This window comes from Protomyctophum parallelum, assembly GCF_964188405.1.
Source record: "Protomyctophum parallelum genome assembly, chromosome: 1".
In the NCBI taxonomy this organism is placed as follows: domain Eukaryota; kingdom Metazoa; phylum Chordata; class Actinopteri; order Myctophiformes; family Myctophidae; genus Protomyctophum; species Protomyctophum parallelum.
The window spans coordinates 50,614,425-50,686,513 of record NC_139697.1 but is presented as its reverse complement, the minus strand read 5'-3'; the positions used below and the strand labels follow the sequence as shown (position 1 = coordinate 50,686,513).

Below are 72,089 nucleotides of genomic sequence, written 5' to 3'. Positions count from 1 at the left end.
CTCATTTGAATCGTGTCGCCCCCCTGGAGGTTTCTATGGGGGTCTCGAGGTCCGGGGACCCCTGGGGACCCCCACGGACCCCCAAATGGTAACTCTGTCATTTCTGTACCGTTTTGGACGTGGGTGGGCTCATTTGAATCGTGTCGCCCCCCTGGAGGTTTCTATGGGGGTCTCGAGGTTCGGGGACCCCTGGGGACCCCCACGGACCCCCAAATGGTAACTCTGTCATTTCTGTACCGTTTTGGACGTGGGTGGGCTCATTTGAATCGTGTCGCCCCCCTGGAGGTTTCTATGGGGGTCTCGAGGATCGGGGACCCCTGGGGACCCCCAGGGACCCCCGAATGGTAACTCTGTCATTTCTCTACCGTTTTGGACGTGGGTGGGCTCATTTGAATCGTGTCGCCCCCCTGGAGGTTTCTATGGGGGTCTCTAGGTTCGGGGACCCCTGGGGACCCCCAGGGACCCCAAATGGTTAGTCTGTAATTTATCTCCGTTTTGGACGGGGGTGGGCTCTTTGGAATCGTGTCGCCCCCCCTGGAGGTTTCTTTGGGGGTCTCAAGGTTCGGGGACCCCCAGGGACCCCCAAATGGTAACTCTGTCATTTCTCTACCTCCCGTTTTGAGGGAGGTCAGAATCCATTTCTTGCGACCGCGCGATTCGAACCAGCGGCCCCAACACAAAAAATTTGAGAGGCGAGAGATTAGACCGCTACACTACAGCGGCCATACGGTACAAAGAAGTGTTTCATTGGACTTATAAAGACAATAGCACCCAGCTGCAGTTTCGCAAGGGGAGGGACCGGAAGTGCTTTTTCCCACACACACCATGTCCAGACCATAGACCACAGACACACGACCATATGCATTTAATTTACTATGAAAACCTGCATTTCCCGTCAGTCAGTCAGTAAGTGTGTCATGTCACGCCTCGTGTCATGCCTCCATATATGGTCACGCCTCGTGACACGTCACACCACCATATATGGCCGTTTCCATATATGATATAAGATCCCGACACTGACCTCATCAAACCCTGGATAGCCATACATTGAAAAGACTGGATCATCACCTAGATCTCCATATATGGAGCTGAGGCGGCCAGCAACTCTACATCTGACCTCATAATGTAGTAATCAGCTCATAATATAATTAAAAGACGAGCACATAACGTAATAGATATAATGATACTGACATGATACTGACATGATACTGACCATGATACTGACATGATACTGACCATGACACTGACATGATACTGACCATGATACTGACATGATACTGACATGATACTGACCATGACACTGACCATGATACTGACATGACACTGAAATGATACTGACATGACACTGACCATGACACTGACATGATACATGATACACTACTTTAGTGATGTAAAGGCAAAACATACAAAAAATGTCTCAGTAAGGTTACATGGTGTGGGTTATCATGAGAGTGGTTACTGTGGTAGAAAAAATATGTGCTCTCTACTACAACTTCACAGCTTCTGACAAGCTCAATCAGGAGGACAGGAGGGTAACTTAGACATCAAAGAAAAAGAGCACCAATCACAAACATTCAATCAAGAACTGACCAATCTAAGCAAGGCAGTAAAAAGAGTACTCTGCTGCACTAATTATGAGATGAAACACTGTTGCATAGAATAGGTAATCAACATGAGATCAAACACTGTTGCATAGAATAGGCAATCAATATCAAACACTGTATCCTAGCTGAATATAATTCAGAGTTAAATTAATAATTCAATTGAGTAATTCATGCTATTACATTCGATAATATTCAAGCAGGATAAACCATTTGTACTATAATCAATAAACCATAAAAAAAGAAAAAAAAAGATATATATATATATATATATATATATATATATATATATAAATAAATATATAAATAATAATAAATAATTAGTTATAAACCATTTGTACTATAATCAATCAACTCTAAATAAATAAATAAATAATAAATAATAAATAAATAAAATAAATAAAATAAATAAAATAAATAAAATAAATAAAATAAATAAAATAAATAAAATAAATAAAATAAATAAAATACATATAAATAATAATATTTATATTAATATAAATAATAATAAATAAATAATAAATAAATAGTTGTAAACCATTTGTACTATAATCAATAAACCATGAATAAAATAATGAAAACAATAATAAATAAATAAAATAATAATATAAATAATAATAAATAAATAAATAAAATAATAAATTAATTAAATAAATAAAGAATATAAGAAATAATATTTATATTAATATAAATAATAAATAAATAGTTGTAAACCATTTGTACTATAATCAATAAACCATAAAAAAAAGAAAAAAAAAAGATATATATATATATATATATATATAAATAAATATATAAATAATAATAAATAATTAGTTGTAAACCATTTGTACTATAATCAATCAACTATAAATAAATAAATAAATAAATAATAAATAATAAATAATAAATAATAAATAAATAGTTGTAAACCATTTGTACTATAATCAATAAACCATAAAAATAATAATAATACTAATAATAATAATAAATATATATATATAAGAAATATATACTATATATATAGAGAAATGACAGAGTTACCATTTGGGGGTCCCCAGGGGTCCCCGAACCTTGAGACCCCCATAGACGCCCCCGGGGGGGCCACACGATTCAAATGAGACCACCCCCGTCCAAAACGGTAGAGAAATGACAGAGTTACAATTTGGGGGTCCCCAAGGATCCCCGAACCTTGAGACCCCCAAAGAAACCTCCAGGGGGGCGACACGATTCAAATGAGACCACCCCCGTCCAAAACGGTAGAGAAATGACAGAGTTACCATTTGGGGGTCCCTGGGGGTCCCCAGGGGTCCCCGAACCTTGAGACCCCCATAGAAACCTCCAGGGGGGCGACACGATTCAAATGAGACCACCCCCGTCCAAAACGGTAGAGAAATGACAGAGTTACAATTTGGGGGTCCCCAAGGATCCCCGAACCTTGAGACCCCCAAAGAAACCTCCAGGGGGGCGACACGATTCAAATGAGACCACCCCTGTCCAAAACGGTAGAGAAATGACAGAGTTACCATTTGGGGGTCCCTGGGGGTCCCCAGGGGTCCCCGAACCTCGAGACCCCCATAGACGCCCCCGGGGGGGCCACACGATTCAAATGAGACCACCCCCGTCCAAAACGGTAGAGAAATGACAGAGTTACAATTTGGGGGTCCCCAAGGATCCCCGAACCTTGAGACCCCCAAAGAAACCTCCAGGGGGGCGACACGATTCAAATGAGACCACCCCCGTCCAAAACGGTAGAGAAATGACAGAGTTACCATTTGGGGGTCCCCAGGGGTCCCCGAACCTCGAGACCCCCATAGACGCCCCCGGGGGGGGGGCCACACGATTCAAATGAGACCACCCCCGTCCAAAACGGTAGAGAAATGACAGAGTTACAATTTGGGGGTCCCCAGGGGTCCCCGAACCTCGAGACCCCCAAAGAAACCTCCAGGGGGGCGACACGATTCAAATGAGACCACCCCCGTCCAAAACGGTAGAGAAATGACAGAGTTACAATTTGGGGGTCCCCAAGGATCCCCGAACCTTGAGACCCCCAAAGAACCCTCCAGGGGGGCGACACGATTCAAATGAGACCACCCCCGTCCAAAACGGTAGAGAAATGACAGTTACCATTTGGGGGTCCCTGGGGGTCCCCAGGGGTCCCCGAACCTCGAGACCCCCATAGACGCCCCCGGGGGGGCCACACGATTCAAATGAGACCACCCCCGTCCAAAACGGTAGAGAAATGACAGAGTTACAATTTGGGGGTCCCCAGGGGTCCCCAGGGGTCCCCGAACCTCGAGACCCCCAAAGAAACCTCCAGGGGGGGCGACACGATTCAAATGAGACCACCCCCGTCCAAAACGGTAGAGAAATGACAGAGTTACAATTTGGGGGTCCCCAGGGGTCCCCAGGGGTCCCCGAACCTCGAGACCCCCATAGAAACCTCCAGGGGGGCGACACGATTCAAATGAGACCACCCCCGTCCAAAACGGTAGAGAAATGACAGTTACAATTTGGGGGTCCCCAGGGGTCCCCGAACCTTGAGACCCCCAAAGAAACCTCCAGGGGGGCGACACGATTCAAATGAGACCACCCCCGTCCAAAACGGTAGAGAAATGACAGAGTTACCATCTGGGGGTCCCCAGGGGTCCCCGAACCTTGAGACCCCCATAGAAACCTCCAGGGGGGCGACACGATTCAAATGAGACCACCCCCGTCCAAAACGGTAGAGAAATGACAGAGTTACAATTTGGGGGTCCCCAAGGATCCCCGAACCTTGAGACCCCCAAAGAAACCTCCAGGGGGGCGACACGATTCAAATGAGACCACCCCCGTCCAAAACGGTAGAGAAATGACAGAGTTACCATTTGGGGGTCCCTGGGGGTCCCCAGGGGTCCCCGAACCTCGAGACCCCCATAGACGCCCCCGGGGGGGCCACACGATTCAAATGAGACCACCCCCGTCCAAAACGGTAGAGAAATGACAGAGTTACAATTTGGGGGTCCCCAAGGATCCCCGAACCTTGAGACCCCCAAAGAAACCTCCAGGGGGGCGACACGATTCAAATGAGACCACCCCCGTCCAAAACGGTAGAGAAATGACAGAGTTACCATTTGGGGGTCCCTGGGGGTCCCCAGGGGTCCCCGAACCTCGAGACCCCCATAGACGCCCCCGGGGGGGGGCCACACGATTCAAATGAGACCACCCCCGTCCAAAACGGTAGAGAAATGACAGAGTTACAATTTGGGGGTCCCCAGGGGTCCCCGAACCTCGAGACCCCCAAAGAAACCTCCAGGGGGGCGACACGATTCAAATGAGACCACCCCCGTCCAAAACGGTAGAGAAATGACAGAGTTACAATTTGGGGGTCCCCAGGGGTCCCCGAACCTCGAGACCCCCATAGACGCCCCCGGGGGGGCCACACGATTCAAATGAGACCACCCCCGTCCAAAACGGTAGAGAAATGACAGAGTTACGACCGACGGACCGACGGACCGTCACCGACGGACCGACGGACCGACGGACCGTCACCGACGGACCGACCGGCCGACGGTGCGTCGCGATGGACCGTCGGTCGCAAGAAATGGATTCTGCCCTCCCTCCTATCACAGGCTACATTCTTGAGCTGGACAAAAAAAACTATGTTTCAAAGTATTTTATTATCAAAAGTTTTACTAAAGTTTTTTTTACTTGTACTAAGCAGGACTCAAAATAAGTCTCAAAATAATAATCCATTTCAGTTAATCACCCAAACACTGAAGACACATTTGACACTTGGGTGCATTTGACAGTCACACACACACACACACACACACACACACACACACACACACACACACACACACACACACAGAAACAGAATATATATTTTTTATCTTATTCTATTTTAATAATCTTCTCTTTATTTTAACCAACCTACAACCTGCACTACATTTTACTAGGGCCTTATACAGTACCTTTCTAACATAAAGAGGGAACTGTTCATTGTGTACCGTCACTTTAAAAGCGTAATGTATATCTACAAGCTCACACCGGGGCTCCACCAGGCGCGTTGCGCCTCCGTCGTGTGCTTCAAAAAACTAACCGGTCAACCGGGGCAATTTTAATGCAGTCACGCAACACAACGTGGGCAGTGGAGCCACCCTTCATTGATTAAAACGGGAACATTCCCTGACGGAGACGCGATGCTGACGGGCCCGGTGGAGCCCGCACCTGGTTGCATCGCGTTGTGAGCTTGTAGCTCTGCCTTTTCGGCAACGATAGACTGAGAAGTTGCACATTGAATAGTGAATACATCACGTATTATGTGAGACTATTCAATCGATCCGCGGCAGATATTATAACTCTATGTCAGGGAGATTTGACTTTCCCAAACGTATTATTATGAATTTAATGAATAATTTATGGAAACGTCTTACCGTGCTTGCCTTCGGCAGTAAGCACGGTAAGCATGCATGCGTTGGGTGGAAGAGCAGGATGGTTGTTCCGCTGGCAGCTGATGACTCCGTCAGCTTTTCTTTTGGTTTATTTGACACCTTGAGCACTTGACTTTTTGAAATGTTAGATTCGACTTAAGTTATTATTATTATTTACAAACAAGTAAAAAGATTGCAAATAAGTTTTATATTATATATTAGAAAGGTAAAGAAAAAAAGGCAAAAATATAACTTTTCTGAATGCCTGGCTGCGGACCACCAGCAGTACCTCCGCGGACCACCAGGGGGCCGCGGACCACCGGTTGAAAACCCCTGTCCTAAAGGCCTCACCGTGGGGTTGTTGGGCTTCCTCCTCACGGAAGACACAGGCTGGGGCGCCAACCAACATACTGCTCCCGGGTGCCGTCTACATTCCAGCTGTCACGCGTCTCTCCGGTGGTCACCAGACTATTCCTGGTTGTTCAGTTGTTCAGTAAACCCTTATTGAATGAGTACAAGTACAAGTTGTTTCTACTGGTGATTTCCACAGAGCACCACAGGGAGAGGTCTACCGTATCTATAGAGATGGCCTCCAAAAGACATTCAACGTTGTCAGAGGAACAGCCAGAGGTGGACCAGAGACGTGTACAGTTTGATGCGAAGATGCAACCTGTAGTAAAGTTGTACCGTATAGGTATGTGCTGTTTTGTTTATTTACTTACATAAAGGGATATTTCACTTAAAAATAATTGTGGGTAATGTTATTGTCTACTCAGACTTTTGTGAACAACCTGGACAGTTTTTAATATGCTCCATTCAGTATTTAGATATTCTATATTAATTCCCCTTCCTATTATATACAACCCCATTGTAACTTCAAACTCCATTTTAACCATCGTAGCTACACAGAAAACACCCATCCTTGGTTCTGGTGACTGATATTGTCCCTCTGAATATGTGTTTATTTATTTGTAATATGTTTTGTGGGAAAAATACAATTGAAGGGGGCTGTTGTCACGCTCGCTATTCACTCACATTTATTATTCTAGTTGTTCTAGTGGCCTTTAGAGAGGGACAGCTGAATGGGTAGAGAGCCCGTCTAGGAAACAGAAGGTACCCCAGTGATGTTGTTAGGTCTGCAGTGGGTCCCAGAACCCACGGGTGGGAGTCCTAATACAAAAAATATTTTTAGAGAAATTGTAATCTTAAACCCGTGTTTGACATTATTGCAAATCATCAACTAAACATAGTGTCATTTTAAGACCTGGAGTGTACTGCCCCCACTGAGGTGTTGTAACGACAATTAGGCAGCCAGCCCAGAGCCGAAGAGTCCCCCCCGCAGCCCCAACTCCCCGCACCGCACCCCCCCCCCCCCCCCCCGCCGCTGCGCGGAAAAAAATAAGTTGTTTTCGCTGGTACTTTTAAAGCAGCTTCTATAGGCCAATGTCCAAGCCAAGGTGAGGACTTTCAGGACTATATTATTATTATTATGAGAGAGAGAGAGAGAGAGGGAGGGAGAGAGATCATAGGCGGCGGGTGCGTTTTACCTTTGGGTATAGGCTACAGAATTGCGTTGGGGGGGGACTGTCGCCGCGGATTTATTTATTTATTTATTTCCCAAATGGTCTAAAAATGAGTTCTTTAGCATACTTTTACCAATGAATTAGCCTATACACAGACAGCGACTGATCAGCCTATTTTGGACGATATGGGTCTTTTCTCGAGTCAGTGTGTAGTCTCACTAGTCTGTGGTTAGGTCTCTTTGGTGAATTCTTGATCAGTGTTATTGGGCGCGTTCGGAAATAGCGCACTGAGCCCACTGTGCAATGCAAACTAATAGGCGAGTGTGCTCCGGTGTGGTATTTCCGAACGCGCCCTTTATGTCACGCCTCAAGAACAACTACAAAAGAAACCCGATTAGCACTTTTTAACACCTCTTGGACGGCCGGTGTCTCTCAAGACAGACTGTTGCCTGAGGAACAACAGGGGAGGCGCTGTTTTCCCGAATATTTGACGATGGGATTCTCAGATTGCCGGCGGAGAGGTCCAAAATGTTCGGAATTCCCATTAAATATGTAATGTAAATGTAAAATGTCCACGAAAATCTTCATGGGGGCCGAAAGGGGCCCTAGGATTCTTCATGGGGGCCATGGCCCCGTGGCCCCCACAGACTCTACGTCGCTGAGCCAGCCAAACTCCATTAAAAAAAGAGTCTTGCTCCCTTTTTACTGATCTTTGTCAGGAGTGAAACTGTAACACAGTAAAATGTACAAATACAATCGACTGTTAAGAGTCACATAGATAAATGAAATTATACAGACCTTTGAAAATAGTCTACCACACTGCTACAAAACTCTACAGTATAATGTATACAGTCATCAAAAAGCAGTTAAACAATTGGCATTTAAATAATCAAACCAAAATCAACAATCCTGTCTAAATCCAAACACGTGTTACATTCTTTGCATTAGATGGAAATAAACATTACACTTACAAACAATGCTCTTTCTGTAGTGTCAAACAGCACAGCTAACCTCTCTCTTCACAGCAAACATTTTTCTGCCTGCTCTCCCTCACACACATGGGCCCTCATTTATCAATTCAGTGTAAAATCTGCACCAAATTTGAGTGTGGGTTTCTTAGTACACCCACGTCGCCACGGCATTTATAAAGTGATCGCAAACGGCTGATCCTTCCTTAATTTCGTTCTGACGTTAATAAATGTGACGGCTGAAATCTATCTGCCACGCCCTATGAAATCAAGCCTCGCACTCGTTTTTGCGACATGAACACATGCAATACGACCTGAAAACCATGGTTACAGGAAAAGAAAAGTTTCTCCCGTGCCTTGCTGCCCGCCTCACCCCCCTCTCTCATACACACACACACAGACGCACAGCACGCACACGGAACTTGCCCAACTAACTGGTGTGTTGTTCAATAAATAAAGAATGAACACCTGCATGAATTAAATAAAGTTGTAGGCCTACCCTGTCTGTTTCCATCTCACCTCGCTTGCCTTGCAGTCATGCACGCACGCACGCACCCATATGACACATCGACATCGCATCGCCATGAATGGAATAAGTTTGTAGGCTGGCCTATATTAATTTTACCCATTCGTGCGCAGTGCATGGCGAAGGCGTGAGACTGCGCACTGCTGTGATAAGTCCTGTGGGTGAGTGATGCCTGCATGAGAGATAGGCTATCATGTCGTCAAGGCAGTCATAATCAACGTTGTAGTGATTTGATCATTGCTTAACGAATCATAAACGTATGGATGAAGGCTGGCTGCTTGCATGAACTGAACTGCCAAAGCACTTATTTAAATGGTGAATGATTAAGCCCCTTACGCCTATAGCCTGCTACAATTGCAAATAGGCAAGCTGTATGCTTGTCATTGTCACTTGGAAATAAAGGTGTGCAGTCCATTTATGCCTTTTCTTTTATATTACCACAGACAGTACAGTTATATAGGCATCTGATGTCATGCCGCATGCGCTCCAAAATCATCTCACAAGTGCGCTCGCATAACAAAGACAGTAAAGCACTGTTAGATTAAGCACAAACTAATACATTGTAAACATGTTATATTGTTTTTAATTGAGCAAATTTAATTACTTGTAAAGTTGGAAATCTCTCTTTTTCTTTTTCTTTTTTTTTTACATGTATATACATAGTTTTATATTAAAGGTGTAGTGAAATGAAAAAGACGTTTTTCACACTTTTAGACCATATCCGTGGTCATTATATGGGCATACGTAACAATGGATGCCAAAAAAATGTGAAAATTCTCATTTATGTGTGTTTTTATATCAAAGGTTCGTAAAAACGATTGCATTATTTATTTATTAAAACTAAAACGTGCTGCGTGATGACGTGTAGAGATACACATCGATAAAAGCCAATAACAATGAAGCTCACCCGTTTAAATACTCCGTTTTTATTTCCATTCCAGATAACATCCAGACAGTGTATTACTCGCTTTCAACTTAATCATCACGCTAGAATATGTATCTGAAAACATTATAGGGTAGAAATAAGCCACATAACAGTAAACTGGTTGTGCTGGCCGACCATATGATTTATAAACAAACAAGACCATGCTGTTGCGCATAGCATTAGCTACCGCCCTTAGCTACCGTCCCATCGCCTGAAGGGATGCGACACTCTGATTGGTTCAGAAACTTCAGACCGGTGTTTCATGTTGAAACACCATTTTCATGTTGTTCACCATTTCCGTTTCACTACACCTTTAACATTTTAGGAGTGAAAACATATGCTTAGATGCCTGTGACAGCGTGTCAGCAGTTCAGACAATGCTGCTCCGCTTGTGTACGACAGAAAAACAGCCGAGGACAAAGCATACGACAGCTCCCGACCAGACGTGACTTTTTGTCCTACTCAATTTCAAGCTTTGGCTGAAATGCCGAAAACTTCGGTAAATTCGGCGTGCACCCATATTTTGGCGTACACACGGTTCATAAATGATGGCCTAACATGGAGTCTCATTGTACTGATTACCCCTCAATGCAGCTTACACAGGTGACAATCAGGTACAATCAAGCAGGCTGGGTCACTTTAACCTAGGGTCGCTTAATAGGCACACATTAATACTACAGAAAATAAAGCCTGCACAAACACTAGCCTGGAAGGCAACACATGGAGTATTGGATCATCTTTGTTGAAACTTCCAACAACCTGTTTGAGTGTTTGTGTCAATTATTGATTTCAGTTTTCTTCATGTTTGTAGTGTTCTTTTGTCATAACTAAGGCCAAACGGAATCTGCAGGGTTTGTTTCTGTTTTTCTGCTGTGATTCTGGAGGAAAATATGCGGCATTCTGCAGGGTGTTTTTCTTTTCTTTTTTAGTTTTTAGACAGTTATCCAGGACTATAATCAATGTGTTTTGGAGCAAAAATAACTCTAAACAAGCTAAATAAACCTTAAAGTACCACAACAAAGTAAGATCTATAAGTCAAACCTTCGATTTCGTCAATTTTATATGGGGTCCCTGGCTCCTGCTTCATCTCTCTCAGCTAAGGGGCTTCTCTCTCTCTGTATGTCTCTCTCAATTCAATTCAAAAGAGCATTATTGGCATGAGAAAACATTCATATTCTCTCTCATACACACTTTACACACACACACACACACACACACACACACACACACACACACACACACACACACACACACACACACACACTTGTCTCTCCAAACAGACACTCACTCTCTCTCCTTCGCTCGCATGCACGCACGCACGCTCCCTACACACACACACACACACATTTTCACTTTATCTCGCTCGCACGCACGCTCTCTCCAAACAGACACACTCTCTCTCTTTCGCTTTCTCTCACACAGTCGCAGTGCTCAGCTCTTGGAGCGATCGATGACGCAGCTGGCACATTTTTATTTATTTTTTACTTCATGATGTTAACCTAAACCAGCTAGTAAATACAATAGTAGCCTAAATGCTACTTACCCAAACCACTCGCCTTCCTGTTTTTATGCTTCAAGTTCAGAGGCTCGACAACGGAGGTAATCCATGAGTGTTGGCAAACATCCCCCGTCCAATTAAAAGTAATTGAATGACGTTGACTCGGCAGTGCCAGTCAGCTCCTCTGCAAATAAATCGGACAGGACTTCCGACATCTTCTTTTGATAAAGTTATATAATAGTATCATCCAGTCGGTCCAGACCAGCTCACAACATATTAGTCAGCAATGAGGGGAGGGGCAGGGTGCGTCCACTGCAGCTTAACCCAAATAAATCACGCTGGCCGGTAAAGTAAACTACAAGATGAACGTGTTCAAAAACACTGCGGCCGCGTATTGCGTTCGGGCCTGGTCATAACCTTCTGTTGAACACTTAATACTTATTTGTAACTATTCAAATGCCTCTACGTCCACTCTAGTAACTATTCAAATGCAACATTATATTCAATACAATACAAACTAAATATGCAAGACAAGTACATGAATTTTTACTTGGACAGGTGAGTAAATGTTCTTGTCCAAAGGACAAGAGGCTCAAAAATGGAATGTCAAGCCCTTTGATTTCGAAACCAAAGCTATGAAACAGGAAACACTACGTTGGAAAAATGCAAAGTTCAAACATGAAATGTTTTTCTCTTTGTGTCTTTTTTCTAGCCGTCTCGCACCTCCCTGTGTGTAAAGAGGAGGTTTTTACTGAACAACAGGAGAGGAGCTCCAGTCTGGTCCAGGAGGAACCACAGCCACCACAGATTAAAGAGGAACAAGAGGAGATACTTCAAAGACCAGTGGAGGCTGATGGGTCAACATTGACATTACAAGCAGTGAAAAGTGAAGATGTGCATGATGATGAAAACGGAGAGACAGAGCCTGTAGCCGGCACCTCAACTCAACACATGAACACACAAGCTGATGTAGAGGACTGTGGAACATCACAACCAACTAGTGACGACCAGCTCCTCTCTTCACACTGTTCTGAATCTGACACTGAAGACAGTGATGAGTGGCAGGAGCCCAGTGAAGGTCAGTCAACTTTAAACACACTGAAATCACACAAGACAAATGTGGAAGGACAAAGATTGTCTTTGAGCAGCAAGCTGTCCAAGGACCTGAAATCATCAAAACAAACTCACTCCATGAGGAGCCACACAGGGAAGAAACACTTTAGTTGTACAGAGTGTGGCAAATGTTTTAATCTTAAGGCAAATATGACGACGCACACAAGGATTCATACAGGGGAAAAGCCCTTCACTTGTACAGTTTGTGGTAAAGGCTTAGCTCATAGTGGTGGTCTAAAATCACACATGATGATTCATACAGGGGAAAAGCCCTTCACTTGTACAGTTTGTGGTAAAGGCTGTACACATAGTAGTGAACTAAAAACACACATGAGGACTCATACAGGGGAAAAGCCCTTTACTTGTAACGTGTGTGGTAAAGGCTTTACTCAGAGTGGCAATCTAAAATCACACATGAAGACTCATACAGGGGAAAAGCCCTTTACTTGTAACGTGTGTGGCAAAGGCTTTGCTCAGAGTGGTACACTAAAAATACACATGAGGACTCATACAGGGGAAAAGCCCTTTACTTGTAACGTGTGTGGTAAAGGCTGTACACACAGTAGTGAACTAAAAATACACATGAGGGCTCATACAGGGGAAAAGCCCTTCACTTGTAACGTGTGTGGTAAAGGCTTTACTCATAGTGGTGGTCTAAAAACACACATGAGGACTCATACAGGGGGGGAAAGCCCTTTACTTGTAACGTGTGTGGTAAAGGCTGTACACACAGTAGTGAACTAAAAACACACATGAGGACTCATACAGGGGAAAAGCCCTTTACTTGTAACGTCTGTGGTAAAGGCTTTACACAGAGTAGTGAACTAAAATCACACATGAGGACTCATACAGGGGAAAAGCCCTTTACTTGTAACGTGTGTGGTAAAGGCTTTGCTCACAGTGTTAATCTAAAATCACACATGAGGACTCATACAGGGGAAAAGCCCTTTACTTGTAACGTGTGTGGTAAAGGCTTTGCTCACAGTGTTCATCTAAAATCACACATGAGGACTCATACAGGGGAAAAGCCCATATATGAATGAGGACTAATACAGGGGGGGTGGGACCTTTTAGTTCCTGTTAGTGGCAAATGCTTGGGTCAAAATGCACATCTGAGGATAATGAGGAGGAATCATACAGGGAAGAAGTGGTTAGTTGTAATAGTAATAAATCCACATTTTCCCCATTTGAGTTGACACATGATATAACATACAATCAAATGATCATTCATTCTATTCCAGGATGACAATGACAAGTGGTAGATACTAAAGCCGTGGAATCACATAATCTGACACTATCAACATGACCACCACAATTTAGTTTGTCAAGTATCTTTTGTATGTAAAACCTATATACACATGGCACAAAAAGTTGTTGTCTTTGGTAGATTATTTCTCTATTGTAACTCTGTTTAATTATACCGTCGGATGTTTCAGAACCCCGTTTGGTGTTTTAAGCATTATATTATACTTTAGCCATTGACAAATGGCAGATCTACAAGCTAGTGCCGCGCTACGCTATTTTGTTTTTACATATAATCGTGGGGGTCCTTGACTTGAACATTTTGAAACATAGGGTTTTTCCATGTTGGGGCCCGCGGCCAAATACAGATTATTCTGGGGGTTCTTGACATGAAAAAGGTCCACTGACAAAGAACCACTGACATAGAAACATAGGTTTCTGAAGGCTTTAAGAATTTAGAAGACATTTGTAGAATCTAGTGTCAGTCAGGTCTAAATGGGTTAAGTAAATACTGCAATGTAGACGTAGTCTGTTACAGGTAGAAGTCCCGTAAAGTACAACCGTATTGGCATCAAAATGTACTTTAAGTACTAAAAGTAAAAGTACTCATTGCAGAATGGCCCATGTATGGAATGTGTACAAAATAGCCAATCTACAAGCTCACAATGAGTTTCATTGCGACGTATTGTGAGCTGGTAGATTGGCTATTTGCTATTGCCTGAAATGTACGAAATGCACAAAAGATTCTACACATGAGCTTATATAGACAAAAATATCACACCCATGTGAAGTGAGGGGCGCTAATATATTAAAGTCTAACTCATGTTGATTAGGTGATCTAATGGTGATGTAAAACAAACATTATGACGTACATTTTCCCTTCATTGTCAATGGTGTTTACAAAACAAACATTGAACTAAAGACAAACATTAAACCCTTGTGTCCCTATAGGAGGGGCTAGTGCCAAAATGTCCTCTCAGTACAGGGTTGTGTAGCATGGAATGGCCATCCTCTGCGTATAAGGGATTGTGCTACATTTCCATCTTTTAAATTCAATCTGAAAAAATGGTTGCTTGAAAACCAAAGCTGCAACCATTCATGATTATTTTTGGTGTATTTCTTTTTTTATGCTGTGTTCCCTATGTAATGTTATGTAAATGTATTCCACTTTTTGCCTGTCTGTTTTCCGTTTTGTATTTCTTGTGAGGACTGAAAGGACTGTGGATGAAAATTAGCAAGTGTGCTATATCCGGTGTATTTACGTCCATTAATATGCATTGTCCTGTCCAAATAAACAAATAAAGTCAAAGTAAAACATTGTGAGTACATTTTTTTGGTTAAAAAATGAAGTTTAATTGAGTCAATGCAAATTGCAGTTTTATGAAAGTTCTTCTTCTGACCCTAATACATCCATGCAGACTCAGAGTCAAGTGTTTATGAAACGTTGCAGTAGAGTGTTATGCCGAATAACGCTGAAACAAGTCTTGTCCAGAAGCACTTCAAAATGAACCGCTTAAACCCTATGGATGGACAGTGGGCTTGGTTTTATGGACCCACTGAAAAATCTGCCATTTTTCCCCATAGAGATTTACAAAAGAAATATTGATACAAATTATCTTAAGCCTATAGAATCCAACCATTTAAGTCCTGGTGAATCACGACCATATATATAACACCTATGATTCTGAAAAACCTTTCCATTGTGAACAATGTGACAAGAGCTTCTCCCTGATGCTACACTGACAACTTAAGACACCAGCGTCTACACACCGGAGAAAGACCTTATTGCTGTAAACAGTGTTACAAGAGTTTCATTGATATAGGTTGTTTGTGGAAACACCTACGTATCCACACTGGAGAAAAATCTTACCAATGCACACATTGTGACAAGAGTTTCAGTCAGTCAGGTACTCTGCAGGCACACCAGCGTCGTCTCCACCAGTGTTTATTTCGTCGACTAAGACGACATTTTTTCGTTGACTACCTTTTTTCACTGATGAAAACTAAATGGAAACTAAAGGAAAACTAAGCTATGACTAAAACTAAGACTAAATATACCAATATATATCCAGTATAAGTCATTTTACAATTAGTTGCATGCTGAAAATAAACAATCTACAAGCTCAAGCGCGACGCGTTGTGGGCTTGTAGATTGGCTATTTTCAAGCAAGTGTAAAAAACAATGATTACGACGGCCCGCCAAAATGAATTTTGTTCGACTAAATCAACTGTTTTGATTTAGTCGACTAAAACTAGACTAACACTAAGACATTCCAGGTGACTAAAATGTGACTAAAACTAAATAAACTATTCAAGAGACTGTGTAAAACTAAAATCTAAATTTTCTGCAAAAACAATACTGTTCTCCACCACACCTGGGGGAAACCTAACCACCATAAATGGTGTGATAAGAAATAGCTGTCCTCAAAAATGCTGCATTCGGGGCACGGTGGCACAGTTGGTAGTGCTGTCGCCTGACAGCTAGAAGGTCCTGGGTTCGATTCCCGCTGGGGACGCTATGGGTGCTGGCGGTGTGTTCCCTCCTCCACGTCATCAGTGCCCATACCTGAGGCGGAGTTGGCAAAAGGGCCTTTCTGTGTGGAGTTTACATGTTCTCCCCTTGTCCCCTAGGGTAGGTACCCTCACATGTTCTCCCCGTGTCCCCTAGGGTAGGTACCCTCACATGTTCTCCCCGTGTCCCCTAGCGTAGGTACCTCACATGTTCTCCCTGTGTCCCCTAGGTTAGGTACCCTCACAAAAAACATGCAGTAAACTACCTCCCCCTGGGCAGCCCGGGCGCCTGATGTAGGGGAAAGGAACTGGTTTGAATAACGTGTTCCTTCCACGTGCTACGTCCAACCAGGGAAAACTCCCCCTGTCAACGTGTAAAGGAGCAACTTGGACACTCAGGCATGAATTAAGGAAGCATGAGTTCAAGTCCGTTGCTCTCCCCAGGTTGGCAGAGGGTGTGTAGAGTCCAGGATCACATTAGATCATTGACACAGAGGTGAAAAATGGGTTACAAAAATCGTGGGATAAAAAATATATAAAAAAGAATGCTGCGTTCACATTGGCAGATGCAAAAGATACAAAGATTAAATAAAGATGCAAAGCTACATGGTGCATTTGCAGCTGAAGTTCATACCGGTCAACGTGATCAGAAATCGGGGGCCGATCACATATATTGCTTGACTCCGTCTTATCGCTGCTTGCAGCTATATTTTCTTCTTCACCTTCTTCTCCTTTAGCCAAAAATAGCAGTTCTGGCTGAACCAGTCGTTTTATTTTGTTTGCCTATGGTCCCTTTTTGTATTTTTTTAAGAAATGCAAAGGTTTTCCAGAAATGCAATTTAGTTTTTAAGGGGCCACGCCCGAAGTCCCTGGCCACTTAAAAACTAAATTGCATTTCTGGCTTAACCGTGCAGTCGGTTTTCGTGAAACTTGGCATTATGGTATAGAGGTCTATGCCAAACGGTGAAGACATGAAGCCCACAACCATTGGCCAAAGGGTGGCGCTATAGCACTCAATTGACCTTTTCATACCTTCTTAAACACGTTTCTACACTGGCTGGCTTAACCGTAGTCGATTTTTGCAAAACTTGGCAATATGGTAGAGGGCTATGCTACTTTCAACGGCCAAAGGGTGGCGCTATAGCACTCAAGTGAAATATATATAAAAAAGGATTAGCTCGTGAACCTGACAGTCAGCGGACTCCCTCTTTACCAAGCGTTTCCACCATGTAGGTTCTGCCTCGCGTAGATCATACACGCCCATTTAATCTAACGTGATGATGTTTATTGTCGCTATGAGGAAATGTTACTAACATGTTTCAAATGGACAGATCTACAAGATAACAATGTGTCTGTTGCGCACCGCATTACAACTTGTAGATCAGCTTATTGTGGCAAGCAAGCCCCTGTCCGATGGATCCACTGGTTAATAAAGTAGCAATCTGTAGGATATCCTTTTCTAACGTATAATGAGAAAGTTAATTTATTCATTTAAGTTCAAGACTAAAGGCTAATAAAACTTGGCAAGAATATTATAAAAGCCATTTTTATTGAACAATTGCTCACTCACTCACCTTTGCAGATGTAGTGTTTCGCAAGTAGCAAGGATGGGCTGAAGCCTATGCACGTGTCTGATAAAAAATTATATGAGACCATCACTGCGTCAAATGTAATTCAAAACATTATAATTTTACAGAAAATATACAATATTCAAAATTGTCAGCTATCTAAGAAAGGATTAGAAATTAATATTCACAATATGGAACAGTGTCAAAATAAATGTAATGACTCAAATCCTACTGCTTGGCAGGGGGGGGGTGAACTATGGTCTCTTTTTGTAGTTTTTAAGAAATGCAAAGGTTTTCCAGAAATGCAATTTAGTTTTTAAGGGGCCACGCCCGAAGTCCCTGGCCCCTTAAAAAGGAAATAGCATTTCTGGCTTAACCGTGCAGTCTGTTTTCGTGAAACTTGGCAATGGTAGACGGGTATGTGAAACAGTGAGAATGCAAAGCCCACGGCCATTAGCACTCAATCGAAAATGCAAACTTTGAACAGGTTCCGTTTGAACGTCAACAATAAAACTTGGATAGAAATATGCGTCTACTCATGTCGAACAACTTTCGTGTTCTGCCTTTTGACCTCTGACCCTGGCTAGCAGTAGATGGCAAACCGGAAGTAATTTTTGTGGACGGGAGCAGGACGGTAAACGGAACAGGACGGATGTTAAAATATGAAATATTTTTACCGTGCCGTCCGGCAGGTTTTGCTGTTTGCCATCTACCGCTTGCCTGATTCCATGTGAATGGTGAATGCATTATATCAGTGAAGATCACCCATTATTTTGAATTATACATACACAGCGCTCCAGGTCAAACCATGCAGTTGTTTTTCACGAAATGTGGCAATATGGCTATGTCACCCTGCTTAGAGACAAAGGCCACAACCATTGGCCAAAGGGTGGCGCTATAGCACTCAATTGAAAAACAGGCATAGATCATGAACTGCCAGCTCATGAACCGCCAGTAATAATTACTAGGTAATTACTGTCTATTACATAGGTACTAATTTTGACTCCCTGAGTCCCTGATGTTGGATTCCAGTCATCAGTGGTGGACAAAATAGCCTACGCATAGGCCTACTAATTTATTCAAAATGAAAAATTGCAAAGTACCCTTTCCTAATAATATCAATGAATCATGGATTATGTGCAAAAAGCTGATCTACAAGCTCAAAGCGTGTCACACCGCAACACGAGGTTGTAGATATTTTAAGATTTGAAGGCAGTTTAAAAGAATATGTATCTATCTATCTATCTATCTATCTGTCTGTCTGTCTGTCTGTCTGTCTGTCTGTCTGTCTGTCTGTCTGTCTGTCTGTCTGTCTGTCTGTCTGTCTGTCTGTCTGTCTGTCTGTCTGTCTGTCTGTGACAGTTACACACCTCCACCACCAGAGGGCGAAAGGCATTAAGGCAACAGTGCCTGGATTATTTTGTTGCACATGCGCACCTTTGACCCTGAAGTGCTTGTTTGCATCACGTGATGACATCACGTCACGTGACTGCGTCTAGTTTTCCATTACAGCGATGGCCTGTTGAACAAGTCAAACATGTTCTCGTGTCTCTCGGGAATTGTTGATGTTTGTGCCTTTATTACACAATCATTCTATATTACAGTAGGAACAGAAAGCTTGGAGGAAATGTCTCCTAAAGGAGGTGAAAAGCGTCAAATGGAGTCTGTACGGCTGAAGATAAATGAACAGCTAGCGGCGGTGGGAGAGGAGATATTGTTTGTTGTGGACAAACAGCAGCGTGGCGCTGCTGATGTTTGTAGTGTGGAGCTTAGCGTCAGAGTGTTTGTGTTGGAGCGCCTCAGCGCCGTGGGTGAGTTCATGGTCAACCTCTTCCAGAGAGAGATGGAGACACTACAAACTCTGCTGGAGACACAAAACAAACTGCTGGACATTGATTTGGATATGGACATCGATCTACACACTGCAGGTTAGTATACTCTGAACAACACCAGCTTAGCTACAAGTATCATTAAGCTGAACGGAACTACTTCTCCCAGTAGTTGTACTAGCCCAGAATGTCTGTGATCATACATAAATTACATATATTCCTGTATACACAGCCATAGATCGGATGCCTCCGCTCCCAGTGAGCAAGGAGACATGGGCAGCATAAATGTGCTCCGTGCTCAGTTTGTACTCACCCAATAAATAATTCCAAAGACGTGGAGTGAGATATTGTCATCTAGTTTCACATCCATGTAAAAGTTCTCAGGGCAAGGGGTCCGGAATGACAGCTGGACTTCGATTTATGACAGTCACTCGCAGTGCAGGGTTTTCTGCTGCAGCCTAGCGAGCATAGCCTTTTTAAATCCATTCTCCGCAGCTGTAAGAAATTAATATTAAACCGAAAGAGCGCTTTTCATAAGGGTGTATTACATTCTAAAAGACGTGTAGGTTACATTATTGATAAACGCATCGGTAAAATAATGTCTGCATCTGTGCCAAAAATGACAGATACATCGGTGAGACCGATGTCAGGCTCTACTCACAACACCTTGCTCTGTGAGGCGTTGAGACTCGAGACATCTTTTAAACGATGTTTATGCTGACAAAACGAATAGGAGAATAAATGTAATCTTTGAGTTGACAAAAGCACTTTGAGTTGCTCTGCTGATGCTACCTTCTCTCCCCTCCTCCTGTCTGTGTGTAAAGAGGTTTCATCTGAATATGAGGAGAGGAGATCCAGTCTGGTCCAGGAGGAACCACAACCTCCACAACATCAGGAGAGGAGATCCAGTCTGGTCCTGGAGGAACCACAACCTCCACAGATTAAAGAGGAACAGGAAGAGGAGACTGGTGAGTCAACTTTGACATTACTACGTAGGAAGATGTGGTGCAATACTCTCTCAGGCATTTACCATTTCCGCAAAACCTTTAACTTGAACGTGTGCCAGGACAAAAATCATGTTGGGTCGGGAGCTGTCGTACGCTTTGTCCTCACCTGTTTTTCTGTCGTACACAAGCAGAAAGCATTGTCTGAACTGCTGACATGCTGTCACAGGCATCTAAGCATATGTATTCACTCCTATGTTAATATAAAACTGTATGTATATGCATGTAAAAAAAAAGAGAAAAACTTTACAAGCAATTAAAATCACGCAATAATTAAAAAATATATAACAATGTATTAGTTTGTGCTTAACCCATTTTGGTCGGGAACGCTTTTAAGTGTCTGCTATTTTTGAAACGACTGAGCGTGTTTCATAAGGGCGCATTACATTCTAAAAGACAAGTGTAGGTTACATTAATGATGATAAAAAAAGACTTTGCGTCCACATCAGTGAAATAATGTCCGATATCGGGCACTGGCACCTAAAATAACGGATAGATCAATAATTAAAAACAATATAACATGTTTACAATGTATTAGGATGTGCTTAATCAAACAGTGCTTTACTGGCCTTGTTATGCGAGCGCACTGGTGAGATGATTTGGGAGCGCATGAGCGTGACATCAGATGCCTATATAATCACTGATATTATAAAATAAATATTTAGGAATAAATGGACTGCACGTCTTTATTTCCAAGTGACAATGACAAGCATACCGTTTGCCTATTTGCAATTGTAGGCTATAGGTGTAAAGGGCTTAATCATTCACCATTTAAATAAGTGCTTTGACAGTTCAGATAAAAGTGGCAGTCGGGAAGTCGGGACCGCGGCGTGCATCGCCATCACATACCAGCACACATGCAAGCCTTCATCCGTATGTTTATGATTCGTTCATCAATGATCAAATCACTCCATAAACGTTGATTATGACTGCCTTGACGACATTGTAGTAGCCTATCTCTCATGCAGGCATCACTCACCCACAACACTTATCACAACAGTGCGCAGTCTCACTGATCGCCTTCAACCGTGCACTGCGCACAAATGGGTAAATTTAATATAGGCCTAGTGTCGTGAAATATATGGATGTGCGGGATGTATTATCAGAATTGGTGTAAAATATATAGTGGGTCAAATTGATTGATCAACTGATGACTGTAGAAGAGAACTATGGGTCTATGACCACATTCCTGGCATGCAACCACTGGTGAATGGGGGGTTGTGAGTGCTTATCAGTTCCTGAGAAGTGTGAGAGCCTTTAATGACCTCTTCACAGGAAGAAACTTTGGTCTTTAATTCCTTTTCAATTGTATTAATGTGTTCTAAATATATACATATACTGGGTTGGTAAAAAGCCTACATAATAAATATATGTAACGGTCTAACAGTTAATCTAAAGAGATAGCAGTCAGGCTCACACATTACAGTGCAGGCAGGAAGCTTCCTGCACTAGTAACTGCTGTCTCAGTGGTTGCACAGGCAGGATGGTCAGTGGCTTCGCGTAATTGGGCAGCCACCTGCTTTAACTATGCTGTTTGGCCAAGTGTTGATCTGATTCACCATGCCAACGTAACATATAAGAAGCGAGCAGAAGGCCAGCGGTAACTATTAATGATATGATTGTGCATTATTCATAACTTGTGTTATTTTGTAATATGATAATTAGATTGTAACCGAGTGTCATTGTGTTTCTTGTCTCCCAAATATTATTGCTATGGTATATTTAAAACCACATAAACATACAACATACACTTAGTGGAACCACACAAAGTGGAATACCACATACATTATGTTTCAATAATAGCTAAACTTCTACCAGGCAGGAGAGCAGGTATAGGAAATAGACTTTAAGGGTGTGCAAAGCCACAATTCCAGGGTACTATTACCATTCTGTGTCGGGGAAGATTGAACAAACGTATGGATGTTGTTATATGTGTTTTATGTTTAATAATGAACTAATAAAAAACCCTATAAAAAGCATGTTTGAGTTCGTAAAGTAAGGCAATTATTGAAGCATTTAATTCACCTATGTACGCATTAAACCAGCTAAATCTGTTTGCATTCTGGGCAGTCGGCTGCCCGGAGCTAATCACACCTAGCCTACAAACGTATTCCATTCATGGGGATGCGATGTGTCATGTAGCCTTGAGGTGGGTGCGTGCGTGCATGTGTGCGTGGACATGACAGCAAGGCAAGCGAGGTGAGAGGGAAACAAACAGGGTAGGCCTACAGCTTTATTTAATTCATGCATGTGTTCATTCATTCTTTATTTATTTAAGATACAAAGTTGGGCTTGCAAATTGCGTTTGCGTGCGTGCGTGTGTGTGCGTGTGCGTGTGCGTGTGCGTGTGTGTGTATGAGAGAGGGGTGAGGCGGGCAGCAAAGAAACGTTTTTTTTCCCCCTGTAACCATGGTTTCCAGAGGCTTGATTTCATCGGGCGTACCAGATAGATTTCAGCCGTCACATTTATTAACGTCGGAACGAAATTAAGGAAGGATCAGCTGTTCACTTTATCACTTTATAAATGCCGTGGCGACGTGAGTGTACTACAAAACCAACAATCAAATTTGGGGTAAATTTTACACTCAATTGATGTATATTATGTCTGTTTATGAGTCTGGCGTAGAGGATTTCATCCTGTGCTGGAAATCTTTTCAATACATTTCAATAAATGTGCTCCGCGCTCCGTTTGTACTCGCCCAATAAATATGTCTCTCTTTGTGTCTTTTTTCTAGCCGTCTCGCACCTCCCTGTGTGTAAAGAGGAGATTTTCACTGAACAACAGGAGAGGAGCTCCAGTCTGGTCCAGGAGGAACCACAACCACCACAGATTAAAGATGAACAAGAGGAGCTACTTCAAAGACCAACTGAGGCTGATGGGTCAACATTGACATTACAAGCAGTGAAAAGTGAAGATGTTCATGATGATGAAAACGGAGAGACAGAGCCTGTAGCCGGCACCTCAACTCAACACATGAAAACACAAGCTGTTGTAGAGGACTGTGGAACATCACAACCAACTAGTGATGACCAGCTCCTATCTTCACACTGTTCTGAATCTGACACTGAAGACAGTGATGAGTGGCAGGAGCCCAGTGAAGGTCAGTCAACTTTAAATACACTGAAATCACACAAGACAAATGTGGAAGGACAAAGATTGTCTTTGAGCAGCAAGCTATCCAAGGACCTGAAATCATCAAAACAAACTCACTCCATGAGGAGCCACACAGGGGAGAAACGCTTTAGTTGTACAGAGTGTGGCAAATGTTTTTATAGTAAGAAAAATCTGACGAGGCACACAAGGATTCATACAGGGGAAAAGCCCTTCACTTGTACTGTTTGTGGTAAAGGCTTTATTCAGAGTGGTGATTTAAAAACACACATGAGGACTCATACAGGGGAAAAGCCCTTTACTTGTAACGTCTGTGGTAAAGGTTTTAATCAGAGTGGTCATCTAAAAACACACATGAGGATTCATACAGGGGAAAAGCCCTTTACTTGTACAGTTTGTGGTAAAGGCTATATTCGGAGTGATGAACTAAAAACACACATGAGGACTCATACAGGGGAAAAGCCCTTCACTTGTAACGTGTGTGGTAAAGGCTTTGCTCGGAGTGAACATCTAAAATCACACATGAGGACTCATACAGGGGAAAAACCCTTTACTTGTAACGTCTGTGGTAAAGGCTTTGCTCGGAGTGAACATCTAAAAACACACATGAGGACTCATACAGGGGAAAAGCCCTTTACTTGTAACATGTGTGGTAAAGGCTTTGCTCGGAGTGATGATCTAAAAACACACATGAGGACTCATACAGGGGAAAAGCCCTTCACTTGTAACGTGTGTGGTAAAGGCTTTGCTCGTAGTAGTGATCTAAAAAAACACATGCGGACTCATACAGGGGAAAAGCCCTTTACTTGTAACGTGTGTGGTAAAGGCTGTACACAGAGTAGTGATCTAAAATCACACATGAGGACTCATACAGGGGAAAAGGCCATAGATGAATGAGGACATACAGGGGGGACCCTTTAGTTCCTGTTAGTGGCAAATGCTTGGGTCAAAATACACATCTGAGGATAATGAGGAGGAATCATACAGGGAAGAAGTGGTTAGTTGTAATAGTAATAAATCCACATTTTCCCCATTTGAGTTTACACATGATATAACATACAATCGAATGATCATTCATTCTATTCCATACTAAAGTCAACAATCGAATGATCATTCATTCTATTCCATACTAAAGTCCTGGAATCACATAATCTGACACTATCAACATGACGACCACAATTTAGTTTCTTAAGTATCTTTTGTATGTAAAACCTATATACACATGGCACAAAAAGTTGTTGTCTTTGGTAGATTATTTCTCTATTGTAACTCTGTTTAATTATACCGTTGGATGTTTCAGAACCCCGTTTGGTGTTTATTATACTTGAGCCATTGACAAATGGCAGATCTACAAGCTAGTGCCGCGCTACGCTATTTTGTTTTTACATATAATCTTGGGGGTCCTTGACTTGAAAATGTTTGAAACATAGGGTTTTTCCATGTTGGGGCCCGCGGCCAAATACAGATTATTCTGGGGGTTCTTGACATGAAAAAGGTCCACTGACAAAGAACCACTGACATAGAAACATAGGTTTCTGAAGGCTTTAAGAATTTAGAAGACATTTGTAGAATCTAGTGTCAGTCAGGTCTAAATGGGTTAAGTAAAAGTATGAATACTGCAATGTAGACGTAGTCTGTTACAGGTAGAAGTCCCGTAAAGTACAACCGTATTGGCATCAAAATGTACTTGAAGTACTAAAAGTAAAAGTACTCATATTGCAGAATGGCCCATGTATGGAATGTGTACAAAATAGCCGATCTACAAGCTCACAATGAGTTTCATCGCGACGTATTGTGAGCTGGTAGATTGGCTATTTGCTATTGCCTGAAATGTACGAAATGCACAAAAGATTCTACACATGAGCTTATATAGACAAAAATATCACACCCATGTGAAGTGACGGGCGCTAATATATTAAAGTCTAACTCATGTTGATTAGGTGATCTAATGGTGATGTAAAACAAACATTATGACGTACATTTTCCCTTCATTGTCAATGGTGTTTACAAAACAAACATTGAACTAAAGACAAACATTAAACCCTTGTGTCCCTATAGGAGGGGCTAGTGCCAAAATGTCCTCTCAGTACAGGGTTGTGTAGCATGGAATGGCCATCCTCTGCGTATAAGGGATTGTGCTACATTTCCATCTTTTAAATTCAATCTGAAAAAATGGTTGCTTGAAAACCAAAGCTGCAACCATTCATGATTATTTTAGGTGTATTTCTTTTTTTTATGCTGTGTTCCCTAATGTTATGTAAAGGTATTCCACTTTTTTGCCTGTCTGTTTTCCGTTTTGTATTTCTTGTGAGGACTGTGGATGAAAATTAGCAAGTGTGCTATATCCGGTGTATTTACGTCCATTAATATGCATTGTCCTGTCCAAATAAACAAATAAAGTCAAAGTAAAACATTGGGAGTAGGCTACATTTTCTTTGGTGAAAAAATGAAGGTTAATTGAGTCAATGCAAATTGCAGTTTTATGAAAATTCTTCTTCTGCCCCTAATACATCCATGCAGACTCAGAGTCAAGTGTTTATGAAACGTTGCAGTAGAGTGTCATGCCGAATAACGCTGAAACAAGTCTTGTCCAGAAGCACTTCAAAATTAACCGCTTAAACCCTATGGATGGACAGTGGGCTTGGTTTTATGGACCCACTGAAAAATCTGCCATTTTTCCCCATAGAGATTTACAAAATAAATATTGATACAAATTATCTTAAACCTATAGAATCCAACCATTTAAGTCCTGGTGAATCACGACCATATATATAACACCTATGATTCTGAAAAACCTTTCCATTGTGAACAATGTGACAAGAGCTTCTCCCTGATGCTACACTGACAACTTAAGACACCAGCGTCTACACACCGGAGAAAGACCTTATTGCTGTAAACAGTGTTACAAGAGTTTCATTGATATAGGTTGTTTGTGGAAACACCTACGTAGCCACACTGGAGAAAAACCTTACCACTGCAAACATTGTGACAAGAGTTTCAGTCAGTCAGGTACTCTGCAGGCACACCAGCGTCGTAACCACCAGTGTTGATTTCGTCGACTAACACGAAAAATGTTCGTTGACTACCTTTTTTCACTGATGAAAACTAAAGGAAAACTAAGCTATGACTAAAACTAAGACTAAATATACCAATATATATCCAGTATAAGTCATTTTACAATTAGTTGCATGCTGAAAATAGACAATCTACAAGCTCAAGCGCGACGCGTTGTGGGCTTGTAGATCGGCTATTTTCAGCAAGTGTAAAAAACAATGATTACGACAGTCCGCCAAAATGAATTTTGTTCGACTAAATCAACTGTATATTTAGTCGACTAAAACTAGACTAACACTAAGACATTCCAGGTGACTAAAATGTGACTAAAACTAAATAAACTATTCAAGAGACTGTGTCAAACAAAAATCTAAATTTTCTGCAAAAACAATACTGTTCTCCACCACACCTGGGGAAAACCTAACCACCATAAATGGTGTGATAAGAAATAGCTGTCCTCAAAAATGCTGCGTTCGGGGCACGGTGGCACAGTTGGTAGTGCTGTCGCCTGACAGCTAGAAGGTCCTGGGTTCGATTCCCGCTGGGGACGCTATGGGTGCTGGCGGCGTGTTCCCTCCTCCACGTCATCAGTGCCCATACCTGAGGCGGAGTTGGCAAAAGGGCCTTTCTGTGTGGAGTTTACATGTTCTCCCCTTGTCCCCTAGGGTAGGTACCCTCACATGTTCTCCCTGTGTCCCCTAGGGTAGGTACCCTCACATGTTCTCCCCGTGTCCCCAAGCGTAGGTACCTCACATGTTCTCCCTGTGTCCCCTAGGGTAGGTACCCTCACAAAAAACATGCAGTAAACTACCTCCCCCTGGGCAGCCCGGGCGCCTGATGGAGGGGAAAGGAACTGGTTTGAATAACGTGTTCCTTCCACGTGCTACGTCCAACCAGGGGAAACTCCCCCCTGTCAAGGTGTAAAGGAGCAACTTGGACACTCAGGCATGAATTAAGGAAGCATGAGTTCAAGTCCGTGGGTTACACAAATCGTGGGATAAAAAATATATAAAAAAGAATGCTCACAACGATCAACGAATGAACACAACGTTCACATTGGCAGATGCAAAAGATACAAAGATTAAATAAAGATGCAAAGCTACATGGTGCATTTGTATCTTTGCAGCTGAAGTTCATACCGGTCAACGTGATCAGAAATCGGGGGCCGATCACATATATTGTTTGACCCCGTCTTATCGCTGCTTGCAGCTATATTGTCTTCTTCACCTTCTTCTCCTTTAGCCAAAAATAGCAGTTCTGGCTGAACCGGTCGTTTTTTTTTGTTTGCCTATGGTCCCTTTTTGTATTTTTTAAGAAAAGCTAAGGTTTTCCAGAAATGCAATTTAGTTTTTAAGGGGCCACGCCCGAAGTCCCTGGCCACTTAAAACTTAGACTATATCTAATATCTATAGCTATTAGATAGCTATAGATATAGCTATCTAAGAAAGGATTAGAAATTAATATTCACAATATGGAACAGTGTCAAAATAAATGTAATGACTCAAATTCTACTGCTTGGCAGGGGGGGGGGGGGGGGGGGTGAACTATGGTCTCTTTTTGTAGTTTTTAAGAAATGCAAAGGTTTTCCAGAAATGCAATTTAGTTTTTAAGGGGACACGCCCGAAGTCCCTGGCCCCTTAAAAAGGAAATAGCATTTCTGGCTTAACCGTGCAGTCGGTTTTCGTGAAACTTGGCAATGGTAGACGGGTTTGTGAAACAGTGAGAACGCAAAGCCCACGGCCATTGGCCAAAGGGTGGCGCTATAGCACTTTTTACCGTGCCGTCCGGCAGGTTTTGCTGTTTGCCATACACCGCTTGCCTGATTCCATGTGAATGGTGAATGCATTATATCAGTGAAGATCACCCATTATTTTGAATTATATACACAGCGCTCCAGGTCAAACCATGCAGTTGTTTTTCACGAAATGTGGCAATATGGCTATGTCACCCTGCTTAGAGACAAAGACCACAACCATTGGCCAAAGGGTGGCGCTATAGCACTCAATTGAAAAACAGGCATAGATCATGAACTGCCAGCTCATGAACCGCCAGTAATAATTACTAGGTAATTACTGTCCATTACATAGGTACTAATTTAGACTCCCTGAGTCCCTGATGTTGGATTCCAGTCATCAGTGGTGGACAAAATAGCCTACGCATACTCATTTATTCAAAATGAAAAATTGCAAAATACCCTTTCCTAATAATATCAATGAATCATGGATTTAAATTGTCAAATGTGCAAAAAGCTGATCTACAATCTCAAAGCATGTCACACCGCAACACGAGGTTGTAGATATTTTAAGATTTGAAGGCAGTTTAAAAGAATATCTATCTATCTATCTATCTATCTATCTATCTTATCTATCTTATCTATCTTATCTATCTTATCTATCTTATCTATCTATCTATCTATCTATCTATCTATCTATCTATCTATCTATCTGTGACAGTTACACACCTCCACCACCAGAGGGCGAAAGGCATTAAGGCAACAGTGCCTGGATTATTTTGTTGCGCATGCGTGGAAAACCTTTGACCCTGAAGTGCTTGTTTGCATCACGTGATGCCATCACGTCACGTGACTACGTCTAGTTTTCCATTACAGCGATGGCCGCTGTTGAACAAGTCAAACATGTTGTCGTGTCTCTCGGGAATTGTTGATGTTTGTGCCTTTATTACACATTCTATATTAAAGTAAGAACAGAAAGCTTGGTGGAAATGTCTCCTAAAGGAGGTGAAAAGCGTCAAATGGAGTCTGTACGGCTGAAGATAAATGAACAGCTAGCGGCGGTGGGAGAGGAGATATTGTTTGTTGTGGACAAACAGCAGCGTGGCGCTGCTGATGTTTGTAGTGTGGAAATTAGCGTCAGAGTGTTTGTGTTGGAGCGCCTCAGCGCGGTGGGAGAGTTCATGGTCAACCTCTTCCAGAGAGAGATGGAGACACTACAAACTCTGCTGGAGACACAAAACAAACTGCTGGACATTGATTTTGATATGGACACGCTACACACTGCAGGTTAGTAGATTCTGAACAACACCAGCTTAGCTTAAGTAGCATTAAGCTATTTATTAGGCTTACCATACGTCCTCTTTTGCCCGGACAAGTCCTCTTTTGGGGGGCTGTCCGGGCAGCCCGGGGGGGGGGGGTTTATAAATTCCTTCAAATGTCCGGGGTTTTACACGTATCGCCTGTATATGGGCACGTTCGGGAAATACCACACCGGAGCGCACTCGCCCATTAGTTTGCATCGCACAGTGCGCTCAGTGCGTTATTTCCGAACCAGCCCTGTGTATCGCTGCTCACAGACCATTCAGACCAATGTGTATTACAATGCATGTTCAATGGTTCGTAGTGGAAAAACACTGTGAGAGGTGGACTTCCAGCCCGAACCCCGGAATGTGTATTATTCATAACTCTAGTCTGCATGTGCTGCGCGCTGACAGCACTAATCCCGACCGCAGGCTGCAGATAGACTGTTGTGCTCTCCGTGAGGAAAGATTGAAATGCCAAAGAACTATCTCATCATCATTGACATGCAGAAAAAGTAGGCTACTGTTTTCTTAGCTTTGAGACTGACCAATGAGAAGCAGATTGTATTGTCTGCAAAGGAACTATGTGTCTGTCACAACTCACAAATAAAAGTTATGTCCTGCAAGCCCATGTCATGTCAACAACACAGACAAGGCAGCTGTGCGCGAGGTGAGTCCTGCAAATTAAATTGACCCAATATTATTTTGTACAACCTAGCAAAGCATAAGATAATGGTTTGGAGAATAGGCTGGTCTCTCTTTTTACAAGAGATAAGCCATTGCATACAGGTTGTGAGGTTCCTAAAATTTTTAATTTCAAGGACCCCCATAACTCTGAGAGTAAAACCAAATGGACCCATCCAGATCCAGAAACAGCTTCTTCCCCTCAGTCATTATTCTCCTGAACTCTTTAAGCAAACGATAGTCTGTCCGTCCCCCCCCCCCCCACCCCCAGGTCAACATATGAACTCCTGACTGTACATAAACTGTATTTTTGTCTCCACCAGGCCGAAGGCATGTGGGGAGAGTATGTTTTGCACTCCGTCCGTCCGCGTGTCCGTCCGTTTGTGTGTCCGTCCGTTTGTGTGTCCGTGTGTCCGTGAACAGCTAATCTCGGCCACCGTTAACCCGGTCGATGCCATATTTTGCACACACACTCCCTGGATGCCAACCATGAACCTCTGCCCCACACTTTCCAGAACGGCCTGTTATAGCGCCACCAGGAGGCCGCTTTGTGCAAAACAAGTTTTTGCACAGTACACCTACAGATTTTGTCCAAACATCACGCAAATTGGTACACAGTCTCTCTAGAGCCATTCAACGAAACGGGTCTTTCAGATTTATCAGACTCCATCCTGATTGGTTAAGATTGGCTTCCAAAGTTCACAGGAGTGCTCAGTTTCAAACAAAATGCTGCAAATCATGAACACATCGCGTGATTTCCGTGAAATTGTGCACCCACATTCCCACTAGGCCGAGGACGAAATGCCACATGAACAATTTCAACTATAACTGGCCGAAAAGTGTTTTTACCTCTAACTGCACGGATCTGTGGATAACCTGGTGGAGACCTGTGCCCGGAAGGGCACTTTTTCTAGTTTCCTACTGTTTTTACTCTTGCCAATACTAACAACTATTGCAGTACTATATGACCATTTCTTTGTATTGCATTTGGATTGATGCCAACAGATTAATTTCGTTGTACACTTGTGTCCAATGACAAAATAAAATCCATCCATCCACCCATAAGAGTCCCATTTTATTCCATGTGTACAGTATCAGAGTTAAAAGTTATAAAAGGGTCCATTTGGTTCCATTTGTACTAGTACACTCTCAGAGTTACAGACCTAGCTGTAAGGGTCCATGATTTGGTTCCATTTGTACACTCAGAGTTACAGACCTGTAAGGGTCAATTTGGGTCCATGTGTTACACTCTCAGAGTTACAGACCTATAATGGGTCCATTTGGAACCCCCCCAAGGAACCATGAGGGTCCCTGGATCACACCTTTGAGAGCCACTGCTTTAAATAAATACATAACTAATATAGAGCATATTTGATCAAATTTAGGAGCCAAACTGTTTTGACAAATGAATTGAATTCAAACAGAACCGCGCACGCACGACACATGCACATGCACGACATGCATGTGCACGTGCACATGCACGCGCGCATGTGTCCTCTTTTTGGTCATTCAGAATATGGTATGCCTATATTTATTATGTTCCACAAATGTCTACTTGAATAATCAAACTGAAAAGGTCAAATGAATAGCTCCAAAATAAATAAGAAATAAAATAAATGAGTATGCTAGTAAGGTATGAAATAAGGTAAAAAACTGTATGCCTTCCCAGCCTCACCAAACATTTTCCGTTGTTCTCAAAAGGCATGTCAAGAGACCTTAAACAGGCTACCCTTCCTCCCCCACTGAGCCTTTCAAAATAAAATACAAGTTACAATTCACTGTTCCAGAATCACTGCAGAGGAGGTTTTACTTTGAAGGGGATACATTATAAAGGAAGTGCAAAGGTGCTCACTAAATTGACATGACATAGGCCTACTTAAGTTTCTAATTAGAGGTGGGGGCTTCTATTAATGCAAATTATAACTTTATCTTTTCCAAAACAATATTTGATATACCGGTATATGAAAATGAAAACAAAAGTGAAAGAGGTGAACAAATAAATAAAACAAAACTGGCTCCAACACTTGTCATGACGCAACTGAAGCCAGTTTTACACAATCGCTACATTGTTCATGGAAAACGTGTACATAATGTTAGACAGTCTGAGTGTACTTGACAATGCAGGTCCCCTTTTGTAGGTTCAAGTTCGGTCGGTCACTCTTTCTGTCTGTAATAGTACGGTGAAGTTGAGTTGAGTTGAATTGTCACGGTCCCCCTCCACCGAACAACGGTGGAAGTTCCAGGTATATTATATGGTGAAATCAGATCCCAGGACCCTACAGCGACTCGCCTGTAAGGCCTGGGTATCTATTGAACAACACAGATGAAGAGAGAGCACCGCCCTATACCCCCAGCGTCTCGCCTAAAGGATAGTGCGGCCTCTGTTATTAGGACACCCTCAGCGGTTCGCCTGAGGAGTCTGGCCGTTGAACACAGAGGTCATAGCGTCTCGCCTGTGACATGAGTTGGGTTGAAATGCAAACTTTAGTAGATTTCTTCTCTTTGTCCTGACCGTGCATTGCAATTGAGGCAACTGACACATCGCTCATCCAATAGTGCATAATTATACCCTGGAAACATAATTCAATATTAATCGAACAGGTTACTCACCAAAATAGACGGATACAAGACCAGGGTGTTGATTTTCCAAAAATGTGAAGATTTATTATACAGTTGTAGTTGCATACAAAAATTATATAATCCAAAAAATAAAGGAAAGAAACAGGAAAAATAAAAAGTCGTTTAGGAAAACTGGAGATATATGGTAAATTACTACTAAGTTTCTAAAACTGCTACTTTCTTTGAAAAGCTTAGAGCATCCTCTGTGATCTGGTACCTCTCCTCTCCCCTCCGGACTGAAGACTGGACCCTTAAACCCTCTGCCCTGAGGGGTTATATACTGTATGTTCCTGAGGGGGGAGGTAACCTTTGTTTGTTTTTTTTGTTTTTTTCCCATGCTTTGATATTTTTTGAAGATGGCTGGCGCCAAATAACTCACTATGGCTTAGTGAGGGGACAACAGACACACCTTCTTATGCCAACTCCTATTTATTTATGGGCCTTTACTTATCAACTAAAGAGATCTAAGGACCTTTTACCATGTCCTCTACAAACACACCTCCTACAAACATTACATTTTAGCATTAAAACTAATTCAAAACACAATACTGTCTCTAAGAATCCAGGGAGGCTAAAATAACATCATCCCTACTTTATATTAAAACTTGTATTTTTACTTAACCTGTTTAGGCCTACACCATTTTGTTGTCATATGAACACATGAGCAACCTGGAATCAAACTTCTACTTAGTTAATAGGGAGGCGAAAACAATCATCCCTTTTTCAATTCAACTTGTAAACTATTAAAAATAAAACAGTTAATAATCATCATATCAGTTTCAGAGGTGAAAACAAAAACAACACACAATAAAATGAACTCATAGTGTCTGCCAACATGGGGTGAAACTAGGGGTGGGGGTGTAAATCTCTCCTAGATACCTTGGGAAACCAGGGGAGGTCACTAGGTCAGCCAGACAGTTATCTAATTTCCTGATAAGGAGGACAGCATGCAAGTCAGCTGCTTCCTTTCTTTTTATCCTATGGGGAATAAAATATCTTCTCACAGTACCCATATAAACTTGACCATACAAACTTTGCAATAGATTTATACAAAAACACTTTGGCGAACAACACCAAAGATCTCATCACAGTAATGACATCAATCACCATCAAACCGCCGCCTTCCTTGATTTATCAGTGGGCCTGTGGTGGAGCTTCAAAGTCCCCTTTCCTGCAGTCCGCCCTGGCCTCGCCACCTTCGGATCTTCTCCTGGAGTGAAGTACTGGTCGTTTTGACATGTGGTCAGCTATCAGATCTGTGTCCCTGGCCAGAACGTCATTGTTCTGCACCTGCTCTCTTGAATGTAAACATGCCCATATTCATTCTTCTGGACATGCTCTCTTGAGAGAAACTCATAACGCCTTGGGTAAACATTATATCTCTTGCGACCCCAATGCCCATATTCATTCTTCTGGGGTCGCCCGGTCTGCATTCTGGGGACCTTTTCCTCATACTGTTAAGACTGCGTCATCTGCTTGGGAGGCGGCCCCTCCTCAAATGAGGATTGCCCTGAGAAATCACCGGCCCTTGACCCTTGACCCCAGCCAACTTCACAACCTAACGCCGGCCTGTCGACACATAAACATTCAGATTTCAAATATAAAGTCCTCACCACATGTGCCATGGGTATTTGCTGGGACAGCGATTAGCATTGCTGCATCCCGCGTTGTTTAATTAAAAGCATTTGTATCCGAGCACCCCGACTACTTTTCTCAAACGGGGTTCGTTTGGGAAATTCACAGTTGCACACCGAGAGCGCACTCGCCTATTTGTCTGTATTGGCAGTGCGGTCAGCGTGCCTATATCAAACACACCCAGTGCCACAAAAAAACTGCTCGGATAAAAATGCCTTTTATTACACAACACGGGATGCAGCAATGCTAACCCCTTTTTTACACTTGTGTGTAAAGAGGTTTCATCTGAATATGAGGAGAGGAGATCGAGTCTGGTCCAGGAGGAACCACAACCTCCACAACATCAGGAGAGGAGATCCAGTCTGGTCCTGGAGGAACCACAACCTCCACAGATTAAAGAGGAAGAGGAGACTGGTGAGTCAACTTTAACATTACTACGTAGGAAGATATGGTGCAATACTCTCTCAGGTAAAACACAATGATGTTTTTATTAGTATTATTCCACTAGACTAAAGACTAAAGGGCCATTCAAGCACAGCTTATGTGCCTCCCACAGACAGACATGCACGCACGCCCACACACACACACACACACACACACACACACACACACACACACACACACACACACACACACACACACACACCATGTTGTTTCCGCTAGTGATGCTACAAAAATATAGCAGAGCAAGTTTGAACCCATAATCATTAGTACGTTAGTATATATATATATATATATATATATATATATATTAGTAGTATAGCTATTAAGATATTTGGCATAAATGCTGATCTCCATTTCGATAACTAAACACTAAGTTTAGTTCCCTGGCTAGAAATAACATCTGATGTCTGTCTGTGATTCACCCTAAAGCCTTTCCTTTTAAACAGTGCAGCCAACGTGTTTGTGTATCTGTGCAGCAAGGGCAGAATCCATTTCTTCCGACCGACGGTCCGTCGCTTTAGCACCGTCGCTCCGTCGCGACGCACCGTCGAACGGTCCTATTTCGGTCCGTCGTTCCGTCGGTCGGTCGGTCTGTGGCTCCGTCGCTCCGTCGCTCCGTCGGTCCGTCGCTCCGTGGCTCCGTCGGTCCGTCGCTCCGTGGCTCCGTCGCTCCGTCGCTCCGTCGGTCGGTCCGTTTTTGCGTCGCGACGGACCTCCGGTCGCAGGTTTAGGGTGGATGGATTCTGCCCTTGCTGCCCAAATGGTAACTCTGTCATTTCTCTACCGTTTTGGACGGGGGTGGGCTCTTTGGAATCGTGTGGCCCCCCTGGAGGTTTCTATGGGGGTCTCGAGGTTCGGGGACCCCTGGGGACCCCCAGGGACCCCCAAATGGTAATGTCACCTGTGGACACTAACTGTAATTGTCTCGCTGTCTCGCTGCTGCGCTGCGCCGCACAGACAGCTTGTGTGTAACATGTGCGTTCGTGCCGTGTTGCTGGTATATTATTATTATTATATTTTTTGCGCCGCCGCGTTGTCTCGCTGCTGCGCTGCACAGACAGCAGCTTGTGTGTAACATGTGCGTTCGTGTAAATGTTCGTGTAAATGTTTTAGGTCGGCCGGTCGGTGATTTGGTCTGTCCTTCATATATATTTTTTTCTGCTCTCGTTGGACTTAACTTTAAAAGTCCAATGGAACACCTCTTTGTAACGGGTCGCTGTAGTATAGTGGTCTAATTCCTCGCCTCTCTATTCTTTTTTGCTGAGGACGCTGGTTCAATTCCCGCTCGCGGCAGACCAAAATTATTATATTTTAGACAGACACACAGACAGACAGACAGACTGCCTGTCTGCCTGCCTAATGTATTGTAAATAATGTATTCATTCCATACGGCTTTTTGTTTTTAATATAAAAACTTTTGTCTTTCGCGCGATTCGAACCAGCGTCGTCAGCACCAAAAGTTGAGAGGCGAGTGATTAAACCGCTAGACTACAGCGGCCATACGTTACAAAGAAGTGTTTCATTGGACTTATAAAGACAATAGCACCCAGCTGCAGTCTCGCAAGGGGAGGGACCGGAAGTGCTTTTATTTCCGGCTTCCACGTGCACAAGCGCACATACACGCACGCGAAATATAATGCGCGTGCACGACACGCACTTGCTGGTGCGCACTTAAATGCCGGGTGTATATAGTACCATCTGTGCTTAAACATAATTACGTGGTCGGAGGGGCACGGTGGCACAGTTGGTAGTGCTGTCGCCTCACAGCTAGAAGGTCCTGGGTTCGATTCCCGCTCGGGGCGCTGTGGGTGCTGGCGGCGTGTTTCCTCCTCCGCGTCATCAGTGCCCATACCCGAGGCGGTGTTGGCGAAAGGGCCTTTCTGTGTGGAGTTTGCATGTTCTCCCCGTGTCCCCTAGGGTAGGTACCCTCACAAAAACATGCAGTAATCCTGGTCTCTAAACTGCCTCCCCCTGGCCAGCCGGGGCGCCTGATGGGGAGGAATGGAACTGGTTGGAATAATGTGTTCCTTCCACGCGCTATGTCCAACCAGGGAAACTCCCCCCTGTCAGGTGTAAAGGAGCAACTTGGACACTCAGGCATGAAGGAAGCATGAGTTCAAGTCCGTTGCTCTCCCCAGGTTGGCGGAGGGTGTGTAGAGCCCAGGATCACATTAGATAAGGGGTGAAAAATGGGTTACAAAATCGTGGGATAAAAATTATGAAAAAAAATAAATAATTACGTGGTTGGTTTGGAAAAGTTTGAAGTAGTTTGTTGTAGGTAATATTTTAATTGAAAGCTTATTAGTTGGTGGTATAAGTGTGCATATTTGAAGAAATGCAAATCTAACAATAATAAAATGATATGCAATAATAGGCTAGGCCTATATGGTCGATTATAACATAATGATATCAAGGCATTTAAGTAATGTAATAAGTTGCTATAACCCCGTACCCCTGTCCCACACACACCATGTCCAGACCATAGACCACAGACACACGACCATATGCATTTAATTTACTATGAAAACCTGCATTTCCCGTCAGTCAGTCAGTAAGTGTGTCATGTCACGCCTCGTGTCATGCCTCCATATATAGTCACGCCTCATGACACGTCACACCACCATATATGGCCGTTTCCATATGATATAAGATCCCGACACTGACCTCATCAAACCCTGGATAGCCATACATTGAAAAGACTGGATCATCACCTAGATCTCCATATATAGAGCTGAGGCGGCCAGCAACTCTACATCTGACCTCATAATGTAATAATCAGCTCATAATGTAATTAAAAGACGAGCACATAACTTAATAGATTTTTCTATAATGTAATAATGTGTTACATTAAGAACCTCCACATAGGCGACTCATACTGTAATAAAACTTCATAATGCAATAATGTCTTTATAATGTATGAGCTGATTATTACATATTGCATTATATTTCGCGTGCGTGTATGTGCGCTTGTGCACGTGGAAGCCGGAAATAAAAGCACTTCCGGTCCCTCCCCTTGCGAGACTGCAGCTGGGTGCTATTGTCTTTATAAGTCCAATGAAACACTTCTTTGTAACGTATGGCTGCTGTAGTCTAGCGGTTTAATCACTCGCCTCTCAATGTTTTGGTGCTGACGACGCTGGTTCGAATCGCGCGAAAGACAAAAGTTTTTATATTAAAAATAAATAGCCGTATGGAATGAATACATTATTTACAATACATTAGGCAGGCAGACAGGCAGTCTGTCTGTCTGTCTGTGTGTCTGTCTAAAATATAATAATTTTGGTCTGCCGCGAGCGGGAATTGAACCAGCGTCCTCAGCAAAAAAGAATAGAGAGGCGAGGAATTAGACCACTATACTACAGCGACCCGTTACAAAGAGGTGTTCCATTGGACTTTTAAAGTTAAGTCCAACGAGAGCAGAAAAAAAAATATATGAAGGACAGACCAAATCACCGACCGGCCGACCTAAAACATTTACACGAACATTTACACGAACGCACATGTTACACACAAGCTGCTGTCTGTGCAGCGCAGCAGCGAGACAACGCGGCGGCGCAAAAAATATAATAATAATAATATACCAGCAACACGGCACGAACGCACATGTTACACACAAGCTGCTGTCTGTGCGGCGCAGCGCAGCAGCGAGACAGCGAGACAATTACAGTTAGTGTCCACAGGTGACATTACCATTTGGGGGTCCCTGGGGGTCCCCAGGGGTCCACGATTCCAAAGAGCCCACCCCCGTCCAAAACGGTAGAGAAATGACAGAGTTACCATTTGGGCAGCAAGGGCAGAATCCATCCACCCTAAACCTGCGACCGGCGGTCCGTCGCGACGCAAAAACGGACCGACCGACGGAGCGACGGAGCGACGGAGCCACGGAGCGACGGAGCGACGGAGCGACGGAGCCACAGACCGACCGACCGACGGAACGACGGACCGACGGACCGAAATAGGACCGTTCGACGGTGCGTCGCGACGGAGCGACGGTGCTAAAGCGACCGCCCGTCGGTCGGAAGAAATGGATTCTGCCCTCCCTCTATCTGTGTGTGTGCGCGCGCACGTCTTTACAGATCTTATATTTTGAACCAGGTGATGTATGTGTGTCCATCATAATATGTCTGTCAGTCTGTCTCTGTCAAACAAGTGCTTGATAAAATATATTTCATATTGTCAAAGCACAATAATAATAATAATAAGGGGACAAAAAAGGGACTCCTGCACATCCAAAAAGACCCGTAGGAGGTGCAAGTCTAGTTAGGCTTGAGCTTCGTCAGGTCCTAGCACCTGACTAAGCTCACGGCGTAACGCGTCGTGCTAATAAATAAGTTTGATGCAGTAAGTTGTCCGTCTCTGTTCCCTGGAGTGTGCAGTCCCTTCCTTGGAAGGTTTTTCTCTTTTTGATAAATATATATATATATTTTATATAAATTTATGTATATATATATATATATATATATATATATATATATATATATATATGTATATATGACCAGTATATATTCTACTGGTGATTTCCACAGAGCACCACAGGGAGAGATCTCCCGTATCTATAGAGATGGCCTCCAAAAGACATTCAACGGTGTCAGAGGAACAGCCAGAGGTGGACCAGAGACGTGTACAGTTTGATGCGAAGATGCAACCTGTAGTTAAGTTGTACCGTATAGGTATGAGCTGTTTTGTTTACTTACTTACATAACATATTCTTATCCGTAGTCGGGTTGCGGGGGCAACAGCTCCACCAGAGTGTTCCAGACTTCCCTCTCCAGAGCAACATTAGTGACTTCCTCCTGGGGGATACCGAGACGTTCCAAGGGTCTGGTCTTGGTCTGCCCCGGGGTCTCCTCCCAGTGGGACGTGCCTCGAGGACCTCCCTAGGGAGACGCCCGAGAGGCATCCTAACTAGATGCCCGAGCCACCTAAGCGGGCTCCTTTCCAGGCAAATAAGCAGCGACTCTACTCGAGTCTCTCTCGTGTGACTGAACTTCTCACCCTATCTCTAAGGGAGATGCCAGCCACCCGTCGAAGAAAACTCATTTTGGCCGCTTGTATTCGTGACCTTATTTTTTCGGTCATGACCCTCACTGCTCACTTCATGACCATAGTTGAGAGTAGGAACACTTCATGACCATATGTGAGAGTAGGAACACTTCATGACCATAGGTGAGAGTAGGAACACTTCATGACCATAGGTGAGAGTAGGAACGAAGATTGCTCGGAAGACAGAAAGCTTTGCCTTCTGGCTCAACTCTCTTTTCGTCACAACAGTGCGGTACAGTGACTGCAATTCCGCCCCTGCCGCTCCGTTTCTCCGGCTGATCTCCTTCTCCGTCCTCTCCTCACTCGTGAACAAGACACCGAGATAAATGAACACCAATAACCAAACACAAACAAAGTTGATTCAGACAATATAGAGCATCACCAAAACTCGTACCGTTTAATTATTTTAATAAAAATGTTTACTTCCCGTTGATTTTACTATTTGAAGATCCGGATCCACGGATCGAGCCTGAGTTTTCTTCCTAATAAAAATGGCATTATTATTCCACCTTGGGCGCGATCACCATGCAATCTTCAGTTGGATGTATTGAAACATATTTTCTTTAACGGATGCCCAACGAACGTCTCATTACCAACGATCTGGTGTGCGACCATAGGTTGGCAAGAGCACCCTCTAGTGTAAAAACAAAACATATTTCCCTTTCAAAATAATTGTGTTCTTTTGCAATAACCTTCTGTTGAACACTTGCTACGTATTTGTAAATATATATAATATATATAAATACAAACAAAAATGCAAGACAACTCCATGTACATGTCTAATGTACACATTTTTAGTGGCTCAAAAATGTAATTTCAAGCCCTGAAAACTGTTTTTGATTTAGAAATGGAAAAAAGGACTTTCCTCTAACACTACCAAAGCTATAAAACGGGAAACACTGCGTGGGGAAAATGCAAAGTTCAAACATGAAATGTTTTCTCTCTCTTTGTGTCTTTTTTCTAGCCGTCCCGCACCTCCCTGTGTGTAAAGAGGAGGTTTTCACTGAACAACAGGAGAGGAGCTCCAGTCTGGTCCAGGAGGAACCACAACCACCACAGATTAAAGAGGAACAAGAGGAGATACTTCAAAGACCAGTGGAGTCTGATGGGTCAACATTGACATTAGATGCAGTGAAAAGTGAAGATGTTCATGATGATGAAAACAGAGAGACAGAGCCTGTAGCCGGCACCTCAACTCAACAAATGAAAACACAAGCTGATCTAGAGGACTGTGGAACATCACAACCAACTGGTGATGACCAGCTCCTCTCTTCACACTGTTCTGAATCTGACACTGAAGACAGTGATGAGTGGCAGGATCCCAGTGAAGGTCAGTCAACTCTAAACACACTAAAATCACACAAGACAAATGTGGAAGGACAAAGATTGTCTTTGAGCAGCAAGCTGTCCAAGGACCTGAAATCATCAAAACAAACTCACTCCATGAGGAGCCACACAGGGAAGAAACGCTTTAGTTGTACAGACTGTGGCAAATGTTTTAATCAGACGTATAATCTGACGATGCACACAAGGATTCATACAGGGGGAAAACCCTTCACTTGTACAGTTTGTGGTAAAGGTTTTATTTCAAATGATCATCTGAAATCACACACGAGGACTCATACAGGGGAAAAGCCCTTCACTTGTACAGTTTGTAGTAAAGGCTGTACACACAGTGGTGAACTTAGAACACACATGAGGACTCATACAGGAGAGAAGCCCTTTACGTGTAACGTGTGTGGTAAAGGCTTTGCTCGAAGTGATTATCTAAAGACACACATGAGGACTCATACAGGGGAAAAACCCTTTACTTGTAAGGTCTGTGGTAAAGGCTGTACACACAGTGGTGAACTTAAAACACACATGAGGACTCATACAGGAGAGAAGCCCTTTACTTGTAACGTGTGTGGTAAAGGCTTTGCTCAGAGTGGTGTTCTAAAATCACACATGATGACTCATACAGGGGAAAAACCCTTTACTTGTAAGGTCTGTGGTAAAGGCTGTACACACAGTGGTGAACTTAAAACACACATGAGGACTCATACAGGAGAGAAGCCCTTTACTTGTAACGTGTGTGGTAAAGGCTTTGCTCAGAGTGGTGTTCTAAAATCACACATGATGACTCATACAGGGTGTTACGTGCCACGTAGGTAGGGTTCTCTGTAGGGTCTCTGTATTCCTCCCCTGTCCCTCCTTCCCTCTCCCCTCTGCCTCTCTCATTCTCTACAGATCCCTCTCTACAGAAGCCCTTAGATGAATGAGGACTCATACGGGGGGGGGGGTGCTTGGGTCGAAATGCACATCTGAGGATAATGAGGAGGAATCATACAGGGAAGAAGTGGTTAGTTGTAATAGTAATAAATTAATACATTCACATTTTCCACATTCAAGTTGACACATGATATAACATACAATCGAATGATCATTCATTCTATTCCAGGATGACAATGACAAGTGGTAAATACTAAAGTCCTGGAATCACATAATCTGACACTATCAACATGACCACCACAATTTAGTTTCTTAAGTATCTTTTGTATGCAAAACCTATATACACATGGCACAACAAGTTGTCTTTGGTAGATTATTTCTCTATTGTAACTCTGTTTAATTATACCGTTGGATGTTTCCGACATTAACCCATCTTTGGGCGGGAACCCCGTTTGGTGTTTAAGCATTATATTATACTTTAGCCATTGAAAAATAGCAGATCTACAAGCTCATAGCGCAGCACTAAGTGCCACGCTACGAGCTTGTAGGTCTGCTATTTTGTTTTTAATCGTGAAAATGTGGCGCAAATCTTTGAATATATATTCTTTCAGAGTGAACGTTTTTAACTCAAATATTTGCTTCTACAAATCTTTCAACTACGGCGGCCAATTACATATAATCTTGGGGGTCCTTGACGTGAAAATGTTTGAAACATAGGGTTTTTCAGATTACTGTCAGGATTTAGAAAACATTTTGTAGAATGTTTCCCAGGTCAACGGGTTAACCTTTTATACGTTTCGGGAAGCTGTGGGTCATGACCGGAAGAATAAGGTCGTGAATAAATAAAAATTGTCTTAGTTTTAGCCGACAAAAACAACACTGCTACTACTTTATCGTAGGGGTGGCACGATTATGAAATTATGACCGTTAGCCCACCTCTGATTATCTGTAGGGTCATATCTGCCGATACCGATTCTGACTGATTCCGATATTTTACAGAGGAACCACAATGTAAACAAGCCTATGGGGCCCTATAGGGGCTTGGCCCAAAGCCTGTTAATAAAGTATTTAAACAATCAATAGCCTATACTCTTTTCCAAGTGTCTGTTTTCACAACTGAATGACTACTGAATGAGATGTGTGCACACATAGAAAAAATGTTTACTTTTACTTAGATTTGACATCATATTTGCTTTTGTTCTAGACTAGAGGTACTAGAAACGTTTGATAAATATTGAACTCCATGATACATTTTTACACCCTTATATTTATTTAATTTCTTTGCTGGTGAAAACCGATTAAATAATGAAGCAATATTACACAAGAGGGGGTGGTTTAACGTCATTAATGCACGCCTGCGATGCTGCAGGAATGAGCCCGAGTTCCGAAAATGGAACCACATATTTCCAGATGGGGGCCCGCGGCCAAATACAGATAATTCTGGGGGTTCTTGACATGAAAAAGGTTTGAGAACCACTGACATAGAAACACAGGTTTCTGAAGACTTTAAGAATTTAGAAGACATTTGTAGAATCTAGTGTCAGTCAGGTCTCAATGGGTTAAGTAAAAGTATAAATACTGCAATGTAGACGTACTCCGTTACAGGTAGAAGTATCGTATTCAAAGTGTGCTCGAGTAAAAGTACAACCGTATTGGCATCAAAATGTACTAAAAGTAAAAGTACTCATATTGCAGAATGGCCCATGTATGGAATGTGTACAAAATAGCCGATCTACAAGCTCACAATGAGTTGCATCGCGACGTATTGTGAGCTGGTAGATCGGCTATTTGCCGAAATGCACAAAAGATTCTACACATGAGCTTATATAGACAAAAATATCACACCCATGTGAAGTGAGGGGCGCTAATATATTAAAGTCAAACTCATGTTGATTAGGTGATGTAATGGTGATGTAAAACAAACATTATGACGTACATTTTCCCTTCATTGTCAATTAAATCTGAAAAAATGGTTGCTTGAAAACCAAAGCTGCAACCATTCATGATTATTTTAGGTGCATTTATTTTTTTAATGCTGTGTTCCATATGTAATGTTATGTAAATGTATTCCACTGTTTGACTGTCTGTTTTCCATTTTGTTTATTTGTTTCTTGTGAGGACTGCGGATGAACATTAGCAACTGTGCTATATCCGTTGTATTTACGTCCATTAATATGCATTGTCCTGTCCAAATAAACAACTAAAGTAAAAGTAAAACATTGGGAGTAAATTTTTTTTGCGAAAAAATTAGGGTTTTATGATTCAATGCAAATTGCAGTTTTATGAAAATTCTTCTTCTGCCCCTAATACATCCATGCAGAGTCAAGTGTTTATGAAACGTTGCAGTATATGGTGTAGAGGGTCATGCCAAATAACGCTGAAACAAGTCTTGTCCAGAAGCACTTCAAAATGAACCGTTTCAACCCTATGGATGGTGTGGGGTCTCGCGAGCGACACCCCGCGATGGTAAGTGCGTTGCCAGGGCAACCAGACACGCTGACAGACAGAAGACGCCTCGGGCCGTTAGGAACGCCCTCGGCCGCCTAATAGGGAATGTATACGTCCCGAATCTCCTCCTCCGCCAGATTGAGCTGATGGACCGACCGCACCCAAATCAGCAAGCGGCCACACCCGTCATATAAAAGGAAGACTCAGTCTACGTCTGACAGCGGCTGGTTCACACACACGCTCACGGAGGCACGCACAGCAAACCGTCGGGGGGTAAGAAGACACACACTTCCACCGAACACACACACTCATGTGTATAGCTCTTGATGGATATAAGATCAGATAAGGTACACAGGCTGACACAAGACAGGCTAACTGTGGTGACTCCATAGAAATTAGTAAACTGCTTAAGAGTTATTTACAGCCAGCCAGGCTTGTAAATGCAAAAGTCTCTGTTAGGAGCTGTCAAGACCCTAGGGGGTCGCAGGAGGACAGTTCTAATCTCAAACTCCAAATCCAACAGCTGTGTGTTTTCAGAGAGTCTCTGCTCTCTGCTCTAAATGAGCCTACAATGAATTTGTGGTTAAATCAGTTAGACTTGTTAAGAATACATTCTACCTTTGTGACATTACATGTGTTAAATAAGGTTCTGCAATACTTCAAATCTAGTATAGATATTTAGTTAGTCCTATTGATATAAACCGTATACGTAAGTGTGCCACTGTGCCACATGAAGCTACATGCAAATGTGTCCCTCCTACTCACAGGAACATCCCGTGAGTATAACGTTTTGATTGGTTCACGTAAAAGCGGAGGTGGCCTGTAGCTGTATCCGGAGGAGGGTCTTGTAGTTAATATAATGTAATGTTTTGAGATCACTTGTGTGTGTTACTGTGTGATTGTGGTCAGATAGATTTGGCGACGATGTGACTCTGACTGAGGGCACGGGCACCTTCAGCTCGTGCCTGCCTGCTGCCTCGTGTACTGAATGAATCCTGTCAATAAACCTGATCGGATTCGTAAGACTGTAACCTGTTGCCTGCCTCCGTTTCTTCCCACTCATCACTCCATCGCCGTTACCAGACAAGGGTCATTTGACACAAAATATACATCAGATGGCGCCCCGACGTTGGAGGGTTGTTGGTGGAGATTTTTTCTACGCTACGCGAGACGAACCTACGGCTGGTTTTGTGGGTGACGGTGTGGTCGCGGTGATGGGGTGAGTGATGTGAGTTGGGGGAGGAGAAGGGCAGAGTATGTCCGCTCAGTAGACAACGTGCGTTTCATTTACCATTGTTTTATTTTGACTGTACACGCCGGGGGAGCCAATACTCGTCCTTATCCTTTGCTTAAATACATTTTTTTACGACAATAAGTACATCTTTAACTTTATAAATGTTCCCTCGTCAAGTGAGGGTTCGTTTATGAGGCATACCTGGCTAATAATGCAGAAGATATGGTTTTTACTATAAACAAATTACCTTCTGCTTCTAAAGGAGCGTGTATTGTGTACTTCCCATGTTGGGTGATGACCAAGTGATGATTTTGGGCGGCGGATCTCATAGAAAGGGGGTACATGATATTTGGGCGGTATTATGATTCTCCTGGGAAACTCCCGCAGGTGTTCAGTCGGGTAACGTACGTGGACCGACGCTGTTCACGGGTAAAATAAAATATGTTCTTTCGGAGTTTGGGATTATTGATTATGATTATTAATCCTTCACGTAGCCGGTCGAAACCGTGCGTAGTTTGAGTGGCCGGCGGTGAAAGGCCTGTTTCCGTACATGGACTGCAGAATTATGTATGGGCCTGTGTGTGTGTGTCTGATATGAATTTGGGGGTTATCGGGCGCATGATGCACTTGTATGGAGAATGCTGATGTTGGATTGAGATCTCTTGTTTTTTCTGTGGTTCGTTATGGGACCGTGTATACCTTCATGTAGTGGGGGTTGGGGGTTTTCTCCGGAGGAGGGGAATCCCTTTGTTGTTTATGCAGGTACGAAAGTGTTTAAACTTTAATACTTTGTTTTTCGTTTGCGTTGTGGTTACTTTCCATGTGATGTCTGTCATATGGGGGACATGCTGATTCGTTTTCGTTATATTTGTCATTTGTAGCAGGTTTCACGAACGTCTTGTTGTGTCCTGTGATTGTATTGTATCGTCCATTTTTTACCCAGTAGGCCTTTGCGGTTTTCCCTTATGCCCGCTCCGTTTGCGCATGCATGCGTGTGTGGGTATGCGCTCTTTTGGTGCTGATTTTGTGGGGGACTTCGTGTGTGTGTTATTGAGGTTATGTGACCGGTGTATGTTTTTTCATCTGGTTTTTAGTTAGTTTTAGTCTGCTCTTTTTGGAGAGGGGACAGTTATGATGTTTTGATAGAATATTCTCTATCTTTGGCTTGGCAAATGAGCCTGGGATCTTTGCGTGTGTGCGTGAGTGCATGTGCCTTGGGTGCATGGGTACGTCTGTGATGTGTGTGTGTCGGTTGATTTGTTCTACTGACTGTGTGAGTGTGTACTTCTGTGACTGGTGAGAGTGATGTTGATTTATGGATGGCATATGATGATACCTGCCTGGTGATTTTGCACTGTTTTATTTGAGATTCCTGTCGTGAGCCATATGATGGTGATGGCTCAAGGGGGGAGGTTATAGTAGGAGGTTAATAAATTAGGTTAATAAAACGGAAATGAATAGGAGGTTAATAAATAAAACTCGATGCATGAACTCAATTAGATAAGGGAACTATAAAATGGCTAATCATGTACGTTAGTGTGAAATTAAATTTAAGAAATTATTTAAGGTACAGTTATGGACATTTTCTGTGTTAAAATGTGGAGTTAAAGTATCCATTTGGCATATGGTAATCACGATAGGAGACTATTAAACTTCACTATAGTAATATGGTTTGGGATTAGGCCTTTTGGAGAAATAGTAGCTGGGATGGCTATTCAAATCAGATCGTCTGAACGGAGTGGCTATCACCTCATTTTTGATCAGTGGTTGTTTTCAAAAAGTAGATTGATTTTTTTCTTAAAATAATAATATAGATTTTATGGCGGAGTTTCATGTTCAATTTGACGGAGACAAACAGCTTTATGTATTGTCTTGTGCGCCAAAACTCAGAGATTGGGGACAATTCAGGTTTAAAAATGTGGGTTTAATTTGGGGGTCCGAGTTAAATTTGGAAGGTAACTGGGAATGCAGTTCTCATTGGAAATGGTTACATTTAGGTAAAATATAGGTTAATTAAGGATTGCTAATCCTACAGGTTTTTTAGTAGTACAAATAAAAATAAATATATAGTCTGTGTGAGTAATTTGATAATAGGATGAAAACAGTTGCCTAGAGTGAGAGGAACCTACATCTACTAAGTGTATGAGTTTGGTTGTATGCAAATGAGTGTGTGGGGGATGTAGGGGGGACCGTTATGGTTTCCCATGTATGTGTGAGGTGAGAGAAGCACATTGTGTCGTTTGGAGTGTGTGAGTGAGTCAAGGGGAGTAGTCTAAGAAACAATACTTCTACCTTGTCCTATTGTGTGATATGAATGTGTTATGTTTGAAGGGTTGGAAAATAATGCTACTAAATAAGTAGTAGTAATTTCAAGCGACTCTGTATGAGAGTGTCTGCGGCATGGGATTCTCTCATTTAAAAAGGCATAGCAATAGTAGACGTTGTCTACTGTTGACACTTTCTTATTTTGGTGGTGGACTCTGATGTGGTACATCTCAAAGGTGTCAGAAGAAGCAAACTGCTTGCCATGTCATATGAAGCTTGAATTGGGTAGGCGAGCCAGGGGCTTAGATGAGAGGATCACAAGCCTGACAGTGTGTGTGGTGTGAGTGAAATCATGATGTGATTGAGAACAATATAATGTGTGAGTAAGCAAATGAAATCAATGAATGAATGTATGAATGTACGTCATACAACAACAGGTTCTCAACCCCAACTCGTCTTTTTATGCAGGGCTGTCAGGGTACCCTTATCGTCTTACATCTGACGGTAAGGATCTGCTTAGTTAGACGAGTTGGGGCCTCGGGGTAAATGTGTCAAGTCACGTGACCACTGGCTTTCTTGCCTACGAATATATAATATAATATAGCTACTTTCTAATAGTTCCTGCGTTATAAATCCCGTTTTGATTATTTCCCTAGTGAGAATAAATTTGATCCCTTCCATCTACTTTCTGGAAATGCATAATGAACGGCGCTGACTTACGTTAATATATTAATATATAGCCTATGATTAAAATATATGGTTGAAATTCCCCCGCAAGTAATTTATACCTAATTCCAGATATTTAATACCTAATTTGAGTTATTTAATGCAATATATCGGTTCTCTTTCTTGTTTTTGTTTTTTTTTGACTGCCGCGGTGCAATTTGTATATCCTAGTAGTACACATCTCAAAGTGAATTTTGTGCTTTCGTAGTGTAGCGGATGGTGCGCACGCCCCTGGATTTATTGCACGATGTAGCAGCAAGTTCTAATCCCGCTCATGGCAAACATTTATTTTAACTTATAATGTTCTTTTGTATATTCTGTATGAACACAAGCATTGTGTCCATACATTTGATACGGTATCATTATGGTAACACTTCTATCAAGAAAGACGTTGTGTATTGTATTTTTTAAACGGGCTATAAAGTTGTTGCTATGGTAATTTACAACACTCCGGCGGAAAGCCGGATGGCTGAAGTAATAGTGTATTTATAAAACCGTATAAATACTCATACTTATTTAAAAATAACATGAATCATGTCACATTTATTACATGCCTTTTATATTTATATGATTGTCATAATGTGCTGTTGGTGCTGCAATTAAAGTAACAATAAATAGCCTAACATTAGTGTAGTAGGCCTATAGACTTATACAGTAGAATAGTCCACTTAACCATAAGTAATTAGAAATGCTTTAAGAATATGATTATTTTATTTCTATAAAGCATCGTGAATATTATAATTATATTCTATAGCCTGTTAGACAGTACAGTAATTTATTCCCCTATCTCTCTCTCACACACACACACACACACACACACGCACACACGCACACACACGCTCACACGCATCACGCTGCTCCGTCTCGTGTATTACAAGCCGTGATGTCATTACGGCTTTCCACAGACCAATCAGAGCGCGGCTGCGACGGAGGGCGGGTTTCATGGCGGAAATGGAATCGCTCGGACACAAGGCAACACACACTTTGTTTGGCGACGCTTGCGGCTTGGACAACAGCGTGGACATTGACAACTTAAACTGGGACAACGGCACTGAACTGGATTTTAACATCGCTACATCTTTTAAGGTAAGTGAGTGTAAGCATTTTCAGCTAAAGCAAACTCAAAATGTCCTAGTATCTCTTGACTTATTCACAAATAAACTAAACGAGGTAACTACTCACCGACACAAAGCCTGCTAGACCTTAAGGTAAAAGTCTATTCTTGAAGCTGGGAAGCATCTCATTGTCCCCAGCTTCTCTCTAAAATGCACTTTGTGCAAATTTAATAACGCAATGTACCCTGCATTTACCGGGCAGTCATTTATTTAATGATTAAAATAGTGCATTTTAGAGAAGCTTGGGACCTGAGACGCTTCCAAATTCCATTTGTATTTTTCGGAGCATGTCTACCTGCAGAGCCTTTGTGATCTACCTTTTGGGCACCCCTGCAATATCCACATCTACACTGATCTGATTACCATAAAGTGATAACAACTCCCAAACTTTGTACCCCATGCACCTCCTTCGACAAGCATTGTGAGCTTGTCCTATAGAATGTCTTCAATGCAACACATTGTGAGCTTGTCGATTTTCAGTGAAGAGGTTTAACAGAAAAGTCACTAGTATAGAGTCTATTTAGACAGTACAGAGACAGTCTCAACAAAGTGGTTAAAAGGCAACATACACCATTACAACAAACGGTATTCTAAATAGTTGAGTGGGTTCAGTGAAATCTGTGTTGGGTAATGACCATAACAAAGAATACAATACAGACACTCTGGCTGCTGGGTTTGTGTTGCCATCCAGCTGAGAGGCAGGAACATTCACAGTCTCACAGACACCTTGGTCAGAACAAAAGCCATTGATGTGCAAAATGGTTGATTACTGATTAGACACTAGACAGGCCTTTGCCTTCAGTGTAAACCATACCTAGTTAGAGCAATGTACAGTTGAACAGAAATGGGGTACTAAATGAAACAATTTCAGTAGCCTACAGGTCAAAGTTGAACAATAGTTGCGCTATAGTTGAAATAGGTCAACAATACAAATTATGCTACTTTTGTGGATTCATTTATGTTTAATGCATGACCCCCACCAAATGTTCGGAACTACTTGGTATTCACCAAAACCAGTCCCACTATACTATGGGACTCAGGGAATGAATTAATACCACCATTGCAACAACTATATTAATGGCAAGCATCCTACAGCTTTAGGTCCAAAAACGAACTAACGAACTAACCCTTTTATCCTCAAAATAGCCTAGTATGTTTACATTTTCGCAAGAAAGTTAATTCTACATATATTTTTCTAATCTGTTTGTTTCTAGTATGGATGCCGACGATTTGGCGATCCTCAATGAGGTGGATGAGCTTATTGCAGAGGAAGCGCCTCTACCTGCACAACCATCGACAGTGAGGTCGGTAGAGAGAGACGAGAATGAACATTATAGTCAAGAGGCTAATCAGCAAGCTAATTAACCCTGTATTTTTCCAACCTGTTTGTTTTTAGTTTGAATGCCGATGATTTGGCCATCCTAGGTGATGCAGACCAGCTTCTGACAGAGCAAGATCCTCCACCAGCAACAACAAAGCCCCGCCCTGCACGACCACTGAAAGTGAGGTGGACAACGAGAGATGATGATGGACATGTTCTAGCCAAGAGGCCAGCAGTTAGCCGGGGACAATCTGGACAGGGTTAGTATTAAGTTGGCAGCCAATATGTGCATCACTATGAATTTACTAAATCCAAATAATATTAAATTGATTGGTTTGACTTGGTTGTTTTTTTTTTTCTTTTTAAAATAAGTGTAGGATTGCTTACATTGGAGGAGGAATTAGGGGTTAATAAGGGGTTTTCAGGTATCACTTGAAAATAAGGTCTTGACTAAAACCTCAGTGTGATTTTGTGAGCTTGCGGATCTGCATTGGTCCCAAAAAAGACAAATGGGAAAATAATAAAAACTGTTCTATATAAAAGCATATTCAACTTTTTGTATGTCTGATCCCGAACATCTACAAATGTAAATTGTGTACAGCAATTTTCAAAACAAATGTGGTTATAAAGTAAAAAATAGTGTTCACATATCTGTCTTTTCTTCATTACAGATAAGCCATGCCATTCCAGGTCTGCTCACCCTAGTACAGAGGCACGCTTTGATCCAGAGACTGCTTCAGAGACAGTCCCTGATGGTAGGTCATTCAATGTGTATAATGCAGTTTATTGTATTTGCAAAATGGCCCCCTAGTCTTGTGTTTTTACCTGTGGGATGGCCGATTGCCAAGCATCATTCACAATGTTATCTAACACTTTTGCAATATAATTATCTAAAAACAAAAATGTTATTTTGTATAAAAAAATTCAAATGGTAGGCAAAATAATTTGGCCTAGTATGTAGTACTGGTACTAGTCCATGTCTTTGTTTTGCAATTCCTATAGAATGTCTTCTGCAAGATCTGCTTCAGTACCAGAGTAGCTCTGATGATGAGCCAGAATATGTACCCCAAAGAGCTCCACTGGCTTCGGAGGATTGGAGCACCCGCAACGCACTTTTCTTCGAAAGGTGGAGAGCATTGAGACCATCCCTGATTAACAGCATCTTGGCACAGGAGAATGTGGCAACAGCCGCAACACGCATCTGCAGCCAGTGTCGGAACAACATGGCAGCTGTCCGGTGCAGAGACTGCCTCCCGTGCCCGTTCCTCTGTGCTGAATGCGACATCAGCAGGCACAACAAGGCGCTCGTTCTCCACAACCGGGATGGCATGACTGATGGTTTCTTCCGGCCATTAGCTCCAACCAGTTGTGCTGTTGGAATGGCTATTAGAAACTGTGGTAAGTTACATTAGCAGACACTATTATCCAAAGTAACTTAGAAGTACACAATCCGAATACTGACTGACTGACGGGAAACGCTCAATTTCATACAAAATGATGTTGCAGTTTGAAGAGCAGCCCGTTAATGAGTGACTTTAAAAAGTTTAGTTAATTGACATAACTTGGTGAAGGAACGTTAGACTGCTTTATGTGATTTTACTAATGATTAATTAACATAACTCTCTTTTAGTGCGTTTCTTGCCCATTGAGATGCCTGTCCAAGCCTGTGGTTGTCCACCGGAGATGCTGAAGGTCAGCAAAGGGAAGGACGTTGCTTTGGTTACAATTAATGGTAATTACATATAGGATTTCCTCTGCTCTGTTTGAAAAATATGTTTCCCTATTGTATAGCTCTGTCAAGAAATAGGGAGGGGGGGGGGGGGTAACACTTATTTATCCGTCTCTTGACTTATTCATTGCCCATCCTAGACTTCCTAAGTTCCTACCAAGTCAGCCCTGTGATTTGTATGGCAGTGGGAACATTACAGTGAATGTATGTTATTTGTAGGTCGGTATGATCTCAGCATGCCACATCTGACCTGCGAGGGATGCCAGACTACGTGGGATGCAGGAGTGAATGACCTTGTGCAAAATGGCTACTGGCCAGCCACCGTCAACTTCTCAACAGTCTATGAAACAGACTTGTTTTACACCTTTGAGGAGATGAAGATGGCATCACCAGGGCTGTCACTTCAAGCTTTTCTACGGGGGCTTGACAGAAGGACTCTTCGCTTTGGCCGTGTAAGTATACTAATTTCTTCAAGCATTGTAAAATGATTAGTGTTTGGATATGAACATTTCTCTTAAACCATTAAGACCTGATTTCAGATTCTACAAAATGTCTTCTAAATCCAGTTTTCTGAAAACATAACATCTCAAACTATTTCTTGTCAAGGACCCCCAAAAATGTCTTTATCCGGCCGCCGACCCCCATCTGAAAATATGTTGTTCCAGGGACCCCAAGAAGCAAATATTTGAGTTAAAAATCACACGTGAAGAGGGGGGGGGGGGCGCTTTACCAACCCTTATCATCTTACATCATCGCGATAACATACATGATATGCCGATTTGCTCAGTGATAGACCAAACAAACATTAAACTCTGTTCATTGTTAATGGCATTTAATGTTTGCGTTAGTGACAAAACAAACATTAAACTCTGACCATTGTCAATGGTGTTTTTAATGTTTTTCTAGACAACCATTAAACCTGTTTATAAAGGAGGGAAAAACGTTTGCGGTGAAAGAATATATATTCAAAGATTTGCACACATTTTAACAATAAAAAAATCAGACATAGCTCAGACATAGAGCGGCACTTGGTGCCGTGCTATGAGCTTGTACATCTGCTATATTTCAACAGGTAAGGTATAAAATGATGGTTAAATTGGTTCAAAGCTAAGGTGACACAGATGCATCCTCAGGTCTTAATGGGTTAAAGTTAAACCGTTGTTTTTGCTGTTTTTCTAGGATGGGAAAATTTCACCCGACAGCTTTCAAAAAGTTTTTTTTTAATGGGCTCATATTCGGCATGAGATTGATTCCCTCTGCAAGGAGGAGCCATTTTGCTGTCCTGCATGCACACCAGCAATGCTTGCGGTCTCCGTTGATGGGAACCGCAAACATTATCGTTTTAACAGTACAGCAAGGTATTGTAATGTACACATACACACTGTTAATATCAATGAATGGCAAAATAATCAGTTGTACATTTTACACAGTGTAACCCATATGTACTGTAGCGTGAGGAGCCCTCGTACAAGGTTTCTTCGACTATGCATGCACCTCTTGGTACCACAGCACCTCAAAGGCCCTTAAAACAAGACTCCAGACCTCCCAAAACAAACTGGTCAAGCTCCTACTTGGCCTCACCCCCTGAACCCACCTCACCCCTGTCCACAGGCTGGGATGGCTTAGGGTCGACGACAGAGTACAGCATCTTGCAATGGGTCTGGTCCACAAGATTCGATACACCACCAAGATACCCATGTACCTGTCTAGATACTTCCTTAATGTAAACAAAGTCCAAACCCGCAACACCAGAGGGAGTGCAACAAACCATGTACAACCCAGATTCGGCACAAACAAGGGACTACATTATTTTCGCTCCTATGCCACCAAAATGTGTAACGCCCTACCAACAGTCATTAAGACATGTGAATCCCTTGACTCCTTCAAAACCGCTCTGAAATGGCACCTACGGACGGCTGCAATTCGAAACTGGCCCCTGTAAAATCTGAATCCCCCAACCACCATGAATGTTTGAGAGATCCTACAGTCTGGCAATTCCTTGAACTTGGAGTTTATAACATCTTAAATTTATCTCCTTTTTTAGATCCAAAGATCATTCCATCTTTGAGGGGGCATTCATCGCCAATGATGAAGACGTGTCCAAATTTGTTGGTGATATCCACAGCAAAGTCAAACATGTAATTGCAGACTTGCTCTTCTATCTGATTATTAAGTCAATAATTGTCATGGAATTGAACCACTTAAATCCTGTTTCTTTATTGAGTGGAGGGCTCTCTATACCAGTGGCTTTAAAGTTTTCACTCTACATTCAATATATTCACTGAAAATAGACAATCGACGAGCTCTCTGTTTTTGTCACTGTAAAGTTGTATAATATCTTCACTGAACAATAACATGGCTGAGCTTATTAACGGTCTTCTGAAAAACCTTTCCCAGAATACAGATCCTAGTGTTTAAGTGGTTAAGTAGTGCCATGTTTTTGTGACATTTACCTCAAAATATCTGATTGTTCACCGATGGTAAGATCTTTTATCTATTAATCTTTTTTACCATGTAGGTCCCTGGAAGGGGTATTTGTGGTGGGGAGTGGTCGGCAGCCAGAGAAACGTCTGAACGGTCCAGGAGTCGTGTCGATGAGGAGGGCCTAGAACTGGCTGTCTGCAGACATGGGGTATTGCTGGCTGCCTTGAACATGTTTAGGGGTGAAATATATGCATACCCCATGTTCTTACAGCACCAGATGGCATCCAAGTATGACATAAAATTCTTTTGTATGGACGTTGCCTGCAAGTACTGGCCGTACCTGCAAAAAGTGTGTGCCTGCTGTCCAGAGCTCCAGCCCCTTCAAAACATGCGGCCCTTCCTGTCGGTTCTCCATGCTAAGGCTCATGATTACAAATGTGAGGTTAGTATAAACGATATGTGATTATAAGATGGTGGTCAATCCTATACATTATCTGACAATCAAGTAATGAGTAACTGATCTACTGCTGTCAAGGCAGTTAGCGTTTTCACCTTTGTTAACCCTAGAACACAGACAATTATATTATTGTAATTTTCATAATGTTGCTGATGTTGTCTGAGGTGGGTATTTCAGTACCTTCATGATGCTCAGTGACATCATAGAAGGTAGGTTTGTTTCTCTGCACACATCCCTGTTTTTTTCTACAGGCAGGTGAATTTCACCCGTGTTTAGTGATAGAGTTGTAGAGAAAAATCCCATACACCCCCAATGTTTTTGTTTCAGTTTTTTGTGAAACGTCATGATGAAATATTAAAGAAGAGTACCTCAAGTTGATATGTATTGCTGTACAGTGATGGTGTTCTAGGGTTAACTGCCTGTGCTAGTTGGCAGTCCATTTGGCTTTTTTCTTTTTAATTAAATGGCACCATTGAGTCTTGGTAAAAGCATCTTTTATGAATGCAATTGATATTCAGGTTTCGTATTATCTCTGTCCAGGTGAAATGGGGCGGGGGAAACCAGGACGGTGCTGGCTCGACACTTGGAGAAGAGGTCGAACAATGCAATGCATTTCTCTCCAGGATAGCCGTAACAACGAAGCATATGTCCAAAGAAGGTGCTGTATAATTGTACATTTGTATAGTGTAGTGTGAATAACATGATTGTAAGAATTGTTGCAGAACTCCTCTCTGTGTACTTGCAGGCCGCAATGACATGCTGACCCTTTTGGCCATGAGCTGGAACGATCACAAACGTGACAACATGGCCAAGTCACTCTCCCAAAGATACCACAAGGTAGAAACTGTTATTTCATGTATACATGCGTGCATTCATGTGCACTTTGCATAATGTATAACCAACCAGTGGTCCTTGAGGGGGTTCCCAGGTGGTCCCCAGCTAAATTGAGTGTAAAATTAAACCAAATGGACCCCATATGGGACCCCTTTTACAATTGAGTTATTTTTTGTGTTAAACATCTGCATTTACATTATTTTAATAACATTATCTCCTATAGTACCACATCAATATAGCATGGCATTGTGGACAAAATCTTATCCAACAATAACAAAATTTTCTTTAGTCTTGGGGCTGACAGACTAAATGTCATCAAATGGTGGTCCATGGCTCAAATGCAGAATAAATACAATTATTGTAAAACAGAAATCATGACATGAGTTTCTGTCTTTGTAATGGTTTTGTTTGTAATTTCAGACATCTAAGGTCTTAAAAACCAAGTTGGCAGACCTGGAAAGCCTGAAGGCAGAACTTCAACTTCAAGACCACAATGTTGAAGAGTATGTGCAAGATCTAAAAGAATGGGCAGATGGTAAGAACATGATGAACATGGTCTGATATAAAAATCTGAATATTTATTCATTTTTAAAATTCACACTGTTATTCATTGTGTTTCAGGACAAACACAAGATCAAGGCACGCTGCAGACTTTGTGTCGAAAGATTGAGGCCTTCACGAGCAGCATCAAAACCAGGAAGCAACGCATCTATAACAAAAATGGTAAGTTAACATTTTAGGCCTATTCTGACAACAGTCCCAGCCTCTCTGACTGTGTACAATGTGTTTGGGGCAGAGTTACAGCCTCTCTGTCTTATATTAGGCTTGGTTCACACAACATTCAGTTATGTCTGTGTCAGCCTTTTATGTAATGGTTTTCAATGGCAATGGAAATCGGCACAATGCCAGAAAACTGCTCGTAGGCATAGCGAAGCGTGTGAAACCAGCAATAATTTGTTTTTCTTCTCAGACAGCAACAAAGGACGTCACAGAATCCGCCGGAAGTTACTGCAGGAGAAAGACGCTTTGAAGCTCATGGTGGAGGAGTACAACAGCCTGGTTCCTGAGCAAACCGTGTGCTACGACACTATCTTGGACAGAGAGCATCCTTGGCCGTGGCAAATTTCACAAAGTGGTATGCATTTAGCCACTTAAACCCCAGTGTCTGTATACTGGGAAAATAGCAGATTGACATGTCTGTCCCATTGTAAGGTTGTCCATTGGATATTTTAGAGTGGAAACAGCTGATAGTTACTAGTAGAGTCCTGAGGGACGCTCAACAATTAATTGGGTCTAACCCATTGGGCCCAGAAGTGCTGTTCAGAGCACATTTTTCCATAGAGATACAAAACCAGAGGTCTAAATGGGTAAAGAGGTTAACGTCCTGTATGTATTCTTCCATGTAGTTGTTATGTATATGATTGAATACTGATACATGATTACATGAATGATATATGCATCTACAGTCTTTGTGCACTGTTCTCAACCCTCCATATCTATGTATTACAGGGTCTGTTGATTTCAGCACCAAGAATAAGGTGTTCAATCAGTGCATGGCAGTTCGCAGGCTTCAGGAAGAGAAGTCTATCCTCGTGAGAGAGATGAGGCAGCACTGGAATGTTCTCAAGGCCAGAGCCAGTGTATTGTCAGAGCTTTCTCCCCATCAGAGTGAAGGTATGTGGCAAAGTAAACGTGCACTTCTACTAATTGGTTTTTATGTCATGTTTCAAGAGGTTATGATTATGGTGTGAAAGATGTGTTTCATCCCTATATAGTGATTGACACATTGTTCCTTTGTTTAGGACATCTACCAGAGGATGCAAGGAGGGGTCTCGCGTGCCTCATCCGTAAAAAGGAGATGCATCTGAGACATCTGAAGAGGCGCGTGAGGAAGCTCTACATAGACGTCATGAACGCAACCGACGACAGTCTTGTTGAACCAGTAGACATTTTGGAAGAACTTGAGTGCGCCTATAGTTCAGAGTCCGGATCGTCTGACTCTGATGTTGAGTAGGACACCCAGCTACTGTCAGACTGTTGAGCGGCCTGACAACGGACTGTGTGGGCTGGTCTCAGACCTACCGGTGGGATTATACCAGGGACAAATTACCTTTTGTAGCTCTTCCTTGGAACTCTGTGGATTTTGTTTTGCTTTCCTCACGGAGCTACATTTTCAAGATTTTTCAAAAATAGCAGATCTACAAGCTTGAAGCCATGCTATGAGCTTGTAGATCTGCTACATTTCAATAGCTAAAGTATAACGATGCTTAAAACACCAAAAGGGGTTCCCGTCCTGAATGGGTTAAAGGAAACGAGGCAGGGCTAGTATTTTTAAATATTCAGTATTTGTTTTCTTATTTGATCTCTACTACTTGTAAATCTTGAATGGAGAGTACTGAGAAATAAAGTGTGCAATGGCTTGTAATTTCTGATGCATTATTTATATATTTTTTGCAATATCACAGTAAAAACAAATTTAATTCAAGGATATTTTTTCACATACTGCCTTTATATTTGGTCTTACAATTTAATGTTTCCAACTCTGGCCAAGATATGAAGCCAAACAATTAACATGAAGATCACAAAAGGTATAAATGCATAATACTTTTACTAAAAGCTTATGTTAACTCAGTTGAGAGAAATGGTTGGATGACATCACCTTTCCTGTAGCCTACGGTAAACAGCAAGGCTTTTGCACTCCTAAACGACAGGTGCGTAGGAGAGGGACAATGTCATGAAAAATAAATAACAGTAGCCTACAATGAAACCCCTATGGGACACATCATGGTCTGATCGGAAGATGGACATTCCACATCCCAGGAGGATGTGAACTGGGGTGGGGAGATGCAAAATGTCCCCAGGTGGTTCCACTCATCCTCAGCTATACCATTGTAGTCATAAGAGCAGGAGAACATGGTATTCCAGCTCAAAGTCGTGGGAAGTAAGCAGAATTGAGGAACCGTTAGCCAGACACACTCAACATTGTAGGGGTACAAGCCTGGGAATTTGCGGCTAGATATATTGCCAGATGAAGACTAGAATTCCAACGCATTTTACACCTTTTTAAGATCGTTTAAAGATCTCTGGAAAATGCACACAGCATACCATGTATGCATTTGTTTGGTTCACATTCGCAAGAATGTTATCAACTTCAAGAGAGTATTATATGATAATGCACATGGCCTTCATAATTTATAGTTTCCTCTCTACTGCTTACATAATTTTCATAAAATATTCCTAAAAACATGATACTATCTTTGATGGTGCAATAAAAACTGACATTGAACAATGGAGGTCCATTGAATACAGTGCCTATAAGATGAAGTACTCCCATCAGCGAATATGAGAATGTATACATGTACAGTGTCAGCAGGCCTTCAACTTACTATATCAGGGTAAGCATATACGGTACAGTGTATCAACCTGAACTATATGAATGAATATATGTACAGTATCAACAGGGCGATTATAATCAGGATTAAAGCTGATCATTATTATTACAGTAGATTTTCCTAAATCTAAGACTCAATATGATGTAGCCTGGCTCCAGACCTGAATCGCTACCATTAAATAATATATGTCCTGTCCATGAAGTGAAACAAAATGAAAATTCAGACTGAGTGTCAGGCTAACTCAAATGTAGTTACAATTATTGAATTATAATTTGTGTGTGACTATTATCCAGATATAAACTTTACATTAGTTAGTTTTATAAATGTACATAAGTACAATAACACTGGTTATCAACCTGTGAGTTAGGCCCCCCAGGTCAGGGGTACCCAAATTATTATGGGGAGGTTGCCTGATTATTTGCAACATTGTTTTCTCACTAAACAAACCAACATAGTCATTGTTGGCCAGTAATATTAGTATTATATCAATGTAATATACATTATTATATTACTTATTATGCAGGTATTACTGCATTAAATAAGTTAGAGTTAGAGTTCTCTGTTCTCTGCATGGTTTGTCTATGAGCTGTCCATCCATCCAGCTGTGTAGAGGAGCCCAGTGTGAAATGTTGTCACATAAAGAACAGATCTACAAGCTATCAACATCTTAAAATGCAATGTGTTGGAGATAGACCCTGACAAAGACCTTTTGGTCAAAACGTGTAGGTCCTGTTTTATTTGCCTTGCTCATCAATCCAGATTATATTGCCTTCGATTCCTTTTTTCTTTTCAAGACTGCAAGTTCCTTCAAGCAGTACAACTTGAAGGAAAAACCTTTTTTATCTAGCAATGTGTTGAGAGCTTGTTGATCTGTTCTATTTGAGCATGCTATGTACTAAAGTAAGATGCAAATGTAATTTGCTTGTCTGCACCCAAAGGTCAGGGGAACAAGAGGGACAGTCAAAGGCATCAATGTCTTTGTCATCCAGGAATTTACTCTGAAACTCCGTAGTGATTGTGCTAACTTACACTGGTGCAATTCCCTGCTAGCCTGTGTTGCGCCCAACAACAGTCAGGGTACTGCTCGCTATAACATGTGGAGGTCTGTGCAACCGTGCCCACTGCCCAGGCCATCAATCAACACTGCCAATTTGACAAACAAGTCACACCAGACTCTTTCACGCCTGTCACATTTGGTCATGTAAACCTGATCTGTGAAAAGAACAAGCTTAAGGTGCCAATGGTCTAGGTCTGCAAAATGTGGTGTTCTCTGGTGAACGCCGATGAGCTGCATGGTGCAGGGTGCAGGCTATGAGCACAGATCCTCATGGGTCCAGACCCTCATGCCACCTTCATGGAATCTTTTTCAGAAATATGCATAGCAAGCTGGAAGTCAGTTTGTAGGGCTATGACAGGGCTAAACCATTCTCACACAAAGGAGCAAACTGCAGGTCCGACAGTTAGGCTTATTGCAATTCAACCAATGTAAATATCAAGAGCACTATCCGAACACAAGACTAGACAGATGGATTACCCAATGAGCCAGTGGGGCTGGGACCCAGGGACCCTGGTCCCTTGACTCTCAGGGGTCCTTGGTGGAGAACTGGACCATATATCTAGGTTATGCTAAAATGTGGGCACCTCCTCAGTATTTACAGCAGTGGTTCTCAAACATTTTCATGTCAATGGACACCAAATTGATATACAGTATACCACAACAATGTGGGCGTCCTTGAATGGGTACTTTCTATGCCCCAAAATGACCTTTTTTGGTCAGTGTGTGTCTGTCTGTCTGTCTGTCTGTCTGTCTGTCTGTCTGTCTGTCTGTCTGTCTGTCTGTCTGTCTGTCTGTCTGTCTGTCTGTGTGTGTGTGTGTGTGTGTGTGTGTGTGTGTGTGTGTGTGTGTGTGTGTGTGTGTGTGATAATATGTTTGACATATAATCATAAATGCATTAACAGTAACATTGAGGTATTGAGTTATTGAGTGACACACACACACACACACACACACACACACACACACACACACACACACACACACACACGCACGCACACACACACACACACACACACACACACACACACACACACACACACACACACACACACACACACACACACACACACACACACACACACACACACACACACACACACACACACACACACACACGAGAGAGAGAGAGAGAATATTGCCAATTGACTGATTAGCCAATTGGGAAGCGGTTCATACTAACACAATAAACTAGTCTGGTAGCCCTTTCCACACTAATCACAGACTACAGAGCAGCGAGTGGAGGAAGAAAGTATAGGAAGAAAGAAAGAAGTGAGAAAGAATAAAGAAGAAGTTACTTGGAACTACGTTGGAGGTAAGATGATATTTAGTGCATTTACTTTGTCTGTTTTTTACATTAGAGATGATGAATACATGTATGCTGCCTGTTAAGTGAACATGTTGGAAGAAACTAGTTGCGTTTGGTGTGGTGGACTCGACTTTGGGGATACATTGAAAATAGGTTTTAAGATGCTGAATTGTGTATGCATGTACAATTGTGTATGGCCTGCACTCTTACCTAGTTGAACAGACATTCAACAGTGTTGAATTTTAGAGATTTCCAAGCTAAAGTTGAATCTAGGAAAAGGCTCATAATAACCTCATATCATTCACTATAGCCCCATATGTACCCTCTCCCTACGCTACAGAATGACCGTAGGGAGATTATTAGTTTGAATTAATTCATTGTGTGTGTCTGTGTCTGTGTCTGTGTCTCTCTCTGTCTCTCTGTCTCTCTGTCTCTCTCTCTCTCTCTCTCTCTCTCTCTCTCTCTCTCTCTCTCTCTCTCTCTCTCTCTCCCCCCCACAGACTTGGTGAGATTGTTCTTTAGAATGTATGCAATTCTTTAGTAAGCAACACCAGAGTGGTTGTTGTATTACTGCATTTGATTTACTGGAAATAAGGTTAGAAATAAGTTTTGGCATGGGGTAGGCATAGTTGAGTAATAGGGTTAGATTTTGGCACTGTTTAACTGAGCCTCAGGTTAGAAATAAGGTTAGACATAGTTTTACTGAGGTTAAGGTTAGGCATAAGGTAGGTTTAAGCATCGTTTACTTGGGCTACGTTTTAGGAATACCAGGCTGAGCAGTTCCACCAGGCGCCAGCTGTACGCCCGGGTTGACTGAGTTTAACGGCCAGTGTTCTAGTATGCCATAATACGACGAGCATGAATTAAGCAGAACTGAGCTCATGTATGTGTCTAACTAATATATTTTTGTTTCATGCATTTTCTCCCTAGAAGATGACCAAACCCAAGAAGCGGAGCTGTCCCCACTGTGGGGCAGAAAATAATGCCGCAAAAAAGGCCTGTGGAACATGCTTTTTAAGCCTTCTTAAAAGGAAGGCTTTCTTAGTAAAAGAAGGCCAATTAAAAAACAAGGACTATGGGTCCAAAATAAAAAAACACGGCGATGAGAGCAGAGTTGTGGGCTCTGCCCAGCTAATGGTATGTGCTTCCTTTTTTGGTTCATTTATTTTAGAGTGGGTGTATAACTGTATATTGTCAGGTAGTCTCTTAATGAGCATGTTCTATATGACAGACTAGTGGTGTTGATAAAAGGTTGCCCAATGAATGCTGCAGTACATTATCTTTCCTCGGGTACCTACGTTCTATAGGAGCATCCTTGAGCAGAGGTCTTCAAGGTCAATTACCCCTTAGCTGAGAGAGAGATGAAGCAGGGACGACCACTACATAATTTTGCGTTGCAGATGAAACTTTTACTTTTCTTTAATACATTATCCTTTACGTTTCATGTAATATACTATTTTCATTTTATCACTTACATCCTAAATAGCCAAATAAGGTTGAATTCGGTTTAATTTTACACTAAGGAGTTACACACAACTGTCCATTTAGCTGGGGACCACCTGGAACCCCCTGAAGGACCACTGGTGGTCCATGGACCACTGTTTTTAAACCACTTCTCTACACAAACTATTTGCCAAAAGTAGCTGATCTAGAAGCTCACGTGTTGCGCTGTGTTGTGAGCTTGGAGATCGGTTATTTGTGGTGAATGTAGCCCACCCCAGAATCGGGAGGCTAGGTTTCAAGTGGTTAATGTAATACTTTTTTAAATATGTATCGCATCAATTCTAGACTCATGTTCTACAGAACAGTTTTGACCAGTTAAGATGCTCTGTGCAAGGTAATGGCTTATCAATATGTGTCCTTGGCATTCATCACACAGGCTGCCTTGCCTGTCAATGTACAATTGTATCTGTTAATATTTTGTGTATTTCTGTATGCAGATTCGGAAGCTTCATGTATTGGGCTATAACCCAATTTTGCTAATTGGGAGGCAAAAGAAGGGGTCAGACACCATTGTGGCGGAGACCATTACCCATCTGTGCCCTGACGGGTCCGGGCCGCTCAAAATCTTCCTTGAGAAGATGACAAAGCTGTACGAGCACACTGTTAAAAGTAAGGCAATGCTTTGGAGTTTGTAGTGTGCTGTAATTGGGATATGTTTTGGCTAAATCAGGTGTTATACAAGTTAATGGGCGACAAGTGCATGCTATCTACCTAGCTGAACTTTTGTCTGAAGTGTGTTGTAAAATGTATGCCCCATGTACGACTGTGTCACACCAAAAATGTAGATTTACACTGTTGTCTTGTAAATCGTTGAAATGCTCACTGAAGCCCCTCTAAAGGATTCATAAAATGTCAGTCACCGGGTCACCCTCACCCCAAATGTTAACATCCCCTTAACACTTCCTTCATTGGCTTCTGGCCTCACCCATTACTAGAACACTGATGCTGGCTTACAAAGCAACTAAAGGCATGGCACCCCCCTAACTTCAAGACATCACTACTAACCTTCCTGGTCACTTAGATCTTAGCATTCCTAACACAGGAATGCTGCTGACTGACCCCTAAAACACCCTGCACAACCATCCACACACCCCAGACTCAAACTGTGAAATAAACTCCAAATTGCAGTCAGAACTGCAGACTTGCTCCATTTTTTTCCGTAGCCTGAAAACTCACCCTTTCACACTCCACCTAAGCCACTAGCACAGACCTTTCAGACTCCACCTCACCCCCTAGCATGTCATGCTCCCTGTATCACCCTTGTGTTCCTTTTTCCTCATGATTTTTGATTTTCTTTCATCACAAAATATGCAGAATATCCTTTAGATGGCATGTTGTTAGACACTACATTGTTCTCTTTGCACTATACAAATGTGACCAGTGACCCGATTGACAAGTTCATGTCAATCTCACATTTGTAAGTCAAAATGAAGTGTCAAAATGATATGCTGATTGCTGATATGTATTTCAGATTCTCAACGGTTCCAGCATGCAGAAACATCTGCCTCCCTCTCCTCTCCTCCTCCTCCTCCCCCCAATCCGGAATCCATATCCGGCGATGCAGACGCAGGGCCTGGAGCGCCCCCAGGGCCACACGCAGGGCCTGGAGCGCCCCCAGGGCCACACGCAGGGCCTGGAGCGCCCCCAGGGCCACACGCAGGGCCTGGAGGCGACCACCCTGGGACAGGAGGTGATGCACACGCCGGGTCTGGAGGTGCCGAGGCTGTCGCACCTCCAGCCCTGGTGCCTCCTGCCGCACCTCCAGCCTCGGCGCCCCCAGCCTCGGCGCCCCCAGCCTCGGCGCCCCCAGCCTCGGTGCCTCCAGCCTCAGCGCATCCAGCCTCGGCGGGTGAAGGTGAATAGTGTTGAATATGGAATGGTTCAAGTGGTTAATGTAAAAATATTCCTTTCAAACTTGATTTGGCGGCCCCTGTAGTAAACTGAACTGGCCAAGACAAGAGGCAAAATACGTGACACAGCTCTGCCACAACAACAAACAGGACAGACATACAATGCTCATAAATACAGTATGATTATTGTATTTATTATCTAATAAATGATTATCCTATAAAATATTATACTATAAATATAATGCAATATCATTGTAATAAAACTGAATGCATACAATACTACATTTCAGATGTCCCTGGTCCATCTGCACCATTTAATTTAAAAAACTATTTAGAAGGATGGCGGATGACAGCTGAGGGAGAAAACACTGTACCTTCCAGTAAGTAATACTCATTTCCCACATTGTAAGGCTTGTGCAGCTATAATTAGCTTGTGCAGTCTTAAAAAGGCCCACCTTCTACCAGGCCCACTAGTGCTGTAGCTGAACAGCAGCAAAGGGTATGGTTTTTAAGAGATTTAAAAGCTGTTACCAAGCTTCACAACCTGAGGTCTTCTGGTCTCCTGGGTGCGAGACCCATGAAGAACTTGTGTTTAACAAAGCGAACCTTAAAATTGATTCCAAATTTGACTGACACATTTTACGTCATAAACACTTATTATGACATAAAACGTATAATAAGTGGTTTGAAATATGATTCAGGCCATTATTCCAAAGCTTATTTTTACATGTTTTAATAAATAACCAATTTACCATTGAGGTGCCCACCTTTCCAGTTTCCAGTACAGACATGCAGGTGACCAATGGTTGTCACAATATTTGTTAACGATTAGTGGGAAGAATTGTGTTTATCTTATGATATATTTCACTGTTAAGTATTGACACTACATGTGCAAGACAAAGTCCCCTCATTGGAAAATAATTAAAAAATAACATAATTATAGGTAATTTAAGTTTGCTCAAATTCTGATACTAACAGGCGTCCCTTCAGAGCTCCCACCGGACCCTCCCAGACCAAGCACCTCTGGACGCAACCAGAGAAAGAAGCGGGGTATGTTGTTTTTCAAGAAATTGAGTTACTGAGTTTGACAACTCACTTTACTACTGTTTCGGCGCTGTAGTGCCGAAATGATTTCGGCTTGTCAGAAATTTTCAGTAGCACCGAAGAGACGACTTTAGGACGGTACCCGCCCCCCCGAACCTCAAATGACGTCACATTGTAGGCTCTACAGAGCCGAACCGACTTTTTTTTCGGCTCTAAAATAGGAGTATGAATCGGCCCTTAGTATTGATGGGAGAAAGGTCTGGTCACTTAAGACATCAGGTTAAGACTGGCACATAATTGAATGATGAGGTCAGTTTTGTATCTATTAACTTTTAAAGCTGGTCTGGCATAAAGAGAGCCTTAACATATTTTTTCTTAACCTTGTCTTAACCAAGACCCTCTGCAACCAGAGCACAGAAGGGTATGTCTAAGTACCTATGAAAGACATTTAAAAGTGATTACTGAGTTTGTAAGTCTGCCACCTTGACTCAGTGTCCTCATGTATGGTCTAAGAAGCAAACCAACTCTTTAACATGACCAGCAGACTGTTGCCACAATGACAGCTTGACAGTGATCAAACTCCATCTAGCCTCATTAGCATTCATAACATTTTCACGGTTGGCAAGTTGATATGTATTGTATTATGTTCTTTTAACCAATTTACACCTGGTATAACCTATACTTTGTTATACTGTATCTTTCATGCCGGGAGCTACCGCCGTCTCATAGCAACACTTTGTTTTTCCAGAATATGTGACCAGTGCCAGCAGAATATGCCTCATGTCGCCAGAATGAACATGCCTTAAATCAATAAATAAACTCGTTTTTTTTTTTTATGTGATTTTCTTTTTTTTTCATATTAATACAGTTTGAATGTTGAAGAAGGTTTTCATTCAAACAGATTGTTCATTTGGGCAAATGAAATGTATACATTTATACGTCAAAGTGGGCTTGTTTTTTAACAAGTTTCTGGAGGCAGAAGAGCGCAGTTCCGAGATTTGCATGTTGGTTACGATTGGTCCTGTAATCTCTTTGTCCTCAGGTTTCAGTTTCACGCTCTGATCACCGCCCATTAGCGTGCTTGTGTTTGTAAACACAGAAGTATTCTGGGCATTTGGGTTAGACTTTACAGAAAATAAACAAAACCACGTATAGCTACTCGCTGAAATACACTTCCCAGCTTGGAGTCTTTCACCAACAAACAACAGGCTAGAAGCTAGCTAGCCTAGTTAGCCGTTTGTGTCGTGTGTTAAAGAGCAAAGAGATCACACGTCTTTTCTTTTAATCACAACTCGCTCATTTCTTGCTCATTTAAAAAAAGGTTATATACTATGTAAACTATGAAATGCAGGCTTTCATTTGGTATATAGAACGTTTGTGTAGGCCGTCTCTAAGAAACGGTATCAATTGAAAAGGATTTTTTTTTCCTCGCGCACCCAGCAAAGAGCTACGTCTTTTCAAATACGGCCGTTAGTACTGTTAATTCAACATCCGGTGAGGGGAGGATACGGATCGTGTATGTATTGTGTATATAAATCAGGGCATACAGTGGGTGGGCTTTAGACCGGATGTAAGCCTTGCACACTAAATAGACACCCGATGTAGTATGAATCCACCCATCGAATGCACAGGAATTACTATAAATGAAACCAGTCATTGTGACTGCATGTGGACAGATCTGTTTATTAAAATAGCAAATCTACAAGCGCACAACATCATAGCCTGATGCGTCGATTTTATTTATTTAAAATACTGGGTCAATTGTCTGACTTTGATTGCTTAAAGTAGACCTGCATAAAATGGTGTACTGCAGCTATTTACAACCAGGTAGTGTATAAGTTAAATTGAACACTTAACTTAATATTTAATACTTGAATACTTATACTTAGTATTTAATACTTAGTACTTTCAAAAGGGTTTATTGGGGCACCTTACAAATTGCATTGTTTGTTCTACTGGCTTAAACATGTCAGTGTTTCTAGTGTTGCACTGTTGACAGCTAAAACGTCCTATTGTCTCTTGTCCCTCCCATTGTCACACCCACTTCTGTCCAGCTCTAAGGTGATAAAATGTTGTGAATATTGAAAAGGGCTTTTCTCAGCTTTGGGTGAAAGGCCCCAGTCATTTTAAAATGGTTATATCTCCTTCAATTATTGTCCAATTTCATTGAATGATACATCATATGAAAGCTTACATTCTGTACTTTAATAATCTGTAAAAATCTGAAAAATGGAAAAGGCGACATGAGGCATGTTTTGTTGGCACTGGTCACATATAAGCTTATTTTGTGCAGTGTGCATTATTCTGAATGGACACGTGGGTCATGTTCAACATGAATAAACACCACTTTCAAAGGGAACCTTGTCTTTCCCTATGAATACAGACAGAATACAGACATGCAGGTGACCAATGTTTGTCACAATATTTGCTAACACTTATTTCTGGGATTAAAGAATTGAGTATCCGTTGGATATATTTCAAGTATTGACACTACATGTGCAAGACAAAGTCCCCTCCCCTCATTGGAAAATAATAAATAAATTAACATAATTATAGGTCACTGGAATTTAAGTTTGCACACATTCTGTTTCTAACAGGTGTCTCTTCAGAGCTCCCACCGGACCCTCCCAGACCAACTTCTGCATGCAAGCGAAAGAAGCAGGGTATGTTGTTGTTGTAGTTGAACAGTTTGACAACCTGTCTTCAGGCAGACTGTCAGTCTTTGTATTGATAGGATAAAGTTCTGGTCACCTAAGACATCAGGTTAAGACTGGCACATACTTGAATTATGAGGTTAGTTGGGTGCCAGACCAGCTTTAAAAGTGGAAAAAGTAAGCTTTGAAATTAATTCTAAAGGCCTATTCATAGTCTGGATTTTCGGTGGTGAGGTGACCACCGGAGCTGTAATAATGTGAAGCGGTGGTGAGTAAAAACAGAAGGGCTGGAGAGAGCGGTGGTTTGCTCTTCACTGCGTCACAGATAAATCAGACTATGAATAACGCTTACATTTGACTGACAAGCACCTTAAATTAGGGTTATCTGTTATAATTGTGGTTTAATATTAGACCCACTTCCTCTGGACAGCAGCAGAGGAAAAAGAAGCAGAGTATGTTGGTTTTTCAGATATTTGAAGTCTGCCTGAAGGCATCAGGTTGTCAAACTCTGTACAATTCAATTCAATTTTATTATAGTGTCAAATCACAACGAGTTGTCTCAAGACACTTTACAACCAACAAAGATCCACCCAGAGCAAGCAACCACTTTTAGAAACCTGAAGACATCAGGTTAAGCACTGGCACACCATGAAGAGCTTTAAAAGTTAAGAATAAACCTGGCAGCTGACATAATTTATCCTGTTAAGCCATTCAGACTGCGATAAACATGTTGGAGATTAATCATAGTCCTAGTGAAATATCTTGCGGTGTGATCCCTTATCGGCTGATCGGACACAACGATTTGACAGTCGATTTCAATCAAGTGTATGAACTGCATACCGAATGATTACATGCGGACTTGCAGTGTGTACCTAGCCTTATTCTCATTATTTTCAGCTGCATTTTTTCGTCTGTTTTGTGCCTGCTGTTAAATTATACAGTAAACAGACATGTAAAGGCTCTGAATAAGATTCAGATACTTTACAGGCACTTCAATACATGACAGGGTTGGGCAACATTATTTTTTTCATTAACAATAGTTTGGACTACCGGTACACCCTGAAAATGAATATGAACACAAATGGAAATATAAGTTTTATTTGCACACGGTTCCCAAAAATTAGGATCTGGAAACTGAAAGACACCACCTTGCTCTTCAACTCGAGTGAGTTGGTGAGTTATCTTTTGGTGTGCATGGACACATTCAAAGAACTATGAACTATGAAAAATATTGCATAGCTCAGATTGAGCTTTCCAGAATCCCTTTTATTTCAAGGGATCATGAAAAACAATGGATTGCTAACTGACTATAATTTGCTTTATCTTGTTTCATGAGATAAAACTCACCTGGAAGATATCAAACCCTTGTCTTTGTCTAAATCTTATTCTTTTTTTTCTCCTTCTGTTTTCCATTTTTGCATCTTTTTAGGCTGCAAAATCTGTAAGAGAATGAAGATTTTTAAATGGGACCATGTCAAGGACACAAAGAAAACAGAGGTAAGCTGTTTCATTTGACTGTGTCGAATAGTACTGGATTTACCAGTGGCTGCTGAACTGGCTAACACTTATTTCTGTCTGTTTGTGTGGCCGTCTGTAGACTGGAGAGATGGCTCTCGTAGTCTGGCACCCTTGCACATCATGGTAAGATCTCAGGGTTTTGTTCAGCTTTGGAAGTTTTCAAATGTGTTTCTATAAATAATCTTGTGGTACAACTATAAGAAATGATTTTAACAGTTGTGTGCATTCATGGATGTTTTACAGTGGAAAGGAATGGGAGGACACCTGGGAGCCAGCCGAGGGATTCCAAAACAAATGATTGTTTATTTCTTTTTCATTTATTGTTTTAATAAATTGTTTATTACAATTTCCTTCTTTGCCTATTTATAATTGACCTGACATTTACTTCAGAATAGTTTCCTACATATGCAGTCTATTTAGAATTTCTTATATGAAAGTTGTGCTATTTTATATACTACAAGCAGCTTTATATACATGGTGGTCACCAAGCATAAGACCGTCACAGCCTTTTGGTTGCCTTATTGGTAAGGTGAAGGTGCTGTATCAATAATGGAATAATGTTTCAATGCTAAGAGCAGAAGTCCTCTTATATAATTCAGTGTTGTCACCAGTGTTGAGTATATACAAGTAATATGGTATCAAGATCAATTACATTATAGATCTCAGTTGTGACAC

General features: G+C 42.1%; 1 protein-coding gene across 1 annotated transcript; it reads left to right on the top strand.

The window, feature by feature from the left end:
- Positions 1 to 46,100: 46,100 nt before the first annotated feature.
- Positions 46,101 to 59,221, top strand: LOC310874281 (uncharacterized protein; the record flags this gene model as incomplete). The annotated part of the gene is made up of 20 exons (XM_083787019.1): positions 46,101 to 46,204; positions 46,929 to 46,981; positions 48,953 to 48,988; positions 50,116 to 50,182; positions 51,540 to 51,629; positions 51,722 to 51,906; positions 52,318 to 52,401; positions 52,649 to 53,044; positions 53,277 to 53,378; positions 53,595 to 53,827; positions 54,639 to 54,733; positions 55,420 to 55,513; positions 55,894 to 56,241; positions 56,797 to 56,914; positions 57,002 to 57,093; positions 57,511 to 57,625; positions 57,712 to 57,813; positions 58,061 to 58,225; positions 58,600 to 58,764; positions 58,893 to 59,221. The coding sequence occupies 20 exons, from the start codon at positions 46,101 to 46,103 to the stop codon at positions 59,102 to 59,104; spliced, it is 2,856 nt and encodes a 951-aa protein (XP_083643145.1). The 3' UTR covers positions 59,105 to 59,221.
- Between the last annotated feature and the right edge of the window lie 12,868 nt (positions 59,222 to 72,089).